The sequence below is a fragment of the Quercus lobata genome, chromosome 9 (genome assembly GCF_001633185.2).
Source record: "Quercus lobata isolate SW786 chromosome 9, ValleyOak3.0 Primary Assembly, whole genome shotgun sequence".
In the NCBI taxonomy this organism is placed as follows: Eukaryota; Viridiplantae; Streptophyta; class Magnoliopsida; order Fagales; family Fagaceae; genus Quercus; species Quercus lobata.
Genome location: NC_044912.1, coordinates 18,975,779 through 19,047,867, shown reverse-complemented (window position 1 = coordinate 19,047,867; position 72,089 = coordinate 18,975,779). Strand labels below are relative to the sequence as shown.

At 32.5% G+C, this 72,089-nt stretch overlaps 5 protein-coding genes across 5 annotated transcripts; 1 reads left to right on the top strand and 4 right to left on the bottom strand.

Moving 5' to 3' along the window:
• Positions 1-3,346: 3,346 nt before the first annotated feature.
• Positions 3,347-4,781, bottom strand: LOC115962256 (protein EXORDIUM-like 3). The gene has a single exon (XM_031081162.1). The coding sequence runs from the start codon at positions 4,697-4,699 to the stop codon at positions 3,677-3,679; it is 1,023 nt and encodes a 340-aa protein (XP_030937022.1). The 5' UTR covers positions 4,700-4,781; the 3' UTR covers positions 3,347-3,676.
• A 24,140-nt stretch (positions 4,782-28,921) lies between these two features.
• LOC115961027 (UDP-glucuronate 4-epimerase 4-like) lies at positions 28,922-30,333 on the top strand. Its single transcript, XM_031080079.1, has one exon. The coding sequence runs from the start codon at positions 28,950-28,952 to the stop codon at positions 30,228-30,230; it is 1,281 nt and encodes a 426-aa protein (XP_030935939.1). The 5' UTR covers positions 28,922-28,949; the 3' UTR covers positions 30,231-30,333.
• Positions 30,334-42,718: 12,385 nt separating this feature from the next.
• LOC115959811 (40S ribosomal protein S20-1-like) lies at positions 42,719-45,091 on the bottom strand. The gene is made up of 4 exons (XM_031078399.1): positions 44,983-45,091; positions 44,729-44,860; positions 43,976-44,089; positions 42,719-43,093 (listed from the first exon to the last, which is right to left on the bottom strand). Exons 2-4 carry the CDS (start codon positions 44,838-44,840, stop codon positions 42,951-42,953), a joined length of 369 nt encoding a protein of 122 aa, XP_030934259.1. The 5' UTR covers positions 44,841-44,860; positions 44,983-45,091; the 3' UTR covers positions 42,719-42,950.
• A 2,462-nt stretch (positions 45,092-47,553) lies between these two features.
• On the bottom strand, positions 47,554-49,986 carry LOC115959810 (40S ribosomal protein S20-2-like). The gene is made up of 4 exons (XM_031078398.1): positions 49,861-49,986; positions 49,637-49,778; positions 49,041-49,154; positions 47,554-47,945 (listed from the first exon to the last, which is right to left on the bottom strand). Exons 2-4 carry the CDS (start codon positions 49,755-49,757, stop codon positions 47,803-47,805), a joined length of 378 nt encoding a protein of 125 aa, XP_030934258.1. The 5' UTR covers positions 49,758-49,778; positions 49,861-49,986; the 3' UTR covers positions 47,554-47,802.
• A 3,350-nt stretch (positions 49,987-53,336) lies between these two features.
• LOC115959311 lies at positions 53,337-58,889 on the bottom strand. The gene is made up of 6 exons (XM_031077664.1): positions 58,710-58,889; positions 58,426-58,481; positions 57,628-57,748; positions 57,428-57,534; positions 53,687-53,756; positions 53,337-53,593 (listed from the first exon to the last, which is right to left on the bottom strand). Exons 1-6 carry the CDS (start codon positions 58,789-58,791, stop codon positions 53,514-53,516), a joined length of 516 nt encoding a protein of 171 aa, XP_030933524.1. The 5' UTR covers positions 58,792-58,889; the 3' UTR covers positions 53,337-53,513.
• Positions 58,890-72,089: the final 13,200 nt, after the last annotated feature.

Genomic DNA, 72,089 nt, shown 5'->3' with positions numbered 1-72,089 from the left:
GAACAATAATAATAGACAAATGCAACTTCATGTCTTGAACATTAGGTTTTTTGATAATCAAGCCTTGAACATTAGGTGAAGTGTTAAGTCCTCGGAATCTAATAATAGAGTAGAGTTGCTGATGTTTTTGTGATGTAATAGGGTGACAATTTTATCTTATTAAAATTGGGAATGTACAGAATCTAGAAATGTGTGGATTATAAATTGAAAGTTATTGTACAATTTTATTATTGTTTTCTAAAACTATATTTTTATCAATAAAGAGGAATGAAAATGAAAAACCTATAACATTTTAATAAATTAATTTGGTAGATTAAGTGAGAAGCAAAGTGAGTTTAATGTGGTTAATGAGTCTTAAGTGAAGAGTTAGTCTCTTTATTAAAATAAAAAAATTGAATCCCATGGTTAGAATTACCGAATAAGTGTATTATATTTCTCAAATAAGAGTATCTACAAGAATACTTTTATATAGGAGGCAACTAGCAAATGTGTTATTCAAGTATATGTGTTAAGCAAAACAAGTAAAACGAGCCTAAAACTCACAAACTTATTACACGTTAACACACAATGATAATGAGATAATATGTTTATTTATTGGTTAAGTATGGTGAATTATTCGTAAGTGTAATGTATGAGAAAATGGGTCTAACGCACGCGTATGAAAAATGAGCCTATAAATAGACAATATAAGAACTAAGAATGGCAATGGGGCGGGGTGGGTATGAAGGATGGGGTCTTCGCCCCCACCCCGCATGGTTTTGTCTTACCTCATTCCTGCCCCGCCTTACATGACGGGGAAATTTTTCTTGCCCCATCCCCACTCCTTAGGGCCCCGCAAAGCCCTGCCCCACCCCATAAAACTCTACTTCTTGTTAATTTGCCCACAATTATTACAATTGTTTTTAATAAAATTTGTTTTGTTAATAAAAATATACTTGAAACTACAAATAAATTTATCCCATCAAATCAAACTAATTTTTAGCAAAAATTGAATAATATTATTAAAGTATTTAACAAGACAATGTCACAATAAAAACAAAAATCTCATAATACAAAATCAATGATTCAATAGTTTATAAATTTGTTTATAATAAAGGCAAAAGAAAATTTTAAATGGGTACTTTATTTCCAACCTGCTAAAAAAAAGAAGGCAAAAAGCCTTGTTGGGTAGAATAAAATAAGCTGATGATATATTTGTTTAAATAGTAAGGTTTTAGGATATGAAAAAATTTACAATTTAACTCTTATCAATACAGGACAGGAATGAGCCGGGACAGGGCGGGATGGATTGGGTTTAAAAAGTCTAGAAGAATCATATGGTATGAAGTGATAGGCAAAGCGTGACGGTAAATGGGGTTGAGCTTTTCCACGTTGGATTTGTAAGAATTATACTTAAAAAATCATAATGTAAAAACACTTCTATTCCTCCTCTAGGTGTTTTTCCCTAGTTTTGGTTGAATTGATATGAACCATGCTGTTTTATTACCTACATAAATAATTAAATATTCATTTCGATGAATTGATAGCGTAAGATTCAGCTCCCTTAATTTTTCAATTGTTACTGTCACAAATCACAATCCTCTCTTTGAACCCCTAACCCTAAGACAAACGTTTTTATTGGATTATATAGCAAATTCAATGACAACACATGCAATAATCTCAACATATAATCTTCTAGAAAATACTTTGCTTACTCATTCAGATAACGATGTGTATGAATGAGCATGCACTGAAAATGAAAGAGAATACTAGCTAGTAGCTGCAACTTGCTTGTCCATATCAATGGCAACAACAATAACTATAGCAATAATATATATACAGTATACTAAACTAAAATTTCATCCATGGAGTTCAACTTTTCGTCTTTTCCTTACTTGGAGACCCTCCTAATAATAGCACCGCACTTTTAGTCACAGTAGTAGTGTGAAAGTGAAACCATATATATATATATATATATATATATACACACACTTACTGTGATTTGCTTTCGTTGATTTATATGTGAAATCCTTTTTTTTGGGGGGTGTGTGTGTGTGTGTGTGTGTGTGTGTGTGTGTGTGTGTGTGTGTGTGGGCTAAAAATACGTAAAAATACGTGTGAAATTAAATGCTTCCACTTGCTGACCTTTACACTCTTCTCTGATGGGTTAAGCATTTGGTGATTACTACCTAACAAAACGTGCCCGGTGCCCTTTAAAGAAAGGAAACTGAAAAATGAGTGTTCAAATTTGTCCCTCAAAATTAAAAGAAGAGAAAAGGATTGCATCACAAGCCTTAGCAGCTCAAATCCCAATAAAGCTAGCTTAGAAAATGGCAAAAAGAAGAGTAGATGGGTCCCATTTTAGATATGGGATAAAGGAAAGGTTTGCCCGGAGTTGTTAGATATATTAACCAGCATAGGTTTAGCTGAATACGACGCAAGTTTTTTTACTGCAAGATATTTTTTTTATGAAGAGATCTTCTGAGGTTATTGTACAACAAAATAGAGGAAGTCTCCCACCAAAACATGTATAGGACTCGTTTTTTCAAGCCATATATTTAGCTTATTCGGTTCATGTAGTAGAATTTTATGAATCTTTACATATTTTTGTTACCCAATGAATCAATTAAAATATGCTCTCAAGTCTCAAATAAACACATAGCCAGTAACACATGAACTTACGCGTACTTAAAAGAGTATATCATTGATACAAAGTTTTAGCATAACCTACTTATCCATTATTGAAAGTATCTTATACAACTGAGATATTTATCATTTCTTGCAAAATATGCATTTCACAATTGCATGACATCCACGTACTTTATGAAAGATGATAGATACATGATAGGTACATATATCGAATAGGTACATATATTGAATGTATAAGATAATCATGCATCACCAACATAATTTGGATGCACCCTAATTGAAATGAAAACAGAAAATGGAGTCAAATCCAAATCAAAATCGAGAGATATGAAATTTCACTACAAGTTACATATAGTGAAATAATGGCAAATAATTGACATTAAATCATGAAAGAAACAAAACAAATATAAACAATATATATATATAGGACAGAACTTCCGTCTAATACTCAAGTCGATTGTATCAAAATCATGTGTCGTGTCTGACGTGCATTATAAGCAAGCCAAACCAAGAGAAAAAACGTACTATAAACCTAAAAATCATAAGCAGCACAGTATAAATAGAGAACATAATATAACTCCAAACAGTAAAGAATCAAAAGAATGAATGACCACACGAGAGAGCATACAAAATCCTCTTGCTCGTCTTTGTCTTTGTCGATTCCAGCACCAAAAACCTAGGGCCTCATAACTTCTATAGTAAAGTGGGCCACCCACAATGCAATGTAAAATTTAATTCTATAACGATAAAAATATGTATCTTTTAAGCTCAGCACCATCACCACCTAACTCACTTAAAAATGAGGCGGGAACACCATCTATCTGTATACAAAGATCGTATACAATAATTTTTATAGTAATAACAATATGCTCATTACAGAATTAACAAACTTAACTAATCTTAACTAAATAAAAAACATTAACAAAAGTAACAAACCTCGCCAAAACCCAAACCCCCATTTAATAAAAACACCAAAAAAAAAAAAAAAAAACCCAAATACACGAAAAATAGAGAGAGTGGTGATGGACCAGTGGTATTACTATTACTATTACTGATCAAGCGCATTTGGTCCAGAACAATAATTAACCATGTGATTCCAAACCCACTGAACCAAGAACCGCCGTCTGATCCCATTCATGTTAAACGTGGCACCATCCTCACCGTTGAATAGTTGTCCGGTGTAAGACCCACCACCACCGGTACCATAGATACCTTCACACAAATCAGCAATCTCTACTGGGAAACTCGGGTCTTGCCCAGCGTACCATGCGTTCACCAACGGGTTCGTTGCCAGCTCAGCAATCTCATGCCCAATCACACTCACCATGCCATCAACACCCACGTCACCGTTCGGTGACTTTAGCGGCTTCAGCCCCGGGATATAATCCGGTACGGCGAACGGGTACGCACACACGCCCGGGCAAAACTTCTGAGAGTTCCCCACCCACGCGTACGGGAGCGTGTACCCCACGATCGACGGGAATGTAAAATAGTGGAACCCACAAACTTGTCCGCAAAAATCCTGAACCACCACGTCATCAGATGTGAGCAACAGATACAAACCGCTTTTCGCGTTAACCGGTAACGGCTTCGTCCTGGCCGTTACGGCGCTCTTAATCACGCTCTGAATGGATAAGCGCGTGAGCGACTTTCCGTGCGAGTAAAACCTGTCGTTCTTCTCCTGCCCCAAACGCACCGTTTTGGAAATGTTCGAGCCGGTTTGGTCCGTGTACATCTGTACGATCCTCCACCACCCAGCGACCGAAGGGTGCCGAGAATCGACGGCTGAGATCGAGTTGATGAACTCGCGGATGATCTTCTTCTGGCTGCGCTGCCACGTGCCGTACCAGATTGTGTGGACGGTTATGTTGGCGGTTAAGACAGGTCCCATGTGGTATTTCAAGTGGACAAACTCCGATGAGCCCTCGAATTTCTTCGAGTCTCCGAAGATTGAATCTTGAGCGTTGGTTTTGTTGTGGGGCCATGGGCGCCACGCAAGCGTAGGGCTCAGAAAGAATAGCACTGTAACGGCGAGGAGCGCCGGATACAGAGTAACACAGGCTTGGCGCATTTTAGTGAGAGTGGGGAGACTCTGAGTGTTTTTTGTGTTTCTGAGGTTTTATACAATATAGACTGCGAAATGTGAAGCAAACGAAACTGAGGCTTATATATAGTGGGGGGGTTTGAATTTATGGTTTTGTTTTCGAAAAATAAATTTTTTATTTATTTGTTAGTGTTTTTTGAAATTTTAAAAAAAGTTGGGGGCATTGATTTGCGGGTAATGGAGGACAGGTAGATTCTTAAAAGTGGGGAAGGAGGTGGGGCCTACTAGTCAGAGAGGTGGGGTCAGGAGAAAGGAGCGTCGTTGGGATTATCATGATCATCATAGTGGGTTGTCGTCATTTGATCATATGTTATCTTAACTCTGTAGTTTTATTCTGTTTTTCTATCTCGTATGCTTAAGCTTAGCGCGGGAAACGGGCGGGAAGGGTAATTTGGGGATTTAGTTTTATGCCTTGCGTACTTTAGAAAATCAATAAATTGCACACCTTTTTTTGCAATATTTTAATAAGTTTCGGATTACAATATTTTTCACATTAATTAAAGGCAATCAATCTCAAAAAAAAAATATATATATATATTAAAAACTAACTACCTAGTGTTTTTGTATTATTTATTTTATGGAACTAACGTATTAATGTTGGTTTTAACTTTTAAATAAAAAATTGTGTTAGTTTTGAACTCATATGATAATAAATAATAACTTTATAAACCCAAAGGTTATAAAAAATATTTTGTCATTCTTAGTATCACCTTAACCATTCAACTACTTGTTAAAGATATAGCTCATATTAATCTCTAGTCTAGAGGCTTGTGCAAATTTATACTCAAACTTGGGTCTTTTTTGATAGTGTAAATATGTTGTAAACTTAAAATTTTCATATAGTCAAATTCTTAATTGCTCACGGATGTAAGTATATAGTTGAACCACGTACTGAATGTTGAATTTTTACATAGAATGTCAATCTTCAACACCAATCAATGTATCTCCTTACAATGGGCAATAAACACTTTCCCCCCATATTGCTCATATTTTTGTTAAATGTAACTCCAAAAATCAATTTTCATTACTTTTTTTATTTATTTAATTTTTAGTTGAATTTGATTGCAATTCCAAAAGTAGTTACAAAATGCTTATTACCAATATTCAAAAGAGAAAACCTTACTAAAGTAGCCAACGGGAGTTGGTTCAGTTAATAAGATTCAAGTGCTTCTTTCAAAAAGTCTAAATTCGAGTCTCGCTTCCATCAGTCGTCTTTGGTAGACGATTTATAAGTCCGATGTAAATCCTCTTTGAAGCATATGACTTATCTAGATAGTATAGAGTGGCCTCCCATCACCTAAATTTTTTTTTCTACCAAAAAAAAAACATTGCTCAAAGTATTTTTGAAGTTCAAGGGACGTTATAATTGTACCATACTACAAGTTAAAGACAAAATACAATTAACCCAAAGAGGAAAATTTTCTCTACAGGGGACCATGAGGTACAGTGTGTGGTCCGAGACTGAGGCTGAGCTAGAGAGGTGGTGTGTACCGACCCTGGACCAAACAAGGGTCCAAGTATTGACACCTGGCTAGCCATTATCTGTCAAGATCAGTTGGTGCTAAGATAAGCTGTTGGTTTGTTTCTTGGCACCAGTTGAAAATTTAATAACCACTTTGTTTGCAAGCTCTGTGCGAAAGACACGTTTTCTTTGTTTTGTTATTGGATAATAAAATACATTTGACCCCTCAACTTTTTAGAATTAAGAAATTGAACTTGACCCGTAAAATCTTCCTCTCCACATATATATGAGCACTATCTTAGAGAGAGTCATAGAGAAGAGGATCGTACATTGTTTAAAACTTATAGATGAGCTTTGTATAATTGCTTTAGCCCATAGGACATTGATTTAGGTGATTGATTAAAAAAAACAGTGAGATTGAATAATGATTTTTATAGGTCAATTCAATAAGCATGTGAATGGCTTTTGAGAGGCTTTTGTTAAATGGAATGGGGGCTTCAAAAATCTATGAGAATGTTTATTGCGTTAATTAAGGAGTTCTGGATTAGAGCATCATTTTGTGAAAGATGCTATTAGCAATACTTAGGGAATAACACACATTTGGTGTATATAAAATTTGCTTGTGTTTCGAAATTGGAGAAATTATACTTTTCCCTCCACTAAATTTGCATCTTATTTAGAGTATTAGTATTGGTGGTGCCAAAAATTTAGCAATTTGACGCCACAAAAAACTATTTTATCATTTCACTTTACAAACCACTCAACATCAGTAGTTTTATTTTAGCATTCAACACAATAAAATAATATATCTATTACAATAAACAATAGGCACAACCATTAACACAATAGAATAATATAAATTTAAATAAAATATTATTTTTTTACCATCTTAGTTACAGTGTATAATCATTTTTTACTATGCATTGTAGCTCAACAACTAAATTTTTTGGCTTTTCCTCCACTATTGCAGTATGATTTTCAGGATTGGTGGTACTAAAAATAGCAATATGACTTTTTAGCACCACTTTTCTCAAAAAAAAAAAAAAACTTTTTAGCACCACCAATGCTAAGATAAAATGAGAGAATTATATCGGTGTTCCCCATTATTTAAATTAAAGATAAAATGAGGTAGAAATAGGGTGTAATGACAAAATTACCCACACTAAATGAAATGAAAAATCACCATATTCATTTCATTTAACATTTGATTTAGATAATAGAGAGTACATGATGTAATTCTCTTAAATTGGGTGTCAATCTTGTGAAAATGAGATAAAATTTTAGAATGGAATTTGAAAAGTATAAAGTATAAACTACCTTTTCAAAAATCATTGCAAATAATCGACACTGATGAATTTCAGTCTCTTTCTTTTTTTTCTTTTTTCTTTTTTTTTGGTGTTCAAATTCATCTATACAATACAATATGACCTCATGAATGGTTGTTCTACGTCTTGTCCTCAATAATTTACAAAACAAGGACAATCGGTACACCATTCACCGCCTTTGCAGTGATAGGATAACAGAAATAAGAATGGTGGTAGATGAAGGTAGATCCCACTTTGACTAGGCTATAAAGAAAAGTAGGGTAAGAATTTATAATAGGGTTTTATAAACGTATGTACTTTGAGAATATATTAATAAATTATTTTAAAAAAATTTATGAAAAAATAATTAACTGTTTTTACAAATTTTTCAATTCTTCATAAATTTTTTTTTAAAATAGATGGTGAATGTATGCCCTAAAGATATACATTAACTAGAGCCATCAAGATATATTTTTTTAATCCTAAAATTCACATTCCTTTTCTTTTCACGCTTTTGTGTTACAATAATAAGAGGATCAAATAATTAATTTTGGAAGAATTTAGGATGAATCTCGCTTTACCATTAAACTGTAATTGTTATGACGTGATTATTTATTGTATATAAATGAAAGTAAACCTAAGAATATCCAGAGGGCCCCTTGTCAATGCCTGTGAACTGAAAAGAAGGGATTTCAACCGAGAATTAAGGTAAACGGTCGTAAATATCTTGACACCTAAATATATTATAAAATTGTGTATAAAACTAGATGAATCAACAAAGTTGTTGTTTGTGTTATGGTGAGCCCAAACGAGGTGCCAATGCCATGCAAAAGAGTGCGAATGTGAGTGCCTACAGCAAAATTGAAGAATTTAGATAGTATTGTTAGTTGTTTTTGAAATTCTCTCTGCAGACAAGGGAATTACTTTTGTCACGTACCAATCGCAATTTAACACATTAATATATTATAAAATTGTGTAAAACTAGATGAATCAATGGAGTTATAGTTTATGTTATGATGAGCCCAAATGAAGTACATGTAAATAAGCACAAATATATATATATATATATATATGTATGTATATTTTGTTTTTTTTACAAGATAAAAATTCTATAATATTGTTAGTCATTTTTGAAATTCTCTTAGCTTTTTTTTTTCCCCTACTTACTCATCTTTGACTATAATCCATTGTTAATTGCTAACGAGAGAATTATTTTTGTCACGTACCAATCACAATTTAACACATTAATATATTATAAAAGTGTGTAAAACTAAGTGAATTAATGGAGTTATTGTTTATGTTATGATGAGCCCAAATGAGGTACCATGTAAAAGAGTGCAAATATTCTTTAATTCTTTTATAAGATAAAAATTATACCCTACCCAAAACTTTGTATATAAGTGTGGAAAATTCCCTTCTGTAAACTTGAACTTCGTCTCTTAGATCCACGCCTCATAAGTGCTTATACTTGTAGGATGACCACTATGCGCGCCAGAAATGAGACAATTGGGCTGGGTCTCACTCGGGCTCACAATCTATTTGTAAAGTGGGCTTGGATTTCTTACGTTGGGTTGTTTTTATCATAGAGACTCACTGAAATTGTATTTCTATCATTCTGGTTCACTCGCCTCCCTCTTATTCTCAATTTCTTTACTAGCTTTTCCAACCCCTTTTCCTCCTTTAACTTCTCATATTTATATCCAATCGTTAGTGGAGAGATTATAATTGCTTTCAAAGTTAGTGCAATAGAAGGTCCAATATCGTTAATCGTAAGTAGGTGTTTAGGTGGGAGTGGGCTGAGGTGAGAGTAGCCTTGGAACTAGTTTCCACTTCAATAGGCATGCTTGGCAGTGATGTTCCCCGAAGCACTACCAGGCATATAAGGGATGGTGTATCCGAACACCTTTCTTCTTGTACCGGAGGGTTCGCTGAGCAAGGACCAGGTGACAAAATAAGGTGTGTGTTAATATAGATTGTCTACTCTCCAAGCCTTTGAGCAGCACGAAACTTGGGCCCGTGGCCATTGTAGGTTTGGATTGGGGCCATAGCTCGCACTGTTGAGTCAAAACCCAAGGCTTAAATGGGTCTGGGTACCACAGTGCCGTACAACCACTGTATCAAAAATGCACAGTGATAGAGCGCAAATATTCTTATTATAAACAATGTAATATCAATTAAGACAAACAATTCTATATTTATTATGTACCAATAATAACATACTACTTCTACAATAATAATAACAAATAATAATAGTAACATACTACTCAATAATTATGCAATAAGTTATGAAAAAAAAAAATTGTGTGATATTTTGTTTGAAATATTTTATTTTCTTCCATGGGATTTCATCTGTGTTGTACGATATGACAGGACTTACCGGTAGATATAGAGTTGTCGGTAGAAATGTTAATACCATTAAATTGGGTGAAATCAATATTTAATTATTTCTGTATTCTTCTCCTGCACAATTCAACAAAGTACCCAATATTTCCTGCTCACACTGACTCCATTCAAACAGAATGACAGCCAGTGCAGATTTCTGGTTTCATTGAGTAAATAACAGTGCCCTAGTACTTTTTTTTTTTGAAACCACAGTGCCCTAGTACTTAGAAACGTTTTTTTATTTTTATTTAACATCATTTCATATGACAAAACTGTAAGGATTGGAATTTGGAGCGGTAATGTATGAGAAAAAATGTTACCCAAAAACAGAGCCACATACCTTGACAGCCTAAATATGGATGAATCGGTAAAAAAAAACCTAAGAAATATAAACACTTTATTTAAGATATTATAGTCGTGTTATACCAGTCTCAAACTAACGTTATCATATTATAATTTTTCAAAAATTACTCTTATTACTATTTTATATCCGTATCCATACCCATGTCTATATAAGTATCACTGCTTCATAAGTAAATAGTGTCCATCAAAGTTTAACTTTTTAAAAGATTTTAAGGCTGTTTTGTGACAGAAGAAAGGAAAGGTACTTATTTATAATGATTAAAAACGAACAAAATGAGAAACATCAAACAATTTGGCCATGATCCCAATATTGGTCTTTCCCCCAATTTAGGATTACTGCCTTTTGCTTTATTATTATTATTATTATTATTATTATTATTGTACGGTACAAAACTACAAATAACGAAAGGAACGGGACCTCTCTCAATGGTAGGACAGTTCTTACAAGTTACAACAACAAGGGCATTCTTGAAATTATGATTTCTTTTTGGGGTAAAGAAAGAAAAGGAATTCCATTGCCTCTTATGACAAATTTTTTAAAAGAGGAAAAAATGGTTTGAATTATGGATATTTTTGTTTGAAATACCAAAGATATTAGTTGAATTACAAAATATTTATAAAACAAGTACTGCTACAATCACAAACTAATTTACAACATTTTTATAAATTATTGATGAGACAAATTTATACTGATTCACATCTGGGTCCATTATTAACATTTCTTTTCATTTACTAGTAATCATTCATCACATCATCAGTTTGTAAAATAGTTTGTGTATGTAGCATTACTCAAAACTAAAATCAATATAGATTTAGCTTTATGCATGCATCTAGTTTATCATGATGGAAGAGTTATCAAATTTGTGACTTAAATCCTGTTTGTATCATAGCTAATTATGAGAAAGCAAACGTGAGCACTAAGCAACATGGCATTTCAATAGTTCTATATTTTTATTCCCCCGGAAAGAAAGTAAAAATTATATAGAACTCAAGAAGGTATTGATCAATGGATTGTAACCTAATCGTATTTCATCTCATTTTAGGAAAAAGATTTAGGATTTGGCCAACTCTAGTGTTAGATGTAAAGGACTCTTCCAATGAAAAAAAAAAAACTTTTGGATCATGTGGTATCTTTACCCAATAAAAGGTATAATTCTCCACAATATATCATTTATTGGTTTAGAGTATAACTATGATCTTTTTTTCAGAGATAACTATGATCCTTTTAAATTGGAAGTTGTTTGGTTTAGTTCAATACAGTGAGTGAAAATGGCGGATTTTAAGATTTTGGGAGCACTGTTTAGCAAGTTGAATTCAATGATTATCAAGGGGAGGGGCTTCTATACGATTTGAATCAATCCCAGTATTCTTTTGGTTTTAATTTTTTGTAGACAATCATTATAATGTCATACTTTACACAAGCAAGGTACAAGGAGCACCCTTCACAGGCTTCACCTTTTATTTGGGAGAGAAAAGAAGATAGCTTTTTTATAAAAAAAAAAACAAGACATAAGGTTCCCCACGCAAGAAAAGAAAAACAAGAAGAAAAGAACACAAAAGATGAAGAGGTAAGTATTATATTAACTTACAAAAAGTAAAAAACAATATTGAAAGCAAAAGATTGTACAATATAATGATTGTGATCTCACAAAAATGATGGGGAGAGATTTGCCAATATTTGGACAGAGGGAGAAGAAGATGCCACAGACTTTTTTTTTTTTTTTTTAAACATACCTTCAACTTAAATTCTGTACATATAATGTTTTCTTTCTTAGATAACATTAAAATATCTAGCTCTTAAAATCATGTTGAATCACACTTCTTGTATTATCTCGTTTTTTTCCCTCCAATTTTATATTTCTTACCATTTCTAAACGGGTATTTTATGTACAAAATTTGTATGAATAATAGTTTATTTTCCATTAAAAACCTAAAATCTTAGTCTCTTCAAACCACTAATTATTATTATTTAATTAATAAGTGAAAGAGAATGGATTCAAATCAAAGTTCTTATAATAAGAAAAATTAGATGATATCATTAGGTCACAAGACTCTTGACATGGGTAAGCTTAAAAGAGAAGACGACATCCACTTAACTTGGTTAGATTTCATTTACTCAATCAACTCTGTTAATGTAGAGCTCTTTTGCTTACTCTAGATCATCGACTCTACAAGATTAGCTCATCAAATATTGTACCTAATAATTGGCATCAACTCTCAGCATGAGAAGCCAATAAAGAAACGACCTTTATGCTTCAAAATCAACTCTAGCATTTACAAATCATTACTCATCATTTAACAAAATAACAAAATTCAAGGAACCAATTTTCTATCAATAACGGCCTAAAACAACCATAAAAAAGAAAATTAATAAGAAGACAAGGCATGCATTGAAAAATTGTCAATATAATTTTTTTACTTTTGACAAAGTAAATATTTAACAAGATAACAAAATTCAAGAAAACAGCTCTCTATCAATAACTGCCTAAAACAACCATAAAAAAAGGGAAATTAATAAAAAGACAAGACATGGGTTGGAAAATTGCCCAAAATATCATTTTCTTGCTTTTGATAAAGTAAACTTGATTTCTCACTAAATCATCATAATCTTACTAGTCGACACCACGCTATCCCCTGATTATCTCTCTCTCTCTCTCTCTCTCTCTCTCCAAATACACATCTTCAAAATCAACGGTACAAACAAATGATTCTTTAAACCACTATTGTACTTGTATTAATTATCATCGAGAATATAGACTACACATGCATTGGAATTGTCTTCTCAAAACAAAGGTAAAAGGAGTAAAGGACCCAAGTTAGCTCTTTGAGAGGAGACACAAAGGGGAAGTGGCTTAAGGATTAGGGTGTAGAGATTAGAGATGTTCCTAATCACGGAGTGAATTGCGGGCCTCTCTTCCCTATGACGAGGGAGACTGTGAGAGAGTGGCACTGTGGCAAAGTTGCAACTAGCAAAATAGTACAGCTGAGATTAACAAACGACGACAATTATGTGGGACCCACATGCAGTCACAGCTCTGCACGAACAAAAACTGTGAGAAAGAAAGAAAGAGAAAAAGAAAAGATTAGCAAAGCAAAGAGAACTCAGTTTGGGTCCCACTGGCTTTGAATACGACCGCGCACGAGTGAGGACAACACACGCGTGCGTGTGCTGACATGTGTGTAAGAGTGTCTGTGGATCACGCGCTCAGTATGTGTGTGTGTGTCTGATGATGGGTGAGACAAAGTTGCGGAAACTTTGGGGAGTTTGTGGGATCATAGGCTACAATGTTTTCCATGCTCAGAGTGAGTGACTTCAGTATTACTGTTCTCTCAGTAATAGGAGCGTGGATTACACGAATATAATGAAAGAAAAAATGTAGTATTTTAGGTAAAAAGGTGGGGCCTGTAGGGGGCTGTATTCAGTACTCTAGAGCCACTTGATTTGGTCAAGTCCAAATGACTTTGCTTTCGTCCTTCTGTCTGATGGATGGTGGAGTTTTTGTTTTTCACTGTTATTATTATTATTTTTTTTTTCTTTTGGATGGTAATGAGGTTGTTCATCCTTTCCCCTTTAGATTTTTATGGGATTTTTATTTTATTTACACATTTTTAAAAAATTTAATGTAGATATTAATATAGTTTTTTTATATTTTCAATATAAATCATTAATCTATAAATATTATTTCTCATTTCTCTCCAAATCGGTTCGAAATGTGACAAGTTAAATAAGTATTTATGTGTATTTTTAGTCACATAATTTACTTCATAGTCATGTGACTTGTTTAAATGATTTAATGAACAATATGATTTTATATATCCGAATGGTTTTATGAACCACCACTTAAAAAATTGGAAAATATTCATTCAATCTAGTTTGAAGGAAACTTTTGTTTCTATTTCTTGCTTTTCTTCTTAAGAAATGTTTTTTGATTTTTTTTAAAATGTAAAATTGACATGTTTTCATGTGTTTTGTTACAACCTTAAAAATGAATCAGAAAACATTGTTAATTGTTTGACTAACATGAAATTCATTACTATTTTTTATAATTTCAAACAATTATATGAACAAAACTTTCAATAATGAAACATGTTGAGAAAACATTTAATATATATATATATATATATATATATACTTTTTGGGAGCATCAAATAGGAAAACAAGCCCCATATTTGGAATCTACACGGAAAAAATCATGTGAAGAAGTAATTGGTTTGAGCAAAAGAGAAGGAAAAAAAAAAGGAAAAAAGAAAAAGAAAAAGAAAAAGAAAAAGGGAAAAGTCAATGATTGGCAAAGTTGTTCACTGACGATCAGTGGTGTGTAGAGAGAAAAAGAGAATTGACAAGTTACCATTGGACTCATTTTATTTTGTTAACCATAGAATATGTTTTCCTCCATACCAAATAGGGAAAAAAAGTTTTCCATTCAAATGAGCGGATCATATATTTGTGTCAAATTAATCATCTTGTTGATACTTTCTTTTAAGTAATTCTTAGATTCTCTCGAAGTATAAAGAATGATACTTTCTTCCTTCATATTCACAGTGAGTCTATCATGAATATGAAAAGAGAAAATACTATTTTTCCGTATTTTGGGAGTACTTAAGAATTTTTCCTATTTGTTAAAGTTTAGTAAAAAACTTTTTGTACAAGTCTAAAATATCTAATTTCATGATATGCATTGAGCATTTAACCCATTCTTTTTAACCAAATCTTTGGCCCATGGTTTGCATGATGCACACTTAATTTTGTCATATCTCTAATAATTTTTAAAATATCATTATTCGTTATCACAATATACACATACACATAGTACATGATTAAATTTGTTACACTTTAATAAAAATGTTTGGGAGGTTAATTGTTCAAACTAAAACTCCGAGAATTAGATTGACACTCACGCTCTTAAAAAAATTAAAAAAAAAAAATTAACACTCATGTCAAAGTCTTATCCTTTTTTATTATTATTTAAGATGAAATTTCTGCATCTTTTGCATCTTTTGATCGACATTGATAAACATGTATTATATTAACATTTTTTTTTTCTCTAAATAACAAGTTCCGTTAAACAACACACAATTGTCATTGGCTACAATCTTATCTCTAGAGTTTTACCGCAAAAGAATCAAGGAGTTTCTTAATATAGTTTACTTGATAATCTTCAAATGTTGGCAGCTCTAAAGCATCTTTGAAGCTGCGTTTATTAAACACAGCTCAAAGCTATATTACAACCAAAAAAAAAAAAACCAGATGGGATTAAAGCCGCGGTTTTAAAAACACGGCTTCAGTCCTAAGGAGCTAAACGCAGCTTCATCTGGGAAAAACGCGGTTTCAATGCTGGTTTATAATCGCGTTTAGTAAACGCGGCTATAGGACCAGGGGTGGAGCCGCGTTCTTGAAAAACACGGCTCAAAGGAAAAGCTGTAGCCGCGTTTTTTAAAAACGTGGCTTAAGAACACGTTTTTTGTAGTGTAGCTTTTACCACATTTGTAGAACACTTACATTTAAAGATGTTATTTCTTCATTTTTCAGCAGTTTTACCCCAAGATTGAGGGATACTATGTATAGATGCAATATTTAGTGATTGTGTAGATCAAATTGCACATAGACATAGAAATATAGGTGTTAAGGTGAATTGTTCACTAGATTCATTGGACATATGTTGTTTAAATCAAGGCCATGCTTCAAAAGTAGTTATAGTTGGAACAACTAGTTGAGTTACTATACAATGTGCAGTGCCACTTGTTATTAGTTTCTTCCAATATTTCAATATTTGTTATCAAGAGCCTTGTAACTTAATTGGTTGACACCTCCTTGTGTTTTGATATCTAAGGATCAAATCGTCCCACCCCCAACTATAGATGTATAAAAAAAAATCAATAATTCTTGTAAAAAATTGTAATCTTTAGTATTCTATTTTATAAACAAAATAAAAAAAACAAAGTAGTGTAGTGATTTGATCATACTATATGTGTTTGCAAACTTGAAATTGCATAATATAGTGATTGATATAGATGCATATGTTTCATGTCTACTCAAGAATGCAAATATCATTTTTATAAAAAAAAAATGCAAAAAAATTTCAATTATTTTTTTACATTCTTGATTGTGTTTTATTAAAAAAAAAATATTGTTGGATGTCATTTCAATTGTTGCAAAATCAACTAAATTTGAGCAAGAACACTATATTTCAAATCAATTGTTTCTCATACAAATCATAAAAAAAATTGACATCAAGAGTTCAATATACTTAATAATTAATGCATTACTTAAAATAATTAATACAAAAAAACAAATGTATTTATCATATCAATAATATTTTTAATTACATAGAATAAAGACGACAATGTTGGTTTCATCTAAATGGTTAAGATTAATTTTAGTGAATTCACAAATATTTAATTTTAGATGGCTTGTATGTCAATTGTTGTAAAAAAATAATAAATAAATATGAGGAAGAATATCATATTCTATTATTATTATTATTATTCCAAATAAAAAAAATTCTTATACAGTATTTATTAATAATAATCATATGAATTCCTTTAATGTAAATAATTAATGAACAGTTATAGATAACTAATATATGCAGATAATGAATTAATAATTTGATATAAATGCAAACTTTGTTGAGGTTTTGAGAAGGCCTAAATAAAATGAATTTTAAGGAATGCATCACATGGTAGAAGTATCTTATGCTCTCTCACATGAGGTCTTGACTTATATATATATATATATATATATTACGAAAATTGAATTTTTAAATAACACTATATAGCTAAAACATATACTAATAGTTATATTCTATAAAACGAAGAAAATAATGTCTTGTAAAATTATTATTATTTACAATGCATAAAAGAAATTCATTATAAATTAAAAGAATTTGTTATTGCATTTGGAATTGAAAATGTTCTCCAATATGCTACTCTTGATCTAACTTAAAAATAAAATCTATAAAATAGGAATTTAATACATTAAAAAAGTTTTATATCCCTAAATTTATTGTTTAATGGATGTCTATTATAGCAACCTACTCATCGATAAAACCACAAATGCCTTAATCCCACCATCATTTGATTTGAGAAATTTGGTTAAAATCCATCATTCATATCCCATAGCGCCCACAGATTCCCATTTAAATAAAAAATTAAATAAAAAACAAAGCATCAAACATATCAAATTCTATACCCATTTAACAAAATTTGCTCTATAATATTCAACAAAAAAACCTTAAAATAACCAAACTTAAATTTGGAATAGTGAATACTATTAGTAGATAGCAATAAACACAAAGATCATCCCTTCTGATTGCCTACAATAGCAGGCTAAATGGTTATAGTAAATTTTTCACTTTTGTATATAGAGAACAGCCTTATTGTTTAAACCTAAACTAAATGGCTGGATTGATAATACATTTTCACCAAGTAGAGAAAGAGAGTACAAAATAAATAAATAATTACGTAAATCAAGCACCCTTGTCTGTCATGTCTCCAACATCAAGTTTTTGGTCTTTAGTCTTTATTTTATGGAAAATGCTAACAAGTGTCCTAAGGGCGCTCGTTAAGAATTCAGTTAAAGAAAGTTTTTATGAGAAAAGAAAAAAAAAAAAAAACAATTAATGTTTTGACGGCTTTTTTCACTTTCCATAAAAGTGATGTCAAAACTTTCCTAAAATAGATTCTTAACGAGTGCCCTTACTTTATTTAAACCCTTTTTTTTTTTTTTTTTCACTAAAACCAATGAACACTTTTTTTTCACCAAAAACCAAATCAATCATGCAGGGATTTTAAGCAATGAACTACCCCCAATGAGAAAACCACGGCCAAACATACCACAGGGGACCTAAAACAAAACAAAACAAAACAAATACTGACTTCCCAACAGAAAAGACTGAACAATTTTATAAAAAATCCAAAAATCCTCTTCTTAACCAATAACTTACCTAAATCATCAATGACTTTTGCTCTAGGAAAATTGTTAAACATTCTCTAATTTTTATATACCATAGAAGCTCTAATTTTATGTACCATATAGAAAAGCCATTAGCAAGATAACATTTAAGAAAGCTCAGGCAAGAAAGTAGCTAAAGCAGAAATCAAGATAAATAAATATTGATTTCCAATCCTAATTCTCAAAGGATTAAATTTTGTTGACTGTGAAATTTAGGGTCAGCTTGATTCATTTTAAAATCTAAAACAACAACTTTAAGCGAAACATTTATTTTAATATTTAAATAAAATTAAGTAATATTTTTTTATACTTGAAAAATTCATTTATTTATCCAATCTTTATGAGATTCACTTAATTTTTCTATTACTCTCACTCTCTAGTCTCTACTTTTTCTTTCTTTGAAGTTTTTAATAACTAGAATCATATGTTCATGTAGATACTTATATTAAAAAATATTTACAAATAAAAGAAATATTATCTACATTATAAAAAAAATTTCTAAAACAAAATAAATTTTAAGTTGTAATACAGTAGAAGCTAATGAGCTTATAACAAGAGAATGATAGAATCAGTCGATAGGAGAGAGAGAGAGAGAGAGAGAGGTTTAAAGTAAATATTATTTCTTTTAATTTATAGGAAATAAAAGTATTGAGTTTCTTTATTTTCTAGTTAAACATGCTCATTCTCTTAGGAAAAATAGATATGATATACAGTTTGTTTAGATTACTATATAAATATAATGTTACATGAGAATCTTGTTATTATTAGTATAGATATATTATATATAGGATAAAAATTAAGGGGACTTCTTCCATTGTTGCCTTTGACAATTGCTTTCGTGGATTTTCACATCCATAAAGTCTTTCAATCTAAACTTATACGTACCTATTGCTACCTTGAAGGTTATATTATTCATTTTGTCGTCCTTGACTTGGGAGTACACCTATAGCTATAGCCTATAAGCTCCTTCCTATTCTTCTTGCTTAGGGTGAAAGATCCAAACATTTAGGCCGAAAATGTATTATTACCGGCTCCTATGCCTCAATCAAAGTAATTGAAATGGTATATTTATTTTTTTGTTGGAGTAAGTACGATACTGGATTGAACATTAATTGGAATGGAAGATTTTGTCTAAATTTTAGTCCGTGATTCTTCTTTCTTCATGCCCTTGCCATAGGGTATTTGAATTTGAAGATGAAACTTTTTTTCTTTTTTCTTTTTTTTGATGGAATTGAAGACGAAACTTTAGAAGCATGACTTTTGTGAAAGTTCCCTATCCTAAATGTTGGATTTTGTTTTCCTTTATACTAAAGCAATCGTAAATGACAATAGATTTCATAACCAAAAGTAGATGTTTCCCCATCAAGAGCTCTTTTCTTTTCTTGTATTGAACTTTTTTGGCTTTTGATTTTAAACCTAAAAAGATAACGCAACTAGTTAAAGATTATGTTTCTTGGAAATAAATGTCATTGATTCAATTGGAATAGATTGTACGTAGGATGGAAAAGTGTAAATGTCATTGATTTAATTGGAATCAGATTTGTAGGGTGGAAAACTATAAGAGGAAGTATGGGCACAACAAAATCTCACAATTTCTTACAATAATATTGTTTTGAGTTATCGTGAATTTGGGTGTAATATTTTATTTATTTTGATTCATGGTGAGCTAACATCTCAGCTTATTAGAAAATGTGGTGAGATTTTATTGCGGCATAAAAGAACTCTTTCCTTAGGACTAAGCTCACTCATTAAAAAAAATGCGGAAAAAAAAAAAAGATTATTTTCTTTCTTTGTTATTGAGATTTGAGAGAGATAATATTTTATTTAAAAAAAATTAAATTAAATCATTATGTGAACCTGTTTATGCTTCAACTGAAACTTATTTTGGTATATAAACAAAAATACTTATTTTCTCATACATAAAATTAGATCTCATATATTGGGTTGAGTAAGACCCTATTATTAGTATTATATTTATTTAATTTAATTTTCTTAAAAGACCCTATTATTGAAGTATTGAATATCTGCAACTTAAATAAATTTATACTACATAAAAAAAAAAAAAAATGTGCACTATAATGGGAGGACAATCAAGCTGTCCTCCAAAATAATAAAAATAAATAATTTTTAATCAACTTCTAATTTCAAGTGACTCATGTAGTCGCTAAAACCCACAATAATTTACCGATATTAGTTAGGGGGAACATGTATATGTTTCAGGGGAGGAATGAATAAATTTCTCAAATTGCTGATGATTTCATCATTCATATGATTAAATCATAGTAATACGTCTCCCTCTTCAAATTTATAGAAAAATTTTTAACTCATGAGCTTGCATTTCCATGTGCAAAACATAAGATGTAACATGGTCATGTCTCATGCATGCATATAAAGCTGTAAAAAACATATATGTGCTTTGTATGTATGTGGCTTCGTCAAAGTGACACAACTAATACCTTTCATTTCATGTCACAACAGTTTGTCAAGTATATAATTCATGATTATGCGCGCCCATTGATTCATCTCCACTAATCCGCTTCCAAAAACATAAATGAGAAGACAAATATACTATTTTGATCTTTCCATTTTTGGATCACTATCAATTTAGTGTTTATATTTTGGTAGCAGCCAATTTGATCCATACATTAACTCGCTAATGGAAATTGAGACCCAAATGGTATTTTGGCCAAAGGAGAATTATATAACACCGTAGTAGACTCTATTTTAGACAATAAAATATTCAAATCCCAAAAGAAATGCTTCAAGATACAAAACCATACACACCTAAAGCTGTCCCCCTTATATTTGGGGCTATGCGTTGGATTGAATAAAGGGCATATGAGATATTTTCTGGCTATGGTTCTTAGAAGCTAGAACTGGTGTGTAAAGGTGGTTTCAGAAGCTTTGTATTGGAGATATGTTATGTAGTTTTCACCTTTATTTTTAGAATCCTTTACATAGATCATAGTAGACATTATTGTACCTTTATGCGAAAGAATGGTACGTGTGCAATGTTCAATACAGGTTATATTTCTATCAGCATTGTGTCAGAGACCAACAAAAGTTTGTAAATAGAGATTGAAGAAAATGAAATTTGAAAGGAATCACTCACTGCTGCATCAAGGTCAAGGCCCCCACCACCATAGTCTTCGTGTTGTGAAATTATAGTCACTACCATGACCATAGGCCCGTAGACAAAGACCCTTTTGTGAATGTGTTATTTGAGCCTGAAATTTTGTACAATTATAATGTCAATGAACATTTTTTTCCAAGACCCAGAGCGGCGCTTTTGTTGGTACTACCATATTATGCAGAAAACACCACTTGCTTTGGTGCTTGAATTTTGTGCCATTTAGTCTCCACAGAAATCATCATTATCATATAGGTCTTGTTCTTATTCAATTTTGTCCAAGCTTAGGTTACAGAAAATCTTAAGCAAATGATTTTGTTAGATGATTGATTGCGATATCATGTTTAATTTTACCGAGAAGGAAATATCCAATAAAGTCTCTTAACTCCTAATCCTTGTCGCTGACTAAAAATCTTTTATACAATAAAAAAAAAGTAGGAAAAAACTTGTGCTATTGTAGGCAAAGGAATAATACTAATAATGCAGAAATGTAAGAGGGAAGAAATGAATCAATCTGTAGATATAGATAATATTTACTATGGTAGTTGAAATCTGTTATAATGTTTGTAAAATCGTAGGTGAACATTGAATGTATGTAGTCAATTTTCACTAAAGGCCATGTTTTTTACATCCCATATTGAACAGAGATTTTATTTATTTTTTCCTGGGGGAGACAAGATGTTGAATGGATTGAAGAAGTTGTAGGTGAAAATTCAAGATGACAAGTATGGCCGAGCAATGGAGCCATCCAAATTGTTTAAAAAAAAAAAAAAAAAAACCTAGTTTTTTGTATGTAAGTAGTGTACAAATCACTGATGATCATGGATCTTTATCTATCACTATTTTAGATAAATAACTAAATTTAGTTAATAAGAGTTAGGGAGATTATGTGGGGAAAAAAAAAAAAAAACATGATGGCAAGTTAGGGAGGAGAGATTTGAATCATGAATGTCTCTGTTAGAATTTGAAAACATCAAAAGATGTAAATTAATTAAACTATAAGGCTCTTAGTTTAGTTTAGGTGTTTTTTTTTTTTTTTGGTGAGATTGTTAAATTATTACTCATTAGGCAATTTTGTTGTAGTACACTTTTATTGCAAGGTACTTTTTATCTATGGAGGGAACTCATTGCCTATGATTTTTATTATGGAGGCCACTTCTTGTCAAATTTTTACTAAAGAATTAGTGCATTCTTGTTTCTCCAAAATTTTGCTTGAAATTAATAACTAATTTATGGTCCACCCTATCTCGTACAATAATAACCACGTTAGAGGACAAAATTGAATGCTTCAGTGAATTGTATTTTCAGAATTTTGCTAAAAAACTACCTTTTAGTAACGTTGTTTATATTTTTTGGAAATACGTGTGAGTGAAAAAATGTGTGAAAATATGTGTAATGTTTAAAAACTGAAAGTTGTTGCTCAAAATTCCATACTAAACGGCGCCTAAAACTAACATTTTATTTAGCTCAAATTCAACGACATAATTTCTTTATAGGAAAACATGATATGGAAAGGCTTATATTGTGATGTAACGATCCAACCAAAAGCAAATCCACCAATGATGATTATTGACATGAATGACTAAAGAAACTGCAGCAATCCTGTTAAGAAAAAAAAAGAACCGAAAGAATCCTTACAAGTTATGATTTTTTTGGTAAACAAAAGCTTATCAATCAAATGATGTTGTTTTTCATGAATTATTACAAGGGATCTGTGTTCATTGGTATGTATGTGATTGGATAAAAGATGCTTATCAGGAATCTGCTTTGGTTTTTGTCATTTGATTAGACCCAGAAATCCTCAAATCACTCCAAAATTTTGCTACAACTACAACACGAGCTTTTCATTGCCGTCTTGTACGGTTATACATCAGCAAATATCTTCAATTGTCGATCCTGATTCATTAATTGTTGGTACATAAAATGGTGTAACTTTAATTGAGTGTCTGAAATTGCTAGCCAAATTTTACTAGGAGTAAAGACATTTGTAGTACAAGTGTACAACCATGTTAATTTTCTCATCAGCTTATGGTAGTGCCTTTTTCTTTACATAAATATTTTCAGAGTATACTATTGTCATTGCTTCTCTCTCTCTTTGAAAGTGGAGATGTCTAGAGATAATAATATTATCAGAGAGGGTTTTCAGAGAAGTGATGGCCTGATGGGTACCCTTTTTTTTTACCTATGACCAATTATTGCTATTTTACTTAAAATTTTAAATAAAATATAGCTAAAATTGCAGGTGTGATCACTGCTCCCATATCACTTTTTATTTTATTTTATTTTTAAAATGCTCCCATATGAATCCACCTTGATCTTTAATTTTTGCTAGTTTGCTAGTTACCCTTTATTATCAACCTATTAAACTTTCACATTGCGTTATGATGTGTGATCACCTAATTACTAATGTATCTTATCACTACTTAAACTCACAATTCTTAAACTTATAAATGTAATGGGTTATAAGGGCTTTCTATCACTAGACACCCTCCCCTGTTTTGGTAAATTCAATGAATAGGTTGATCACATAATAAAGGGTAACTAGCAAACTAGCAAAAATTAAAGATCAAGGTGGATTCATATGATGGAGTACGAGGAAAGAAAAATAATGAGAATGGAAAATTATTTATCTCAGGCCAACATACTGTGAAGGAGCAGCTATTATAGCCGCTCCATGAGATGACACCTCCAATAAGATAAGGAGAATTTTGTTACATTGGAGAAAATGCATATGAAAAAGTGTGAGGTATAAATCCAAGGACTAAAAAATTATGTCTCATATAGGATGAAAATTATTTGCATCTATTATATTTATATATGTATACAACGGGTGTCCCAGTGCGTGTGAGTTTCCGTGGAACACTCACTAGCTACTAAATAAGCTTTAAAAAATCATATACATCTATTTCTTGTTTCATTAACCAAAATTGATTTAACCTTTTGCCCATTCTATTTTCATGAATGTTGATATTCACATTTATTTTAACAACTAAGAATGGATCTACAATTTTGAAGAGAGAAGAATAATTGTGGATCAAAATCTGTGAAACTTTTTTTTTTTTTTTTAAATACTAAGTATTTTAATACACACACGGCAAGAATACTAAGTATTTTTTTTAGAATACTTAGTATTTTAATACTAAGTATTTTCTTCCCTCTCCCCATATGTGTGTGTTAAAATATAACTGAACTTCTCAATCACTCCAAAATTCGCTACAACTCCAACACGAGGTTTTCATTGCCGTCTTGTACAGTTATACATAAGCAAATATCTTCAATTATTGATCCTGATTCATTAGTTGTTGGTACATAAAATAGTGTAACTTTAATTGAGTGTGAGTTTGGATAGCAAATGCGGCTGGCATTTGCGTTTTTTCCTAGGTCTCATGTACTGTTCATAGGACCCGTAAGTACGAAAAAATACAAATATAACTTTAAAACTGGGTCCCACGGGCATTATTCATAATTTAAAAATTATTTTGTTATAGTGTTTTCAACAATAAGTGGTATCCAAATAAACTCTGAGTGTTTGAAATTGTTAGCCAAATTTTACTAGGAGTTCAGACATGTGTAGTACAAGTGTACAACCGTGTTAATTTTCTCATCAACTTATGGTAGTGCCTTTTTTTTTACATAAACATTTTCAGAGTATACTATTTTCATTGCTCCTCTCTCTTAGAAAATGGAAAAGTCTAGAGATAATAATATTATCAGAGAGGATTTTCAGAGAAGTGATGGCCTGATGGGTACTGTTTTATTTGACCTATGACCAATTATTGCTATTTCACTTAAAAACTAAAAAAAAAAAAAAAATATATATATATATATAGCTAAAATCACAGGTGTGATTCACTGCTTCCACGTCACTTAAACTTCCACATTATGTTATGATACGAGACCACTTAATTACTAATGTACCTTATCACTATTCAAACTCACAATTCTTAGACTTATAAGTGTGATGAGTTACAAGTGCTTTCTATTACTAAACAACCTCCCCTATTTTGGTAAATTCAATGAATAGGTTGATCACATAATAAAGGGTACTAGCAAACTAGCAAACATTAAAAGATCAAGGTTGATTCATATGATAGAGTACATGGAAAGAAAAATAAAGAGGATGGAAAATTATTTATCTCAAGCCAACATACTGTGAAGGAGCAGCTATTATAGCCGCTCCATGAGATGACACATCCAATAAGATAAGGAGAATTTTGTTACATTCGAGAAAATGCATATGAGAAAGTGTGAGGTATAAATCCAAGGACTAAAATTATGTCTCATATAGGATGAAAATTATTTGTATCTATTATATATATATATACAACGGGTGTCTCATTGCCTGTGAGTTTCCGTGGAGCACTCACTAGCTACTAAATAAGTACATATAATGAATGCATAAGATACCACCTTCATCTAGTAAAGCTTTTTGAGAATGTTTTAGCTATAAAAAATCATATACATCTATTTCTTGTTTCATAAACCAAAATTGCTTTAACCTTTTGCCCATTCTATTTTCATGAATGTTGATATTCACATTTATTTTAACAATTAAGAATGGATCTACAATTTTGAAGAGAGAAGAATAATTGTGGATCAAAATCCGTGAAACACATTTTTTTTAGAATACTAAGTATTTTAACACACATATACAGGGAGAGAGGAGAAGATTTTAAAGAAACTGATAATGGTATATATCCAAAATGACCTAATTTTTGGATACACAGCACAGGTTTTAAATTTTTTTAACTCACACTCATTTTTTAATGTGGAATTAACTCATTATTTTTTCTTTTGAAAATATTAAATATTTTAACACACACACACGTGGAGAGGGGAGAAGGTCTTGAAAATATAAGTTTGTGAAAGTTGAAAAACAATACCTAAAAAAATTATTTGACATTGTCTATCGAGACAGAAAATACTTACTATTAAATCATAACTAGCTTATAATCCTTCCATATACACAAATATAATTAACCAAAACCTAATAAGTGAGAAAGTGCACATTCATAGCATTGCTTCTTGAATATGCACAGGTCCTTTTTTTGTTAATTTAATTTAATTTTAAAAATTTTAATTTGGGAAAAAGTTATAATATATTGCTATTTTGGGATTGAACCTTTTCAAATTAGACAATCGATGAATCACTGAAAATAGCTACATGAAGATAAATAAAAACAAGTAAGGAATTAATTACACAAACACACACACACACAAGGCAGCAAAGGTAGATAAAATTGGTTTGGTAGGTAGAAAATATGCAAAATTTTCCAGATTTTACAAAATGAAAGTGAGGTACTGCTTGAAGGCCAATTGGGCCTGGGCTTAGTTTAAAAAGTTGTAGATAAACCAGGCCTAGTCATAGTAGTCATGTTTTGAGCAAATATCAAGCTTCAAATTATTAATGGCCTCCTCAAGCCCATAGAAAGCATCAAAACATAGATGACAAGCAGCCTATATTTGTAACAAAACACATTGGCTGCTTGTTTTGCCCATTGTCTGATATGGATTACAATTCTCTGATCTATACTATCAAAATTTATGCCCTGTTTCTTCCATTGTAAGAGATCTTCAGCCACTACTGAAATGTTCCATGGTAGAATGTCCCTCCCTGCCATTACTGCACTAGTTTGTACCCTGGCACTTATAAGTAAAATTTTCCAATCTTTGTGGATGCTACTTTCTGCTTAATCTTTCTTGCTTGCTTGTCTTGACTTAACTTCCTCCCCTGCCTTAAATGCCTCAAGTGCCTGTCAATCAAGCATTTGCTAGACATTAGTGCTTCTATGGGATTAATTTGCTTACCTTCAAATATGATCTGATTTCTACACTTCCCAAATTGTCCAGAGAGTAATCACAATGGTGGTTTCAGAAATGGGGGTTCACTTCTCTGAGGTTTTGTATATCTTGTAGCCAATACATCAGTTCTAATTATAGATTCAAATGTGACATAAAAAAGTAATGTGAAAAGGTTGTCACTCCTGAAAATGCAAAGATTCATTCAAATAAATAGAACTATACTTCATGATCCATGTAGCAAGGGGTCCGTGAACACTGTAACTTGTGAGCTTGATGATGTAGGGGAGGAAGAACTGGTCATGGACATGCTAAGCAGCCTAATATACTATTTCATTGAATTGAATGACACACAAGTACTTGAATCAACAATGAAATTCTGAAATTATATCCTAAAGTTTTGCCCACACATTACACCCCAAAAGCTTCTGGCCATCCATATCTTGGCTTGAAATTCCCAAATTACATAAAAGTTCATTAAAATCCTTCATATGGCAGTATCATTAGAAATGGCCTTCATAAGAAAAGATTTATGGCTTTTTTAACATCAAACCATTTTTTCAACTCACAACATCAAATATTCTTCATAGTGTATCCTTAATATTAGCTACATTAATAATTCTCCTCACATTTCCATTTCATGACCCAGGAAATTACACAAATTCGGTTGTTTAGCATGCATATACAAATTTTACCCCGACTCCAACTTCCTTTCCCACTAGCATTTTCTCGGGTGACAAACAATTTATAAAAAGCTTAAAACACATGTCAAATGTCATTCTTTTGCCAATTTCAATGTCAAGTGCTTGAACTCTAAAAATTGGTGGGCGGTCCCCCAACCAAAAAAACTATCACCATCCTCCTATATTTGGAACCCCTACCTCTTGATGTGTGATCAATTTTGAATCTTAATTATGACAGGAAGAACTATTGATTTCTTCCACCCAAAATTTCTTTGTATATCAGAGTAAAACAAAATTATTCTATCCATGATGTGAGCTTGATGATGCAGGAAGCATTGGTACTTGACCACCCTAGTCCCATTTTAGCAGCCACATAGCATAGTTACGATACGGAGACCAAATTGTTACTCAATATTGTATAGACAAGAGTGTAACTGTGCCAAGTACATGAACTAAGCAGTAAGCACACAAGAAAGAAAGACCTATTATAATAAATTATGGGTTGTGTTAGTTGCTTGTTAAGAAATTGTTTTATATCAAATTTTTTGGCTTTTAATTTTAAATCTAAAAAGATAACGCAATTGGTTAAATATTATGTTTCATGAAAATAAATTTCATTGATTCAATTATACATAGTGAAAGTATGATAGATAAAGTAGTGAGAACTATGAATAGTAGAAAAAATAAATTAAATATTAAATAAATAAAAAACCAATATCAAACACAACCCAAGTGTGTAAAGTTAAAAACTATAAGAGGAAGTATGGATCAAATTGACCGTGCCAAATATAAAGCCTTTTAATTCTCCCTCTTAGAAAACTTAGGAATTTCGTACTAATCCCAATAGTAATCCCAACGATCTACACCTTCTTTATCCCCTTCAAGATGAATACTAAAACATAAATATCTCTAAGAGATTAATATAAACAAAACATAAATATCTCTAAGAGATAAATATAAACACAACACTCAATTATCCCAACACAAATAATGATGATCAGCACAATACTATATATATATATATATATATATATATATTTTTTTTAAGTATAACTAACGTTTGAAATCAACCAAAACCAAATCAAACCTAGAACTTCCAAACCTTCCTGCGCATATATTTTCTCCAAGAAAAACACACAAAACATGGAAAAGGAAAACAAACGCAAACCCAAATTATGGCACCGCTTCTCTGCCAAAAAAGTTACTATGATTTTTTCATTCCTCGTCGTTTTCATCCTCCTCATCATCTTTCTCCACAAACCTTCATCTCCCACCTCCAAGTCCCCAACCCAACGCATCGTCAAGGAAACTCATTCCATCATTCACTCCAAGCCCTCATCTGCCTCACCCGCGAGCCTAGAGCGCGTTGTTTTCAACTCCGTCACTCCCAGAGGTTCCATCAGCGACCACCACAAAGTTGTTCTGGTCACCGGTGCAGCTGGTTTCGTTGGCACCCACGTGTCCCTCGCGCTAAAACGGCGAGGAGATAGTGTCGTAGGCCTTGACAACTTCAACAGATACTACGACCCTAAACTCAAACGCAGTCGCCAAGATCTCCTCCTAAACGAAGGCGTTTACGTGGTCGAAGGAGACATAAACGACATGGCGCTCCTTAATCGGCTTTTCGATACTGTTCGGTTCACCCATGTGATGCATCTGGCGGCTCAAGCTGGAGTTCGTTATGCTATGAAAAACCCAAGTTCCTATATTAACAGCAACATTGCTGGGTTCGTTAGTCTACTCGAAGTATGTAAATCTTTGAATCCAAAACCTGCCATCGTGTGGGCTTCGTCTAGCTCTGTCTATGGTTTAAACACCAAATTGCCGTTTTCAGAAGAAGACCGTACTGACCAACCAGCAAGTCTCTATGCTGCTACAAAGAAAGCTGACGAAGAAATAGCACACAGTTATAATCATATCTACGGGCTTTCGTTAACGGGGTTGAGATTTTTCACTGTGTACGGACCATGGGGGAGACCAGACATGGCATACTTTGAATTCACTAAGAATATATTGAAAGGGAAAAAAATAACTGTGTTTCAAGGGCCTGGAGGTGTTTCTGTAGGCAGAGATTTTACGTACATTGATGATGTTGTGAAGGGTTGCGTGGCTTCATTGGATACCGCTGGGAAAAGCATTGGGAGGGAAGGAAAAAGAAAGGGTTTAAAGGCGCCTTTGAGAGTTTTCAATATAGGGAATACTTCGCCGGAGAGTGTTGAGAAGCTTGTGGGGATTTTGGAGAGGTTGTTGAAGAAAAAAGCGATGAGGGATGTACAAGAAATGCCTAAGAATGGAGACGTGATGTTCACGCATGCTAATATAAGCTTGGCAACAAGGGAGCTTGGGTATAAGCCTACTACAGATTTGGAGACTGGGTTGAAGAAATTTGTGGAGTGGTATGTTGATTGGATCCAAAAAGATTAGATAGGGTTACTTAGGTATTATTGATTAGGTTTATTAATTAAATTCAAATACATTGGTGACACTTTTTGTATTGTATTAGTCAATGCAACTGTGTTTTTTGAATCTAATTAAGAAATCTAAGGAATAGTTCTTAAGGAATCCGTAAAATTGTATATTTTTTAATTTTAATTTTTAGGTTTTCTTTGTGTGGTAGTTTCATTTGGATTGTATATTTATTGAATATTTTTAATAACAATTTTTATTGAATTTGATGTTAGAGTTTGTTGGATATATAGAGTTGTTGGAAAAACCTATGCTTGCATATAACCAGGAATTTTATGTTGTTCACAGGTTCTAATATTGCTCTTTCTCTAGTAAATTAAACACTGACATTGGCAGATATATATTACGTTTTTATGCTGGCTATTTCTGTAGCATTGGTGCATAAGAAATGCAGGATTATATGGCCACGCAAGATTGGTTTGTAAATCTTACAGATTCAAAGAATGACATAGTGGACAATCACCAATGACATTAATCGGCTTTAGTTCTATATATTCTTTTTTTTTTTTTTTTGAGCAAAAATTCTATATATTCTAATGACAGTAATATTGCTTGCTTTCACATTTAGGTTTATATGCATATCCTGAAATGTTCAATAATTACATTCAAAGAAACATTGACCTTTCTCTTAACCATTTTTTTTTACTCATAAGCAATATAAACATGACAAGTATTCCATTATGATTTGCCTAGACCATAACTTGGTTGCTATCACTTAATGTAGTGAATTATTTGTAAAATTAGACCATAAAATTCTTAAATGGTTGGTCTGTTGTTTTTAATGTCTTAGCCATTGATTTGAGCTTTGTTATACAGGAATTATTATTATTTTTTTGACTGAAGAAGGTACAGGAATTATTATTATTATTATTATGCAGAGTGTTAGTAATTCTGTTTTTATTTTCTAAATATGGTTTGGGGTGTATAAGTTTGTTTTATACCAGAAAGTATGTTTAAAGTAGTTTGAGAATATTAATTACCAATATTAGCATTTTAAAACGTATTTAGCAGATCGACTCCTACTCCTGCCTTTATTTGTAGCATTGGACATTGCAGATAGTCTTGGACACCAAAGTTCCAAAGCCATTTGTCATGTCCACAATCATATTGCAATAGATGCTATTTTGTCAAACTTGTTTACATGAGTTGTGATGGAACATCTTATGTTGTCTAATGTTATAATGCATCAATTAAGATTATTACCATTTAATAAACGTGATGACAGTAGAAGATCATCACAGCTAAGGCAATGATTTCTTCTACAAGCAGCCACGGTGACTTTGGCATTGACTCTCTCTTGCAATGTAGCCCAAAGTCATTCAATTCACTTTGGTGCACTTACTTAAGAATTGGAACAACACCACATTAATCAACGTGAATGTGAGATAGTTTCAAATGGTGAAACCTTTTTTTCCCCCAGCAAATGACCTAGGAAGCTCTGAGATTGACATAAATTGAACCTGTAAAAACAACCACTTGTCACCACATCAATTTCTTCCAAGAGAAAGAACATCTCAACTTAAAAGACATTTGATAGGAAAAAAATTCCACTTGGTATTTAATATCAAATATGATAACAAATAGTCATTTAAACATCTCAACTAAAGGCAACTGCAAAAACAAACCCCAAAATCCCCCTTCACTGATGTCTTTTGATTCAAGAAAAATGCAAGAAAAACACACACTGCTTTAACAATTAATCAAGCTTGGGGTATGTTCCAAGACAACATAATGTAAAGATTTCTAATTAACTGAGGATCAGAAAAGTGATAATTTTTAAAATAGGCCATGTTCAAGAGTCGGCAATTGTAACTTCGACTTCCACGCCAGGTTCAATAGTGATGGAGGTAATCTGCTTAACAACTTCAGGGGAGCTGAAGAGGCCAATTACTTGTTTGTGGTCACGAAGTTCAAATCTATCCCAAGTGTTGGCACCTGCAAACCCAAAACCAAAACAGTTGAAAATAATTTTCCAATAAACAAAACACACTTAACAAAAAACAAGTTAAACAATAAACCTATATCAACACCAAGCACAAAGGATTCTTCAGTTATTCAGAAGCTTAAGTATGTATGAGCACATATTAGTTGACCGATGATAATGAAATTGTTTATTCTATTTTTCTGGGCCACAATGAAACAAGGTATGGTATGATCAACTATGATATGAAAGCAGCAACCACCCATGGCACATACATTTTAGCCATTAGCTCTTCCCTTTCGAAGTATAAACTGAGTTGCTAATCAGACCCAATTCTACAGGTTGACTTCATTTAGTGGTTCAAAGCAGAGTAATTCTAATTTGGCTTTCAGCTGCGAGGCATGCAGGGATAGATAAGTCTATAGCATCAAAGTTTGTTTTCAATATTCTATGACCTCAACATCAAAGACAAAACAATGAGGGTTCACCATTTTAATGTTATTGAGACAACTGAACCTCAACGCAAACCCTGGATCTCTCCCTGCTGTCTTTGAATTATGATACAAAGGACCTTGTGAGACGCCACTAACAATTTCCTTAAGCAGAGGATATACAGGTAATAGCAGGCTAATTAATAAACCAAAAGAGAAATACTTAAAATGTATAGAATAGGATTATTATCAAATGAATATTGAAGAATAATGAGGAATATAGTGATTTTTTTTTTTTTTTTAATTTTATTTATGAAGCCAAGCATCTGAACCCAAAAACAGTAAGATAAAAAGAAATATTCCTTCACCACAGGGGGACTTCCTGGTGGTGATGTGCAGAACCTTGGTGGGCAATGCCCACTGGGCATACACTCAGGCTCATAGATGCAAGATACTGAAGATAGCATGAGAGTTTAAACCCTAAATAAAACCAGAGATTACTCAGAAAACCCATAAAATTAAATTTAATTAATAAAAAAATACAACTACAAAGTCATAGTCTTAAAATTTTGGGGTCAGCTGCAAATCCTCACCGGACTAGTCAAAGTCGACCACATGTATTCTTTTTCGCCATTTTATTTTATCCAAAGTCACTCTCTTCTCTCTACCTAAAAATTGTTACTAACATAGTATAATATTGAAAAACCATAAATAAAAATAAAATAAAATAACCAACAACAAAACTGGTTTTAAACCATAAAATCCCAAATGGGTCATCTCCAATAGATAAGATAAACCTTAAATTCAAACTCAAACCAACTAAACCCAAATCAATCCTCAGATAAAACTAAAAGAGTGTCTGTCTAATCTCTGAACTTAAATCAAAACAAACTTTGTGGTGGATCATCTCTAACTCTAATAGGGATGATAAACCTTAACTAAAACCGCCAAATCAATCCTAATATCTGAAATTAAATCATTACAAACTTCATCAAATTGGCCATGCTGATTAGAAGTGAAAGATAACAAAAGCAAGAAACAAACTTTGTGGTGGGTCATCTCTAATAGAAAAGATAAACCTTAACTCAAACCAACTAAACCCAAAGATAAACATTCAATGAAGGACAAAGAAACCAAAAAAAAGAAAAAAGAAGGCAACATAATGATAAAGTTGCATTTGGATTTAAAATTAAAGAATTTGAAGAAAATTCGAAATGTAATTTGTCTAATATGAATTTAACAGCATATAATGGGTTTAAGTGTTAAGTTTTAAGATTTTCCTTCAACGAAAATACTACATTTCAAAATGTCATCTTACACTTGATAATTTCACATATATGTATTAATAAAATATAAATTTATCTATGAATTTCAATAATAGAAAAAAAAAATCATCATTTCATAATTTATGATAAAATAAAATTTTATGCGTTCTCTTTAAATATTTCCATTCACATGATCAAAAATTTTGTAAAAAAGAGCAGCACATTCAATAGTTAATAATGGTGACTCAAACTTCATATACTTCTACTTTTACGGTAATGTAAATAACTTTTCCAGTAATGTTTGATGAAATGATTGTATATGTGAAGCTTACCCTATCTTTTTTGGCCAAAATTTAGCTACGAAATTGGTTGTAGCCTAAGGTTACAACCTTACTAAATACCATTAACATTACTACATATTTTGAAAATTTAACCGTTGGATTGCATGTTCTTTACGCTCTTAATACACATGTCAAATTTTGAATTAATCGGATATTATTTACTATATGATCTATAAACTTATATTTTATGCATAGTTTTAAACTACAAAAACTTGCAATTTAAAAAATTTATTAATGATTTAGCTATTGATTTTTAATTTTCTAAAAATTTTGCAAGTATAGAGGATATAAGAAGAAGATATAATTCAATGGTGGATTTGTCAAAATTCACCTCCAATAAAAAGATATCGAGTAAGGTTGTAGCCTTATCCTACAATCAATTTTGTAACTAAATTTTGTCCATCTTTTTTATTGGTTCCCTACTTGTCAAAATATTACTAAATTGCATTACATAATTTAGTTTGCTGATTTTAACAAGATGTGGTGCCATTTGACATACAATTAAAATAATTTTGAGGGCGTATTTAATTGGACTAATCCATGTACAAAAATGTCAAAGGAGCCTTGTCATGCCTTAAAAGAAAAATAAGAATTAAGTAATGAGTAAAATAGCATGTCAAGGCTTCAAATGTTTACAGTTTGACAGTTTGTTATACCTTTTTTTTTACTTGATAAAACCAACTCTCATTAAGAGAATACAAGATCTTTCTTACGGTTCAACCCACTACTAGTATCAAAGATTCAAAATAGTATTTGACATGAGCATGAACTACACCATTTAACTCTCTTCTAACCCAATTATAAGAGCAAATAGTATTATGAACTCTACAGCATTGCTTTGTAAGTTTGGAATGGACCAAAAGCTCTCTCTGTTAGAGCTGCTCAAGGGTTCACTGCACAACTTTTTGTTTAGCTAAAAGCTAAATGTTAAGCTTATAATTAGCTTTGGCTTTTATGTACAGTTTTTTAAAGCCTCACTTTTTCTAACCTCACTTTTTCTCATTCTTTTCAAAGTACGAGTATACTTTAGCACACTTTTAACGAAAAACTAAATAAGTTGTTACCAAACGGACAGAGTCTTCTTCCACCACTATGGCTTTATAATTTTCTAACAGTGCCAATTGCAAAGCCCAGAGAATAGCGCTTGTTTCTGCCACTAGTGAGTCACTCACAAGAATGCAAATCCTTGCGCATGAATCATTAACAGCAACATTAACATTTAGCTTAATCATACCTAGAGGGGGCGTTGCTAATGTATATGTTTGATTTGGCCTTGCTCTTGCTTTGGCTCAATTCAATTGACTTGCTCCTCTATCGTCCATTTCAAGTTGTTGATGGTTGAAGCATATTATTCGCTTTGGTGCTGTCATGAGCAGTTGCCAATGTACAATTTGCAATACTCAGCCCTTTTTAAAAGGCACAAACGTTTTATTTGTGTGTGTGTGTGTGGAGAATGAGGCACATATGTAATTGACGTCACCAGATGTAAAATGTGTCTACCAAAAAATTTGCTGCAAAAGATATTTGTTTATTTAAGTGGGGAGGGGGAATTTAATCCCAATTTCTTCTCTATAGGAGAATTGGACAATGCCTAGTATAATTCTTAATATAATAAAAATCCGCATGAAAGGTAAATTAATAATAATAATGATGGGGCAAGATTTAGGTATAGTACTTTAGTGCTATTCTTTAGGTTTTCATTTTAAAATTCTGCCATTTGGATTTTTTCTCATGGAATGGAAGTGTATTTTTTAGTTAATTAAGTAGCCACATAGCTGAATCTTAAGAGAGGAATCTAAAGATCAGTACCTAAGAGATTATACCTAAGTTTTGTCCATAATAATAATAGTTTTATCACAATCCAACAAATAATCATTGAAAAAAAAAAGTGTATCTTATTGCTTTGACAATACCTTCATCATCAACAAAAATTCTTTCATCAACAGAATTTCTTGTATATACCTTCCATAGTTACACATGGCCCAATCCCAATAATTAAGTTGGTTTAAAAAATATCCCTAAAAATGAATAAATGTGACCCCGTCCTTTAAAAAGAAAGAAATGAAAAGAAAGAGTGGTGTTATAGCATAGAACATGTCAATGACCTCAAGAAGTGTCGTCAAATTGCCTACGAACCACCAATAAATTTATTTGTATGTTTTGGGGTTTGATAAAACTAAGATGAAAAATAAATTATATTCTTGGTCCTACATGTTGTGAGAGAAATAATGCATATATTAGATCTTCCAGATGTACAAACTCCTGATGCAATCTTCCAAGATAATCTTTCTGTGGACTAATGCCCTAGGGGTTTACATTCAAATTCTCAACATGTAAGCTTGAGAAAAGTTTGCACCCAAGGGATCGTGCCATTTTCCCAAACCAATCTCATCTATCATTTGGGGTGTGTTGATTTTTATCCTTAAGTTCAGGGCTATTGCAATGTCAAATTCAACTGGTGGGGGAAGGGATCCAGTGAAAATTTCCTCAAGGTTTGTATGGAGTGACTTTGGAATTGGAATGGCTTCGATGACGTTCTATTATAGAGGTGGACAACATCAACTACAAGATAAAGTAAAAGAACATAAAATCAAAAGAAGCCCAACAAGAAAATAGGGTTGGGATTCTCAAGTATTGTCGACTACACTCATACAGCCGGATGGACATGGCATTCAATGATTCAAGAAAAAGTTGGAGTGAAACACTAACATAAAGAGTTAAAACACCACCTGTCAGTGTCACCACATCAATTTCTTACAGATTACTTCCATGTAAATGTAAGACAGCATCTACTTGAAATATAAGACTGGATAACATTTCTAATGCTATTTAGGCTGCATTTGTTTCGGCAGTAAAAGGAATCCAAAAAATATTTTACACCACGGGGCGTGTTTGGGAATGGCCAGAAAATTCAGTCAAACAGAAAATGATTTCCGTTGACCGTAAAATATCAAGCCTTTCGGTGTAAAATCAATTCCACTTCTATTTTACCTTCAAACTAATTACACCCATTTTTAGCCTACCTAAACCGAGAGAGAGAGAGAGAGAGAGAGAGAGAGAGAGACCACACCAGAAACTGAAGCGTTGATTGCACCACCGCCCCCAACCCCAGATCGCACCAGTCTCGTCGCACCCCAGCACTAGCGAGATCGCGCTGCCTGAAGCACCCCCAAGATCGCGACCCAAAGCTCACCGCCGTTCTCGTTCTCGACCCAAAGCTCATCGGCATCACCATTCTCGTTCTCGTTCTCACCATCGTTCTCATTCTTGATCGCCTGAAGCACCGTCGTTCTCTTTCCCTCAATCTGTCACTCTTTCTCCCTCCGATCTCACTCTTTCTTCCTCTTGCTCAATGTTATTATTTTGATTTTTCGTTGGGTTAAGTGTATATTTTGAAATTTTCTGTAATAAAATTTGTTTGGATGCTTAGAAAATGGCTGAGAAAATGTGAAAAATTTGTAGGAAAATAGTATTTTTAGAATGTTACCAAACACCGAAAATCGTTTTCCGGACTATTTTCTATTGCACAACCAAACACTCGGATTTCATTTTCCTTACGGGAATTCACTTTCCCTTGCATTTATTTTACACTCGGAATTCGATTTACATTAAACCAAACGTAGCCTTAGCCAAACATGGAAATAAGTATTCATTCAAATTAATACACAACTGAAGAATTCTTTCCAACAACAACAACAACAACAACAACAACAACAACAACAACAACAACAAAAAAAAAAAACTAAAATCCTTCCTCTTTCACATAAAAAATGCGCTAAAAACACTCATACTACCACCTAAAGCAATTGTTCTGATAAACTAAAGAGTACAGGGAATCAATATTATGGAAGTAGCGCATTTTCAATTATCCGCAATGGTAACCTCAACCCCCACGTCGGGTTCAATTGTAATGGAGGTAATCTGCTTAACAACTTCTGGCGAGCTGAAGAGGTCAATAACTCGCTTGTGGATACGAAGTTCAAATCTATCCCAAGTGTTGGTACCTGCAAAACCAAAACAAAGATTTAACTATAATTTCAAAACAAGAATTAAACTTCACCACAAAGCATCTTTCTTAATAGCTATGTGATTATGCCTATAATAGCAACTAGCAAATAGGATTCCATCATGAGCACAACATAGCTGGCCTACAGGGCTTCAACTATAAAATAAAATAATTATTTTATTTTCCAGGCAACAATGAAATAAGGTATAGGATTGATCAGAAGCAAAAATATTTGAGCCCCTAGGTCTTTCCTATCAAACTATATATAAAAAGATTATATGATGGGAAAATGTTTAAGAGGGTCTTAAGTGTGATATAGAGATACTGAAGAGTACAATAAGTTGCACAAAATCCAACTGAAGATCAGTCTAGAGTTAAGTCACAAGGAAGCATAAGCAGCATTTGAAGAAAAATGACATAAATTGCTGAATCACATGCTAATTTTATAGGTTAACTTCAATTAGTGGCATGGAGAGAGTATTAAGGGTATAGCTTCAAAGATTGTCACCAGTTTGTTCTCTACAAGCCTCAAAATCAAAGGCAAAACAATAAGGATCATTTTTTATTTTTACATACATCATGAGACGCACAAATCTTTACTTGAAGGTATATGTAAAGATTTACATTAAATACAAATAAATATATATATATATATATAAAGTTTTTTTTTTAAGTTATATTTAAGGTTTTTATTTACTTAAAAGATAATGAAAACCAATTGTTATTAACTAAAACAATAATATTAATAAAAATATATTTAATGAGACTGCCAAAAAAAAAAAAAAAAAATTTATCACGCAACACACTGGTTTGTGACTAGTAATAATAATAGTTTTACCACAATCCAACAAATAATCATTGAAAAAAAAAAAAGTGTATCTTATTGCTTTGACAATACCTTCATCATCAACAAAATTTCTTGTATATACCTTACATAGTTCTTTCATCAACAAAATTTCTTATTGCTTTGACAAATGCGACACCTATTTACTTATTGAACTTCTGCAAATGTGGGGAAATTACAAGGTGATGACAAAGTGTTCTTCAGGATTTTTTACGTACCTTGTTCATCACTTTGTTGGTAGAAGAAGCATTCCATCACTCAATGATCTTGTAAGCATGCTCTTTTATGCGTAAAATAGCTTCCTTGATTTTGCATGGTTCTCTTGCATCTTTTTTGTCTGTTATCACCTTCCTTTTCTGGTTAAGGCTTGTAGACAACCCATAGGCTATAGCTAAGTTTTAAAGATGCTGCAATTTCCCTTGTACGTTGACAAGATATATTAATTTTATGAATTGGTCTCTGTTTCTACAAATTGGGCTTTAGACACTTGTGGCTTGTTTGTCCAGATCAACAGGAGCGGAATGGTAAACAGGTCCAACAAGATTTGGTGAAGAATGTCATGAATTTTTTTGCAGAAATTGCAGAGGGGAAAATAGACTACTGTAGAACATTTGAGCAGCGCATGCTTGAAGATGCAGCTGGTAACTACTCTAAATTAGTTTCAAAGTTGCTTTGTTGCATATCATATACAGAGTACATTCGAAAGGTTGTTCTTTATCAATGGTAGCAGCTTGAAAAGTTCATATATTTTATACAAAGTAAAAAATTGTGGGCGTACTTTTTCTGAATGATCCAGGTTGTGTGGTTATTGATTCAAGAGAAAGAAGAGCTTTTTGGTACTTACAGCAGGCCGCTAGTTAATTTACTTGAGGTATTTCTTTTGTTTTATTAATTTTTTACCACCAATGCATAGTTGTTGATCATTGGGCTTCCTGATGGTGCCTTAAATTGATCTTACATGAAGGTGAAGAACTCAGCAAAGTAAATTAGTTGAAGCAACTCTATGTTTGATGATTAATTTGCTATGGAAGCTGGTCCATTTTCAAACATGTAAGGTGAAAGGTATTCTAACCAGGTTGAGTTTTCCATGCTTTCACAATTGGTCTTTACAGTTATAACTTGAATTAGCCATTGCATTCCTTGAAAAAGTTTACAAAAGCTAGCACATTTAAAAAATAATTTCCTCCTAGAAGCACTTTTTGGTTTTATAGTTTTGGGATTATTTGTTTCTCAAAAGAAGTTCACATTCATATCCACTCTTCCCTGCCAAATTCTATACACTGGGTATGCTGCTTCTTTGTTTTGAGCTTTTCAGCATTGTGCGTAGGTAACTTGAAAGGATACATCTGTGCACACTAATACTGGGATCTGAAATCTGGTTCTTATTACATAGGGAATGGTCTCTCTCCTGAACAAACTGGTCCATTGATGTTCTGCTCTCTCTGATATCTCTTGCAGATTGTGAAATGGAAGTTGATGGGTGAAACTGCACAAGTATTGATTGAAAAACAAAAGACTGAGAGCCGTGACATAGAAATATGCTAACATGAGCCTTGAAGAGGGAAGTTCTGTGTCGCTTTCAAAACAATGACCCATGCAACAGTGAAAGCTCATCTTTTAGTAATTAGGATGTGTTAGGGGAACAAGCAATACAAATACACTGATTTTTGTAAGCAAATTAATGAAGCGTAATCTATGCTAGAAGTGATAGGATTAACATGCCATTTGGAAAATAAAAGTCCATATGCGTGTACATGTACGCACCTTTCTTCTACTATAAAGCAATTTTGGTTGGGATTAAGTGTGTTGATTCATTAATTTACTGGTAAACACCAACAATTTTGACATTTTTCCCACTTGCAAATATTTTCTCTTTTGGTAGAAGATCAAGTTAACTTTAGGTATGGTGGTTGTGGCTGAACAGCTCTTAGTGGCTGTAATTATGTATTAGACTAATAGTGGCCACTCAGTGAAAAGTGTTAGCATGGACAACCAAGCAAAAAGAAAGAAAACGTAAATGTTAGTATGAAATTTGGACATGGATTAAAAAAAGATTAAATAGAAGAGAATAAATAAGTCTAAGTTAGCAAGCAAGCAAGCATAAATGCCTTGCTTGCATATTTCTCTTGTTCCACATGAGTTATACAAGTCTAAGTTGGCAAGTTAGCATAAATGCCTTGCTTTGCCTGCCTACTTATCTCTTTTGGCACAATGACATAATAATCTTCTATATATAGTGTGCGTTTGGATACCGTTTATTTTGTTGGAAATTGAAAACAATAAAAAATCATTTTTCGGTTACTATTCACTTTTAAAATTACTGTTCACATACCTATTTGCACTGTTCAATGTTCATGTCCCATGAACAGTGCAATATGCGCTGGTTTTTTTTTTTTAAAAAAAAAAAAAAAACGCGGACGTGCAAACCAAACAAACCTATAGTTGAAGTTACATAGATGATTTCTACATGAATTCGGCTTTCACAAAATTAAAATTGAGGCTAACTTGGAAGCTTTCTTATTGTGGGTGCTTCTTCTGGTGTGCCAATCAAGAAAGGGGTGGTAAAGGCAATTGGTGCTGCAACTCCTGTGGGCAAAGGTAAGGAGAAGAAGATCAAGCAGGAAGCTGTCAAGAGAGCTGAGATTGAAGGAAGTGTTGAGGGTACTGAAGCTAGCCCTGGGATTAAGAAAATGAAAACTTCTAAGTCTCGCTACAAAATAATCATTGAAAAAAAAAAGTGTATCTTATTGCTCTGACAATACCTTCATCATCAACAAAAAATTTTTCATCAACAAAATTTCTTGTATATACCTTCCGTAGTTGCACATGACCCGATCCCAATAGTTAAGTTGGTTTAAAAAATATCCCTAAAAATGAATAAATGTGACCCCATCCTTTAAAAAGAAAGAAAAGAAAAGAAAAAGTGGTGTTATCGCATAGAACATGTCAATCTCCTCAAGAAGTGTTGTCAACTTGCCTACGAACCACCAATAAATTTATTTGTATGTTTTGGGGTAGATAAAACTAAGATGAAAAATAAATTATATTCTTGGTCCTACATGTTGTGAGAGAGATAATGCATACACTAGATCTTACAGATGTACAAACTCCTGATACAATCTTCCAAGATAATCTTTCTGCGAACTAATGCCCTAGGGGTCTACATTCAAATTCTCAACATGTAAGCTTGAGAAAAGTTTGCACCCAAGGGATCGTGCCATTTTCCCAAACCAATCTCATCTATCATTTGGGTTGTTTTGATTTTTATCCTCAAGTTCCGGGCTATTGCAGTGTCAAATTTACCTGGTGGGGAAGGGATCCAGTGAAAATTTCCTCAAGGTTTGTATGGAGTGACTTTGGAATTGGAATGGCTTCAATGACGTTCTATTATAGAGGTGGACAACATCAACTACAAGATAAAGTAAAAGAACATAAAATCAAAAGAAGCCCAGCAAGAAAATAGGGTTGGAATTCTCAAGTATTGTTGGCTACACTCATACAGCTGGATGGATATGGCATTCAATGATTCAAGAAAAAGTTGGAGTGAAAACACTAACATAAAGAGTTAAATCACCACCTGTCAGTGTCACCACATCAATTTCTTACAGATTACTTCCATGAAAATGTAAGACAGCATCTACTTGAAATATAAGACTGGATAACATTTCTAATGCTATTTAGTCAAACATGGAAATAAGTATTCATTCAAATTAATCCACAACTGAAGAATTCTTTCCAACAAAAAAATCAACTAAAATCCTTCCTCTTTCACATAAAAAATGCGCTAAAAACACTCATACTACCACCTAAAGCAATTGTTCTGATAAACTAAAGAGTACAGGGAATCGATATTATGGAAGTTGCGCATTTTCAATTATCCGCAATGGTAACCTCAACCTCCACACCAGGTTCAATTGTAATGGAGGTAATCTGCTTAACAACTTCTGGCGAGCTGAAGAGGTCAATAACTCGCTTGTGGATACGAAGTTCAAATCTATCCCAAGTGTTGGTACCTGCAAAACCAAAACAAAGAGTTAACTATAATTTCAAAACAAGAATTAAACTTCACCATAAAACATCTTTCTTAATAGCTATGTGATTATGCCTATAATAGCAACTAGCAAATACGATTCCATCGTGAGCACAACATAGCTGGCCTACAGGGCTACAACTATAAAATAAAATAATTATTTTATTTTCCAGGCAACAATGAAATAAGGTATAGGATTGATCAGAAGCAAAAATATTTGAGCCCCTAGGTCTTTCCTATCAAACTATATATAAAAAGATTATATGATGGGAAAATGTTTAAAAGGGTCTTAAGTGTGATATAGAGATACTGAAAGTACAATAAGTTGCACAAAATCCAACTGAAGATCAGTCTAGAGTTAAGTCACAAGGAACCAAAAGCAGCATTTGTAGAAAAATGACATAAATTCCTGAATCACATGCTAATTCTATGGGTTAACTTCAATTAGTGGCATGGAGAGAGTATTAAGGGTATAGCTTCAAAGTTTGTCACCAGTTTGATCTCTACAAGCCTCAAAATCAAAGGCAAAACAATAAGGATCATTTTTTATTTTTACATACATCATGAGACGCACAACTCAACCAAAACCTTACAAGGGTTATTTTGGATCTCTACCTGCTGCCTTTTGATTTTGAAACAAAACCCCTATGGAACACCACTAACAATTTCAACCTTCTTTCAATTCTAATGCCCAGTTTCCTTAAAAGTTCTTGCAAGGGGCACTAGCTAATATACCAACTTAAAATATAGGAATGCTTAAAATTGAATGACATAGGATTATCAAATGAATATTGGTAAACAATGGCGCGATGATATATTTGTCAAGGCAATCAACTGAATACTACAGTAAGATATAGAAATATACCTTCACCGCAAGGGGACTTCCTGGTGGTGATGTGCAGAACCTTAGTGGGGATTCTCACTGGGCCCTTAACCCTCAACATCTTGTCCTTGGCACCACGAACCAAATCCGTACAAACTATCAATAAAAAAATAAAATACAATAAAAAGCCAAACAATCAGCTTAGTACTCTTGTTCCAACTTCCAAACATACCCAAGATGCTAAACGGGTTTAAATTCTCACATAAAAACCAAACAAAATCAGCTTAGAACTGACTCAAAACTTAAAACCCAAATTGAAAAAATCATGGCTAAAAACAGATACTAACATACAAGGTTTTAAAATTACCAGGACTGATAACATTCAATAATAAAATGCCAAATGGGTCATATCAGTATAACAATTACAAAAGAAATTCATTTCAAAACACATACTACATGAAACTAAACCAATCAAATAAATCAGAATTAACTCACAAAACCCACATTAAAAAAAAAAAAAAAAAAAAAAAAAAAAAGCAGCTAAAACCTGATACTAACATATAAGATCAGAAAAACTCAAATATATCATATATCAGTACAAGAATTATAAACCATATTCATCTCAAAACACTAAGAATGTTTCATCTCTGAAACTAAACCATTGCCATAAACATATTAGTATTATTATTATTGTCTAATCACCATTTTCATCATATGGGTCAAAGAATATTAGAACTAAAAAAACAAAAACAAAATAAATGCAAAAAAAAAAAAAAAAAAGGTTTTTTGGAGTACCCTTCTCGAGATTCTTGACACTTTTTGAGGTCAGGGTTATCCTGATCTTGTGAATTTGTTCCGGACCTTCATCCGCACCCAACTGCTTCGCCGGCTTCAATGCGTACGCCATTTTTTCTTTGCTTCCTTTCCCTGAAAAACAAATACCAATAAATAAAAAAAAGACTTATTTCTCATCATCTTTCATCGATTTAAAAGCATCATCATCACATCACGGTAGAAATAAAGCAAACCCAAGAGGCTCTTTTTGATACCTTGAGCTGAGCGTGGAGGCTGGAAGTAGGGGCGGCCGGCCTCTTTCGCTCTTTCTCAGAGAACTGGAAGGGAGTGGAATTCGATGTAACTCTTTCTTATAAGCGGGTTAGGTTCAATGGGCTTTTTAACCCAGCCCAAATGCAAATTTTTAATGGTTAGATTTTTCTTTTTTTTAGATGATTTAAACATTAAAGGTCTAAATTAAAAATAACAAAAAATATCACTTAAGGTACAAACCTCTTGCAGTTTTCTAATGGATTTGCGAGAGGTTTAGAGATAGTTTGGATTTGTGGGTTTCCATCACTCATCATCCAAAATAAGTGGGTCCCATTAAGAAGGTGCTTGTTTGTATGAGTTTTGAGATTTTGTTTCCATCGCTTAGTTCTCGCTAAATCAAGTAATGAGTTATTGAAAACAAAAACAAATTTTAGGTGTTTTTGAATTATAAAAACAGAGTAATGGGTGGCAATTTCATAAATACCCAAACATTAGCAGGCTCCACGGTCAGATAAGAGTAAAATCTGCAGCTTCTTTTCGTACTCACCACCAATGGCTCTAATAAGCATTGGCTTCCACAATTACAATCCCATCTGCATAGTCACATCACTACACTCCTAGTCTTTATGAAAATTGGTAAAGTTGGGTTTTGGGGTAAGTCAGGTAAGGAGGGGGCAGGTAGGGGTTCTGAGAGCACTAGTAGCCTAAGTCAAAGTGTGGGTCCCACATTTTAGATTTTTTGAATTTGAAAACATAACCGAGTTTAGCTGCCATTTTTAAGTGATAGGAAATGAGTTATAGGGTAATGAGTAATGAGTGATAATATTTTTCCACCCAAACAAGACCTTAATTTCACATTTTAAATCGCTACAATTTGAAAATTGTTTGGGCTTAGTAATTATATTATTCATACTAAAATTCAACCTAATTAACTTAAATTACAACAAATTTAAAAAAATATAATATATATATATAAGAGTCTTTATAGCATATATTTGTACGGGTGTAATTTAAAATTTTAGGGGGCAAAGCTTTAATTTATTTATTATATAAGTACATTAAATATGAGAGAATTAAATTTGGAGTTAAAAGAGCTGCTTGGAGGTATGCATGATTGTTCAATTTAGGTTGGGTCCTATCCTCTTGACAGCCCATATCACACACTTTTCTTCTATGAGTTAGTACACAATATCATATTTTGTTAGTTGTTTTTTTTTTTTGGTAAAAATATTTTGTTAGTTGTGAATTCATGTAACAGTGTGATTGCAATTATCATATCTTGTAATCTTAGCAAGTTGAGGAAAAAGTCATCTCTCTTATTAATTTTTAAAATTAATTGAAAATATGTATGCAACTTTAATTTCTCGGTCATTAGATTAATCTCCATGCCAATTTGGGAAAAAAAGGTCCTTGAATTCACTACGTGCCATTTAATAAAAGCTATCTAAATATACTTTTAGTTACATAACATATGTATTGAGTCATGTTAACTTGTTAATAAATCCTAATGTGATAGATTGGAGGAGAATTAAGGCCGACAACAGATGAAATTTAGTTGTTTTTGGAACCGATATTCTTGTAATAATAAAGTTTTGAATATTTTTTTTAATAAATGTATTTTAAGATCAAATTTTTAACCTCATAGAATTCCAAAAGGAATTAGATCTTACCATTGACTCGATTATAGAATCACATTATTAAAATACTCACATTACTATTGTTAATTATTTAAAAATATTTATATTATTTATTAAAAAATTTAAATTAAAAAAAAAAAGCATTGATTTTTTTTATTTATGTCATTTCATTTTTCTTATCCATTCAACTAGGTATTAGTATGGTACACATACTATACGTGCACAAACGTTAAATCAAAAGACTTGCTGCTATTGATTTCCCTAGATTTCGCATTAAGAACCAAACAGGATTCCATCTAATAACACCTAGAGCGAAATTTGCAGATATATTTCTCGTAACACCTAGCAAACTTTGCAGACATATTTCTAGTAATACACTAATTTTTTTTTTTTTTTTTTATAAGTTAGGATTTGAAATAAATGAGATATAGTTGCTTCAGTGTTCTCCCAAAGCAAAAGAAGACACGTTGAGAGATAAATTAAACAAAAACAACGATCAATATCGCTTCAAGGACACTGACCAGATAATGAAGCCTAGTAATACACTAATACCTAGCAAACAAAATATATTTCGGTATTCATTAGAGGGAAAGAATTAGATGGACTCCTAATGAACCTAGTGAACCTCACAGCGAACTTTGCAGGATTCCATCTAATTAGCAAGATATATTTCAGCCGCAAAGTATGCTTTAGGTTCTAATTTAAACTGCAACAACCATAGTTACCAATGGAGACTGATATCTGATTCTGATGTGAGCAAAATTATAAAAATTATAAGAGCAAAGTATTGGGAAGGAATCACAGCCTCTGTAACAAAACAAAACACACTTAGGCCTAGGTAAGGTTCTCACGCATCTCAAACTGGACAACTCTTTCAAAATAACCCCATTTTCAAACGCTGAAAAATAAGTTATATATCAAACGGGCACATATATATAAAGTTATAGCACACATACTAAATGGTATTTAGAATCAAATATGTCAATAAACATTCAAACATCACAACTGAATAATGAAAAACCCCTCTTCTCTTTCACTTCAAAATTACTTCAAAATTGTGCTAAAAAACAGACTGCGAACAATCAAAGTTGAGGCATATGTTCTGGGATAACAGTGCAACATAAGACAAATATTTCTACCAAACTAAAGAGATTAGAAAAGCAATAACGTTGAAGTATGCCATGTTTAAGAGTCGGCAATAGTTACTTCCACCTCCACACCAGGCTCAATTGTAATGGAGGTAATCTGCTTAACAACATCTGGGGAGCTAAATAGGTCGATAACACGCTTGTGGATACGAAGTTCAAATCTATCCCAAGTGTTGGTACCTACAAACCAGAAACGAAAATAATTTACAATAATATTTATACAAGGAAATGAACAACACAAAAACATCTTTCATAATAGATACATTTCTAATAAAACCTAGCAAACAAGATTCCATCTGCTATTCAGATTTAATATGCATGTGCACAACATATCAGGCCTACAGCCATTAAATTGTTCATTTAATTCATTCAGGCAACAATGAAACAAGGTATAGCATGATTGAAACGCAACAAACCATGGCATTCTTAAGGGAAAATATTAAAAGGGGTGATAAGTGTGATATACAGACACTGAAGAATACAATGAGTTGGCGCAAATCCAACTGAAGATTAATCCAGAATTAAGTCAAGTCACAAGGAACCTTAGCATACCACTTAAACATACATATAACCAACATCTGTAGATCAATGACATAAATTGTTAAATAACAGGCTAATTTTATAGGTTGACTTCAATTTTTAGATCAAAATGAAAACAACAATTAGGGGCATTCAGTTGTGTGGCATGCTGAGTATTGAGGCTATAGCTTCAAACTTTCAAAGTATGTTTTTTCAGTTTATTCTATACAAGAGTCAAAATCAAAGGGATAAGGACGGACAAACACATTTTATGTACATCAAGAGAATACTCAACCCAAACCCCACAAGAGTTGACTTTCCAACCTCTCCCTGCTGCCTTAAGATTCTGATACAAAACCAATATGGGACACCACTAACAATTTCATTTTCTTTCAATTCCAATGGTCACATTCATTACAGGTTCACTAAGGAACTAGCTAAAACATAGGATTATCAAATGAATAAAAGTACAGTAAGATATTAAAAATAGGGATCATTTTTTATTTTTACGTACATATTGAGACAGACAACTCAACCCAAACCATACAAAGGTTAACTTTTGAATCTCGACCTGCTCCCTTTTGATTGTGACACAAAACCCCTATGGAACACCACTAGCTAATATACCAACTTAAAACATAGGCATGCTTAAAATTGAATTAGATAGGATTATCAAATGAATATTGGTAAACAATGGTGATGATATATTTGTGAAGGCAATCAATTGAATCCTACATTAAGATATAGAAAATATACCTTCACCACAAGGGGACTTCCTGGTGGTGATGTGCAGAACCTTGGTGGGGATTCTCACTGGGCCCTTAACCCTCAACATCTTATCCTTGGCGCCGCGAACCAAATCAGCACAAACTATCAATAAATAAATTTAAAAAAAAAAAAAAAACCATCAGTCAAATTGTTGCGTTATTATTCTTGTTCTAAACAGATATAAGATGCTAAAAAGGTTTACAACCTCAGATATAAACCAATTAAGATCAAATCAGAACTGAATAAGAAAAAAAATCATAGCTAAAAACTGATGCAAACATATAACACAGAAAATTCATTAAAATACCATTTGTGAAACTAACCCATTTTCAAAACCAACTAAATAAATCAGATTTGACTCAGAAAACGCACATTAAAAAAAATGAAAATACCTGATACTAACATACAAGATTTAACAAAAATTCACACATACTCTAAGAGTGTTTCATCTCTGAAACTAAACCATACTCAGATCCACATTATTATTGCTTAATCACCATTTTCATCATATGGGTCTACGCAGATTAGAACTAAAAATCCAAAACAAAAAAACAAAAGCAAGAAAGAAAGTATTTTGGAGCTACCCTTTTCAATGTTTTTAACATTCTTTGAAGTGAGAGTGATCCTGATTTTGTGAATTTGTTCCTCGCCACCATCTGGACCCAGCTGCTTCGCGGGTTTCACAGCATAAGGAGGAGCAGCCATCTTTCAGAGCTTTTTTTTTCCCTGCAAAATACCAATCACAAATAAACAAAAAGAGCTAAAACCCATATTTGATATTGCAGAGAGAGAGAGAGAGAGAGCGGACTTGAGAGTTGAGAGAGCTGGAGATGGCGGCAGCTCTTTTCACAGAGAATGCAAAATGGGGAATTGAGGAAACACACGGTTATACTTATATATGTGTGTGTGTTTTTTAGGTTTAGGGTTTTAAGGTTTTTTTTTTTTTGTTTTTTTGTTTGGTGGGTTGGGTTTTTAGAAGGCTGGGATGTTTTGGAAGATTTTATGAATTGGGCTTGAGTTTAGCTAGCTAGCTAGCCCAAATAATTGATGAGGTGGTTTAAAAATTACTACTATAAAGAAAATAAAAACATAAATTGGATTTTTTTTTTTTTTTTTGGAGGAAGGAAAATAAATTTGTTTTGAGAAAGCAAAAATGTTTCGGAAAACCTATAAATAAAGGTAAGATTTCGAAATGATGTTGTTGTAATTAGTAGTGTTTTTTTGAAACTTTTTATTATTGGTAAAGATATTTCAAAATTTCTTTAGGAAAGCATAAATGAGCATGTTATGAAAGTGTAAGTAATATGCAATGCATGTATACAAATATTTTATTACAAATATATATATACTTTATCAAACATAAATTTGATGCCTCAGTTTCGAATTGTTGGTGTTTTATAGTATATATGCTATCAATGATAGTTCATTTGAGCTGATAGAGGCACTACACATTTCACATGAGAGCAAAGAGGGGTTTCTGGAATTATTTAAAATAACAAGTTTATGTAATTGAGTAAACAAAATAATAATAATAATAATAATAATAATAATAATATCAACAACAACGAGGTTATGTTAATTTTTTTATTAAAAAAAATCAATGAGTTAAAATATATTAAATATAAACCATGATGTTATAGGTAGAGTTCGACTTTATCAAAAGTGAGCATGAATTATCACCAAATGTTGTAGGTTATCAAAACCAACATAGATAGTATATTGTTTGGCACCTAATTTTGCGTGTGCGCACACTTATTGGCTTTCCAATATATGTGATCAAAGCTTTATTGAAGAAGGTCCTCAAGACTCAAGAGACTCCTCTTTTTTTTTTCTTTACAAAGATGATAGAAGGTCCTCAAGAGATGTAGTCCATCATTCAACTAAAAGATTCCCATATGTTTGAAATTGCTGAGTTAGAAAATTTTTTAAAACATAAACTAGTTACTAACTCGGCAATTTTAAACAAGTGAGAGTCTTTTAGTAGAATGATGGACAAATAACGTGGTCCACCAGAGGACTATATAATTTCTCCCTCAAGAGAGTCCTACTAAGGATTTGTTGATCTTTATGATGCTTTTTGAAGTAACGAATATCTAAATGACATAGGAGTGGCCATATAGGGCTGGCCCTTCCACTAGGCCAATAAGGCCATTGCCTAAGGCCCCCCCTAGTGGAAAGAGGGCCCCAAAATTTTGGAGAAGAAAGGGTAGTAGAAAAAACATAATTTAGTTTCAAATGAAACTCAAAAAATCTGGTACATATAGGATGACCCTTCTACTAGGCCATTGCCTAAGGCCCCCAAGTGGAAGGGGGCGCCAAAATTTTGGAAAAGTAGTAGGGGAAAAAAAAATATTTTTGCTTCAAATGAAACTCAAAAAATCTGGTACATGATCATCAACTAAATCAACCTCTACCATGATGGTGAATATCTCAAAAAGCCAGGGAATGAGTCCTAAAGTTGTTGCTTCTATGAAGGACTGTGTGGAGGAGCTTAGTGATTCAGTGTACGAGCTGAACAAGCCTATAAGAGAGATGAACAATGATAAGGGCTCTAACTTTCAGCTTATGATAAATGATATACAGACTTGAATTAGTGCTGCTTTGACGGATGAGACTACGTGCACTGATGGGTTTCAAGGGAAAGCCATGAATGGGAACGTGAAGACCCTTGTGAGGGGTTGAATTGTGAACGTTGCACAATTGACTAGCAATGCCTTGGCCCTTGGCTTTGATTAATCGATATGCCTCCCTTCATGGTTAATTAGCTTACCTAAAGTGTGATTATATCATTTTATTTTTGCATAATATAGACCCAAAAAAACAAAAAACAAAAAACCATAGGACTCGATGCCTATGCAATATCATTTTGGTGTTGTACCCACGTATGAAATTGGTTGATGTATAGTGTAAGTTGTGATCCGTGGAGCTAAGAGCTTGAGATTATTTGTGTTAGAAAGTTGCATTAAAATAGTGACTAGTGAGTTCTTCTCTGCTTAATATCTGTGAACAAGTTGCAAATTGCAACTTTTGCTATTATAAAATGCAAAATCCAGTAATGGAGATTCCTTTGTACAATTGATCATAGAGGACAGGAAAAACAAACATTTCACATGCTCTGCCCAAGAATATGCAAATGGGGATCTTTTAGCCCAAAAAAAAAGTGGGGATCTTTGGTATTTTATGTTTCTTCAATGAAACCATGTAAAATTATCCAAAGGGCTTCACATTTATATTCTTTTTCTATTGATTTTTCATTTGATAAGTCCACTCATCTTGACTTGTGCCAAACTGTTTAATCCCTACCTGGTGTTTACATCCTTTTACAATAAGTTGAGGAAGGCAAATGTTGGATGTGGTTCTCTTAAAGCAATACTAATGTACCTTCATTTTCATTTACTATTTAAGTTTATAGCTTGCAAGGATAATGCCAATTGTTGATAATAATGTGCCAATTGCAAATTGCTAGGATAGTGCTGATTGGTGCCATGTTCTTATGGTGCAATGCAGTTGCTAATAAATAGACTTTGACAAAACAATGGTGGCCTAATTGAACCCTTTTCCTAGAATATATTAGGGCTACACACACATCACTAGGAAATATAACAGGAGGTCCCTAATTTATGTTAATCAATACTATGGAGCTAAAGTCATTATTACATCCTGAACCTAAAACATATACATTTTTGTTTCCTGGCTAACTCTGCTCTTGGTCCCAAAATATCCCAACTTCAATAGTTAAGTAAAATAGTCCTAGCATCATCATGATTATTACTATCAAAGAGCTTTTCAACATTTGACTTGTATTCATGTTGAGATCTCTAGGTAGCAAGTACCATACCCTGCAACAAGGTGCAACCAAGGTTGGTTGCCTGCAATTGCAGTCACTGTCATATTCCCCCTAGGCGCATAATGCTTTTAGGATTTTGAATAATAAAGCATTAAATATATCTTAAATTGAACTATTGACAAAGTCCGTAATATATTAATCCTGAACAACAAAGTGTTTTAACTTGACCTTGATGGCAATGTTGCCACCACTACCATTTTACATTAAGCTCTTAGGCCAAAAACAAAATGGAATCAAGGATAAACACAATGAAAAGGAATCAGGCCGCTAGACAAGTTAAGATGTTTTAGCCCATTATCAAGATGGGGCTACACTTGGCCCGTGGCCTAGGGTACTTAAACCTACTACCATACCCACACGAGAGTATGACATCACTTATTAAGGGTTTATCCCATTACCTACCAATAGGATTCAGATTAGTTGACTATGCCAGTACCTTGAGCAAAAGCTATGAAATGAAATATTCATTCTAATTATGGGGCTCAGCAGGCTAATAATCAAGAAAGTAAAATTAAGGAATCAGACTTTCTTAATTTATATAATTTATGAAGCACTCAAAAAATTTTTTTTCTTTTAGCCGTTGACATGGAGAGTTCATTCCAGGTAAGAAGCAGTTAAGAGGCCCTTTTGGGAGGAGACATGTTACTGATAAGAGAAATTGTTGTTCCAATTGTAAATATTTGTATCAGCAATCCTGTGAAAGTTCAATGAAAGGAGATTAAACATGCAATCCAAATGTAAAATATACATCACACTTACAATCAGCATAAAAAGATAAATAACTCACCAATTAGAATGCGAGCAGTCTCCAAAAGTTCAAACTTATATTTTTCCCAGTTACTTGGATCTTGGATAACCTACTCAGTAATTAAAAATAACAATCAGGAAAATTTCATAGGAATAATATGGAAGCTCCAAGAGTAAGTAATTGGTTCCCACTAAATATATATAAAATCCTGTAAGGACACCCATCATTGAGTTCTTGTGCTTGGTAACTATTTTACAAGTGATTTAATGCCTGGACATACAAAGAAGGGAAGATTTTACCACAATATAGACCTGATAAGTCACAAGTCAAATTTGAATAGATTCTATACAATTACAAAATATTAGCATCTTGGAAACATGACAACATGCAGTACATGTCTTATACATAATTTGTTAATAGTAATACAATCATTAGAGTAAAATTAAATATAAAGTACAATTACTGGCATTTATACACACTAACACCTATCTAAGTAATTAAGTAGTAACTAGCACATTGCAAACAGACATCAAGCATCTAACATAAGATGAAACAGTCATGTATTCAATTACATAAAAAGTTATAATGATAAATGAGTTGCAGCAGTTTGAGTTTCTTGCTTTAAGAATTTTATATTTACAGGAGAAATTCAAATAGGAAAGAATTGTATTAAGGTAAGAGAGACAGGGCTTGCTCAAGTTATGGGGTTTGTAAAGCATAATATGGAGAGGATTTATCTAAATTATGACCGAGTGGACAACCACTTGGTCAGTGACTGAGGTCAATCAAACTAGAATACTTTAGTTTAGTTGATTGAAGAAAAGTACAGAAATATGGGGTTATCTACCATTAGCTTCAATTTCCTTTGTTGACCTCAAAAATTCAGATAATGAAACAGTTATTTACGCTCTGTTTGTTTCAGTATTAACGTTTTCTGAAAAATGGTTCATTTTCTAAAGAGTATTTTCTAGAAAACTGTCTTATTTTCCAATGTTTGGTAATGACCTTGAAAATGAGTTTGAGAATGTTTTCTGGTTTTTGGTATGCAAGTTTTTTTAAATATTTCTTATATAATTTAAAACGTGTATATTGTGTAAACTAACTAATGTAATCATTATAAATAAAAACCCAAGAATGAATTTGGTTTTCATACTAATTAATCTAAAATTTTGACAATAGATACAATCAAAATTAATTAGTTGTCAAATTTTCATGATCTCTACCACTCATCTTGCTCATATATATAGACAGTAATGTACGTACACACACACACATACATCAACCATTTGCCTACTATGGTTAACCATAAGTCTTCAATATTACTCCAAATTATGTATTTACATAATGTACTGCATAATATATCATCATTGCATAATATCTACCAACAAAAAAAGTATTTGCTAACAAATGCAATTCTCCTAAACAATTATCATTCATTATATAACAATATTATTAGTCCATCGTAAAAATTGTCCTGTGCAAAAGCAATTTAGAGCAATATAGGTACTATGTTTAAAGTTTTCATCTTTTACTTCATTCATTATTTCTTCTTCTTCTTCTTTTTATTTTTTATTTCATTTATTTTATTTTATTTTTTTGCACTTTATATACGAAAAAAAATAACTTCTGCCTAGAATTCATCAAACTGAAAATTTCTTAGAGAAAAATGAAAATCGAGCTTGAAATTCAAAGCAAAAAATTGGGATTTTGGTAGAGAGGAATGAAATAATTACCACTGCAAAATTGTTCTCATTTGCAAGTCGGAGCTATTGACCGATCAGTGAAGGAAAAAAAAATATAATCTCAGAGAATTGTGTTACAGAGGGGAAGAGAAACATAGAGAAAAAAGAGAAGATAGACAATTAAAGAGAGAGATCTATGGGAAGAGGAGAGACTAGAGTTAGTGACAGTGAGGGTGTGAGGAGAGAAAAAGCAAAGGGAAGAGAGAAAAAGTGAGAAAACTTACCATGAGAGAAAGAAGGCGCCAAAAAATTATGTTTCCCATGACAATAAATGAAGATAATATTTATAGGGGATGCAATGCGTGAGAGAGAGATTGTTTTCCAAAAATTTTTTTTGGAAAACAACCTATAGAAAATAAGCCTTATTTTTATTAGAGTTTTCCGTTGACCAAAGATAGTTTTCCATTGACCAGGTTTTTTTCGTGCTACCAAACACTGGAAAATGTGGAAAACTATCTTTATAGAAGGTTTTAAACACACACGTCAAGGACTTTGACTCAAAGCTAATACTAAAAAGGAGACTTCCTTCAATCTATAAGTAGATTAAAAATGGAATAGTTGATTTTTTTTTTATTTTTTTAAATTATTTACAATTCCCCAAGTAAACTTTGAAGACCTACACAACATCACTAACAGCTACATTAAGGCAATGTTTACAGGATGAAAGACTATGACTATGAACACATTCTCCATTATACAAGAAAAGAGGCTGCACAATACTAGCAGGGTCTACTTGCTTCAGCAAACAACCTGTGGGTGGGATCAGCTAGGGTTCTTCCAGCTCAATTGGAGTCCACTCCATTGGGGATTTCCTTTTAATACCTCACCCCAAAAACAGAGAGGGGTTGGGGGAAGAAAAACTATATGATGCTGCAATATATAGATCAATCATAGGCAATAACAGAAGAAGAGGAAGAGAAGTGAGCCAGTCAAATGACTAGGGAGCATTCAGAATATGAGAAGCTTGAGATAGGTGAAAGTCACATAAACTAAAGAAAAAGTTGATAGGAAGAAAACAAAGAGGTGAAGATGGGGATCATTACAGAATTGGGACTTAAAGAAAAATTTATCATTTTAACTGTATTATGTGTTACATTATAAGTATGAGAGGATGCACAAGTTGAAGCATTCATTTTCTTTTTAATAAGTAAGAGAATTTTATTGAGATAGAGGAGATGTTATGCACACAAGGTGTACACATATACTCCTAAAAAATAAAAACAAAATTTGAAGCTTTCATGACCAAAGGATATTTAAAAGCTAAGTACTTTAATTAGATTCACTGGCTCAAATCTAAAATCTCCTTGAGCTAAATAGTATTCAGACAGCGTGATGAAGAGCCTGATTTTCAGCAAAGCTCTAATCATTAACACTCAAGTTTAGCAACTAAAATAAGTCATCTAGCTTTTACTAAATAGAAACAAGAACACCTACCAAATCACTTTGTTCCTATCTAGCACCATACTAGATCTGGTGAAATTATCAACTATAAACACTCAACACAACTATCCTCAAAAATAACAAACTGCAGAAGACTTTCAGCAATATAAGGGTTTTTTTTTCCTTAAGCGATACTGGGTGAAACGAAAAGGTATAATTTTAGGAAAAACAAATTCTAAATTTGTTAAACATATATCATGGAGTCAATTTTAGCAAAGGAATTAATTGTTGTCTGTAGTTCCTCTTCAAACAAGTTCAGTTTTTTGCAACAAGACATGTAAGTATATAATATATGTTATCTATAAATCCACTATGAACTTGGATTTCTATGCCAATGACTTCAGGAATTATTAACTTTCTTTTTATGAATTACTCAAGGTTTTAATTAAAGAACTTCATCAGATCATCAAACACTCGTTTGCAATTTTTTAGGGTGTCTCTATCTTGTTTCTCTAAGCTCATTTTGCTTGATTTTTTTAAAATATTATCTTTTTTTTTTTTTTTTTTTGGAGAATCAAATATTCTTATTTATCTTCCATGATTGCTTTTGAAGTTCTCAAAGATAATCAACATTGAAAAAAATATTCAACCATCTTACCTCTAATGCAAAATTGCTCTTAGCTACATAAGCAATCCAGAGAAGTGTTGCCGCAGTAGATGCAACAATGTATACTTTTAAGAAGCTCACTCGGCTACGTCTTCGACCTTCAAAACAACAAGGACATAGATACAGTAATTGGAAACAGATGCACAAGTACACAGTAGCTCGAAAAAGATGCATAGAGTTTGATTAGATACCTAATTCCCCTATTATGAAAGAAAGAAAACCAATGACGATAGTTGAAATAGCAAGTCTATCAGGACCCTCCTTTAATGTTGTCAGAAATGTGTATACAGCTCCAATTGAATGAATGACTGCCTGTAGTAAACATTGCCAAAAAAACCATCAACATAAATTACAACAGCAACCACTTGAGATAAAAGCTGTTGGATACAAAACTATACTTCATGAAAGAAAATGATAAAAGTTATCACGGCCAATGAGCTCTAGCTCAAATGGCACCTCCTCCCCTTGCAATCACTTACATATTGGGCTATTTTGATTTACACTACTACTATTATCTGTACCATCTCAATTGAAATAACCCCGAACATCATGCTTTGCTAATCTAACAATTCTAAATGTTTTAAAACCTAGACAACCTGAACAGATCCATTCTTTACCAAAATTCCACCAGTCAGAACTTCCCCAACTCAAATTTTACTAGCCAGCAGCAATAACTTAACACAAAACTTTGGTGACAATGTTCATTTACCACAATAGACTATGTCAAACTCTTTACCATCTTAAGTAAAAAAAATTTCCAGTAAAAATCCGATTCTACTAGAGCAACCACTACCTTATAACTCGCATCGAGCAGGAAAGAAAGGAAAAACAGCTCAAAATAGAGTTCGAAAATACCATCTTTTCTTGCTTAGATAAGTTCAAACATATAATCTTACAATTGACTAACTATTGGTTCTTTAAAAATGGCAATTGGATATATATATATTTGAGAGAGAGAGAGAGAGAGAGAGAGAGAGAAATGTATGAACCTGAATGAAAATCAGAGCGTAGAGACGAGACTTCCCTTTTGCTACCTTTTGATACCCTAAAATTTAAGGAAGAAAAGCATTAGGGTGAAGAACCCTAATACTCTGTGTTTGGTCGCAGAGAAAATGCGAGAGAAAGTAGTAGTTCAAGAGAATTTTCAAATCTTAAAAACACTAATTTCCTTTCCATGACTTTCTCGGGAACCAAACAGAGAATAGGAAAAAAAGAGAAAAAAGAAGAAGAAGAAGAAGGAATTTGGGGAAATTGAATTGAGAGTGAAGCTTACGTGAATCGACGACCATACGATAGGAGAAATCTGAGCCGTCCGTCCCAGAAGGTCTTCCAAATGCTGATTTTCTCTGCTGCATCTTGTTCTAATCTGAACTTCTTCTTCTTCGAATTTTCTTCTTTTAGACCACCGTTCAGCTGTGAAATCTTTGAGCTTTATGGGGCATTAAAATCTAATAAATATGCAAATCTAGCTGGCCCAGTCAGAACTTGCCACATCAATTAAACATTTTGATAGCCACCTAGTCATCCAGTTTGGAAGAAATTATACTGTCCACAGGTGACTAAGTGTAAGTTTGGATCCAGAGTTATGCGTTTTACGTTATGCGTTTTGCTTTTTATTTATTTATTTATTTTTTTTTTCTACACGCGTTTCAGGGACAAGCGGAACAGTAGAGTACTGTTCAGTACTGTTTGGCCCCTTTTTTGACTTTTCTGTCAATCAGTGGGTCCGTGCACTGTTCACGGACCCACAAATTTCATTTTTTATCAATTTTTTCATTAAATATGGGTCTCACAGTACTATTCACACATTTAAAAATTATTTTGCTACAGTGTTTTAAGTTTTCAGTTTTCAGTTTCAGCAAAATAAGTTCTATCCAAATAGACCCTAAGTCTTTTATTTACCATTCCACTAAAAGATTTTCACTTAATTAAAATTCCTGAGTTAGTAATTGGTTTATGTTTAAAAAAAATTTCTAACTCAGCAATTTTAAATAAGTGGGAGTCTTTTAGTGGAATGGTAGACCATGTCACTTGTCCATCGTGAAAACCTTATAATTTCTTCCATTTTGGACCTAAAATAAAATATATATACATTTTCTCTCTCCTAAAAAAAGATATCATCATATGCTATACTACTAGGGGTGGCAATTTTTATCCAAACCCATGAACCCACCCAAAACTCACTTAATTTGGATAAGTCTTGACCCAATTCAATTAAATATTTGGGTTAAATGGATAAGACCCAAATGGATAATTCAATTAAATGGGTTTTGATGGTTAAACCAATGGGTACCCAATTACCCATTTAAAATTTAAAATTTAATACTTAAAAAAACAAAAAGCCAAAAACCCTAACAAATAATAAAACATCACAACAGCCGTATATGTAGTTCTCCCCTTCTACATAGCCGCCTTTTCCTCTATCCAATGTAAAAATTTTCTCCTCCATTTTCTAGGCATTTTCTCAGCTACCAAACTAGACAAAATCTAAATACCTTTCCCTCTTTGACTTTGCCTTGTAAAACACCCACAAAACCTCACTCATTCATGCTGAAAGAAAAAGATCATAGAATGAAAATTGGGAGAAAAATCGTGGGCTATGATTTGGATTCATGGCGTCAAAAGAAACATTGGAGGGATCCAAGACGATGTGCTATGATTCGAACTCCATGGCATCAAACCCATGGATCTCATCCACTCGAATATGTCTTACCAATTTGTAATTACTCTATATTTCCTTAATTTTTTACTAATCCTACGTTTGGTTGCCGAGAAAAGTTGTGAGAAAGGGAAAAATAGCTATCTTAGGTTCAGTTTGACGCTTGTGTATTTACCATTTTGCTTTGTTTTAGGGCATAGTTTGTTTTGAGGGTAAATATTTGTGAGGGTCCTTTTTGGACAGTACCCAAGCTCAAGTAGAAACAAGGATCCTAGGCCCTTTAACAAGGATCCTGGGCCCTTTACTTGTTGTTTTGGTGGATTAGGCTTGGTTCACCGCAGCTAAATAGGATTGATTACAAACCAAGTTGTGCGCAAGTCACATAAAGCTCCTCAAGATTAAAATGCGATTCCTCCTAAGTAATAAAAAATACCATTATAAGTGTTTTAGTGTCATAAAATGACCCTTTACTCTTACAAAATAAGTAAAATAAATATTCATAATATTCACAATGAGAAAGAGATTGAAATAGAATATTTAAGACTTATCTTTTATTGTATAAATATTTAAAAGAGTTTCTTCACTTGGTACCCCAGGCATACTGTCATGGGATCCCAGGACGTACTAGGCCTGTAAGAACCCAGAATGCTGATTCTCTGAACTATATGATCTTTTTCCATGCTTATTATGCAATAGAGTTTTGTCATTTCCCTTTACCTCTATAGGTCCTGCATAAAAAAACACACTATACAATACACATATCTTTAAATAATTGTTAGTTTCTTAGATTAGGATATATATTTTAATACATATACAAATGAATTTCATGAGAATGATTCAGCCACGAGGATCTTGACCCCAATTCTCACAGACTTAGTGCCTTTGCACAAGACTTGTGGGATTTGGAACTCAAGTCCAAGCCTTCCAAGATAGTTAGGTGAGAAGGATTTTTGTGGGAGAAAGTTATATTTGATGTGTGCATGTTTTGACATATGTTTCTTTGGAGGCTAAGTGTGTCCAAGGCCTAAGTTGAAGTGAGGACCTCGGTAAAAAGACTCAGCTTTTTAGCTGAGTAAAAGAAAAACTAGCAAGCTAGAATATATGTATTGAACAGCAAGAAAGCAGCAAAGGAAAACAATGTAGTAAAGAAACACACAAAATAACTATTAAGGATCCTTTAATCACTATGAAATATTTCATTATTTTTCTTAATTGTGGATTACAATGTGCTCACTAAGACGTGTTATAAGGTCCAAATAAGCTCAAAAATTACAGACTTAGATAGCTATCTAAGCCTGTAATACTTGCAAAGTTTGAATCCCTTTAAATTTAAGTATGTTCTATAGTGGCTATTTCTGGGATACCAGGCACTGTTTTCTACTTTCTTTGAATTTTTGACAGAGTTTTTTCAATGATTCTTGTTTTGATTCCTTATTACTGAATCTCCTTTCAATGTTGGCTGTCTTCCCCTTTTATAGTGTCATTTTAGGGTTCAGGATACCACTGATTCTCCCCCCTTGGCTCCCTGGGTACCAGCACCCCTGTTGTGCCAACCACTTTGACAGTTGATTCTTTCTCTGTTTCTCATGGTTTTCATCTTTTAGTCCTGTTTTCCTAAAAGCCACTTGCTGACTTTCCATTTCGGGGTGTCCTTGGAGAGCTAAACTTCACCCTCTCTTCTTTCAAGGCTTTTTACCTTTTAGACTCAACTTTTTGGCTGTTCTTCTTGCTGTTATTTTTCCCAAGTGAGCATAATCCATTCTTGCTGAGTTGAAGGTTTTCCCAACCACTTCCCCTTATAGTTCTTCATTCTGGGTTTCTCGAGGTACCAGCCTTTTGTTCATGAATTGTCACTCTCTAAGCTTTTTGGTTCTTTGCTGCACCATTGGGTGCTTGAGAAGGACATATCTATTCTTCGTTTCTTGTATTTCGTGGTACCCCTTTTGAGCTATCTCAATTCCATGTTAGCTGTGCTGCACGTCTCGAGGATCCCGAGCCTCTGGGTATCCTGGCCTAGTTCTTTCACTGGATTTTTTAATGGCCTTTTTGCTGGAAATCTGAACATACATAGGGCCTTGATGTTGATTCTTCTTACTGCACAAATTGGGCCTTCTTTACTTTTCATGGAATGGGCTTTCTTGTGAAATTTTAGATCTCAACAATATTTTCTAGAGAAAATTTGAATTTGTTTTGGATTGAAAAATCTATGTGATTTGCAATTTTCCACATTTTAAGTCAAGGTGGATAAAGACTTGAGAATGATAACTCAATTCTCATGTTTTAATTAATATTTTTTGTTTCTCAAAAAAAAAAAAATTAATATTTTTTTTACTTATCTTCTATTTAGTTGCCAAGAAAAGTTGGGAGAAAAGAAAATTTGCAGGTTAGTTTTAGTGTTCTTATGTTTTGAGGGAAAGGTGAATTAGTTTTGCTGAAGAAAAAAAAATCAAATGATTTGCATAGTATGGGTGTGAAAATTTTTCACGAGTAAGAGAATTTCTTGTTGAATTGCTGAATATGAATTTTATAATGGGTTAAATGGGTGGGTTACTAATCAAATGGGTTGAGTTGGTAATTGATAATTAATTTATATATAAACGGGTCATAAATGAATAATTATACACCAACCCATTTATGACCCAACTCACCCATTTGCCACCACTAGATGCACCGGAAAGCTATAATGTATGAAGATGTAAACAAACTATCTGTCTGTATTTGAAACACTCAATGTAATTATTTTGCAATAGTGGCAAAGTCCTCATGTTTGTGTAAGTTATAACCTTAAAATAAACGTAGTTTGAATGATAGATTAAATATGCCAAATTCAAGTTTTTTTTTTTTTTGATAGGTAAGACAAATTCAAGTAAATTTAGTCAGTTGGACTGCTAGAACTCTAAGTTACACGGTTGGAGTATCACAACTACCAGTGAGCCAAGCTGAGATGTAAGAATTATGCTCTAAGTTAATTTTTATTTAATTTTTATTTTTTTATTAGTAAGGTTTAGACCCAAGGAAAGGGGAGGGGAGATTTAAACTTCTGACCTCACTTCAAGAGGGTTCCCAATCGATTGTGGTATCCCTTGGGGTTTACTCACTATCAAAGATCTGATTATAAACTCATCAAATAATTACCTACTTGAAGGTGTTTACAATCACTACAATTATCTCAAACAATCAAAATCAGCACGAGAACAAAAGCATTGAAAATTTTCAATCTAGGCTTTAATGTTAAATTATCAAAAGAAGATTACAATTCTTAGTTTATAACCTTGGTGCTGATTCTTGTATTAGATTCTTTATTTGAGTGGGAGCATTTCACAATTAGTTGACATGGTTAATATCATGGTCATATTAAAGTGAATATCACTTAACAAGTTATTTAAATATCATGTGGGCCAAGTGGGATAATGTAAGATTTTAAAAAGACTTTATGTGGCCCACATTTAAGTGATAAATGAAAATTCATATCTTAAGGATTTTATTTGTGAAAGACACTATGGTGGATAACAATTTTTAGGTAACTCTGAATTGGTATAACCCCTTTGATTAATAAACACCTTGAAGTCATAAATTTTGAACTCCTTGATGGAAGGAGGTTTATAGAACAAAGGTCCATATTACTATTTAACCATGGTCCCGATAGCAAGGATACCAATGGTTAGTAATAGTTCCGTTAGTAATTATTAATTGCTTGGAAATAAAATGAATATGTTTAGTTGCTCATCATTTGTTGCTAGGTCACACTTAGGCTAGGCACACACTAATAAGAAACATGGACTATGATGATATAGATTATGATGAAGGTTATAGCATAAGAGATATAGACAATAATTGGTTAAATAGTAATATGGATTATGATGAAATAGATTCTGATTCTGACAGTGATATAGATGATTATAACTATAATAGTAACACAAATAATTGAAATACATTAACAGGAGATAAAATCAACCGACAGACTAATAGACACAATAATAGTTTGTTAGACATGATTAATAAAAAGTTAGAATCTTTAGAAAATGTTGAAAGATCCATTACATATACTAGAGTAGAAAGAAAAAATGATAGTTTTTTGGACCTCCTAGAAAGAATGAAAGCTTTAAATTCACCTTTAGAAAAAGAAAGAGAATTTGAACCTCATCATAGATCACCTTTAGTAAAAACTATGACAGATAATTGGCATGATGAACAAGAGAATAGCTTAGTAAGTACTGACAGACTTATAAACATAACATGTAGAAAAGATGATGAAAGAAATGACTTAAAGACACTAAAAACAATTTTGACAAAAAGTAAATAAGATGGTCACATAGTGCAAAAGAAGTCAGGAATGATAGAAGTAGAGAAAGAAAATAGTCCTATAGAAATAATGCAAGAGAAAGATGACATAGAAAGACAAAAGAGTAATAGTAAGAAAGATGGCCTAATAATGGAAAGAACAACACATAGAGAAAATAATGGAAAGAATCCTAGTGCTATAGAAATAATACAAAAGAAGAAGCTAGACATAATTGATGAAGACAAAGAAAAAGGAATGATAAGGAAAGGTATAGTAAAAGAGATGTTGGAAAAAATTGAGTGACAAAATGATAACATTCTAAAGCTATAAACTATACGTAAGAAGTTAGATATAAAAGGAGGAATAGAAAGAGAAAAAGTGGTAGTAAGAAAAGATACAGAAAAGGAAAGACAAAGAAATAGTCTAGTAGAATTAGTCAACAAAGGATGAAAAAATAATAGTCCCAAGAAAAGTAATAGTTTATAGGAAGAAATTGATGAAAGACTAAAATCAATTGAAAGATCTATGACATACACCCAAGATAATGGTTTAGTAGAATTAATTAAAAAGATAGAAATTTTGAATTCACCTTTAGAGAAAAAAGAGATAAAAAGAGATGTAGCAGTTTTACATATTACTGAGTCATCAGATAATGAAAGAACTGACAGACATAGCAGAATATTATTTGCAAAGGATATGGACATACTAAAAAACAATGTGATAGATATAATAAAATTGCTAAACAAATCAGTAAATTAGATTTTGAGAAAGACATAATAAATGAACTAATGGGAATATTTATTGTTAATCAAAAAGAGATAGATCAAGTTAAGAAAAAGATAGAATAAAGATCAACCAACCCACCCAAAGTCAATAAAAGAAAAAGGAAACAAAAAGACATAATAATGAAATTGATAGATAATCTACCTAATCACCTAAAAGACAAAAAAGACTATTTACTAAAATTGAAAGATTCTATAGACATACCCATTACTTGTATTAAGTGTAGAAAATATGGACACCATGTTACAAAATGTGGAAAGGAAGAAAAAGTTAAGAAAGAGAAAGAAAAAGCCAAGAAAGGAAAGACAAAAATAAAACAAGATGAAATAGACATAAAACCAGTAACTATACGAGACTTAATGACATAAGCAAAAATGATAAAACAAAAAATTAAAGAAATTAAACAAGATAATTCCCCAGACATAAATGAACAAAATATTGTAGAAATAATAAATTTGAAAGAATTCTCTAAACCCATGATAGACCTCTCTTCATTAGAGAAAGATGTTTCAGACAATAATAGACAGAATTTCTTGAGTTTAATTGACAGAGTAATTTTTCAAAAATGGCACACAGAAATCACTTTAGTAATTAATAAAGAGTTCTCCTTGACAAAAGTTGCTTTAATAGACTCAGGTGCTGACATGAATTGTATTTAAGAAGGATTAATACCTTTGAAATATTATGAAAAATCATTTGAAAGATTAACTCAAGCTAATGGAGAAAAGCTAATAATTAATTATAAAATACCTAATGTACACATATGTAATGATGGAATATGTTTTGAAACTGTTTTTGTTTTAATTAAAGACCTTTCTTCTAAAGTTATTTTAGGAAATCCCTTTATGGCCTTACTTTACCCCTTCTTAACAACAGACGAAGGAATTAAAACTAATGTGTTAGAAAAAAACTTACTTTTTAAAGAAATCTATTCACTCAATAATACTTCAATAATAAAGGAAATTGACAAAGAAAGAATTAACAGAAAAAACAGAAATTTGTTATCTTTAAAGACAAAAATATCACTTGATGACCAATTGACAAATAGTGATATAAAGAAGTTTAAAGAGGATATAGAAATAGAAATATGTTCTAATCTTCTTGTTGCTTTTTGGCATAGGAACCGACATATAACACAATCACCTTGTGAGAAAGGCTTTAATGGAAAAGATACAAAAGATAGGACTATGCTTACAATTTCTTTTAATTAATATGAATGGACTGACAGTTTGAAAGATATACCAAGTAAAATTATAATAAATGACATACTTACACCTTTTACAGTAATCTCAAATACTCATATAACAAATGTTTTAATAAAAGAAGTCTTGACAAATTCTCCTTTACTAATCATTAAAGAAAACATTAATTGTGGTAATCTCTTGAACAAAGACGAATTTAATTTCTTAACAGATGAGTTAATCACAAGTTCCTGATAGATTTTCCCTAGACTATTATAGTGGTTGATGAAAGACTTTATGGAGAAGCTCTATTTCACATATTCTCGTAGAATGAGATACATAGTAAGACATACAAAACGGATAGAATTATGGTAGACTTTGTAAAGTTTTTGAATTCCAGACACTCTGACATTGACAAACTTTATTATGACTACTCTTATACCACTACTCAGCGAGAGCATAAAGGTGTAGAGAAAAAAGTTTGTTCTATTATATATACTTTCAATTTTAAAAATGATTTTCTTATAAAACATTTCAAAGGAAATTTACAGAAAGACATTGACAAAGAAATTTTTAAAATGAATTTTAAAGAAGTTTTGCAAAGAAATGTTTATTTTCAAGATATTGTTTCAAGACATAATGATATACCAACTAATCCTTTTACCAAAAGCCAATTGTAGACTAATATGAATAAAAGACCCTCCAAGGCAAACATGAAAGGAAAGGGCAAGGCACCAGCGGTGCAACCCAAAGAAATCTGAAAGGCTACAGCGAAGATTTTAGATAAGCATGAAGGCATCTCGATGGAGACAATATCCCTTCAGGATATGTTGCTAGCAGAGGCAATGTATTCATGTGATGGAAAAAAGTGAAATTTTGCAAGAAGTGCTCTGCATTGATCTCACATTTCAGGACGGAGAATTTATAGACCTTCCTTTTCATATTAAATTACTTCTTGATAATTTCCAAGTAGCCTTCACCCTCAGACAGAAACCCTTATTCCAAAAGACCCTTAAGGCTTTGGAATTACATCTTGTTAGCACCAGTGCATTTATTGAAGCACTTAGTAGTCAACTCCCTGGCAAGGAGGATGGAGATTCAAGCTCCATAAAGACAGAACCATAGTCTCTGAAAAGCTATCTTATGGGAACAAGCTTTTCAAAGCTCCACCCTAAGATTCAGCAAAAAACGAGACTTGGAACTTTACCCTCGGAAATCCAACAGAATATCCTAACTCATGAAGCTATAACTAGTTCTTAAGACAGATGGATGTATCTTTTTAAAGTTTTAGTCTTTACAGCATTTATCAAGACAGACATGACAGATGACATATGGCTATCTCATAAAGCCACATGGTATGAAAACTTTGGAGAAATAGAAAGAGTTTATGATGGACATCATCCCTATCTAGGATTACTTATCAACATGGAGACAAAGGATCTAGTGATTTGTGATCCTTCATGGTTATCTAAAATGCTAGAAGCAGGGTTTATCAGCAAACTAACCCTAACTTCTGGAATTCAGATTAGTTTATTTCCTAAAGTCATCCAAGAATCAACTACACAGATTGGAGGACTTAATTATATGAAGGTTACTATTTGGAGCACTCTCCTAGCCTGGGATACTAGTTACTATATGGAAGCTCGGCCAGCACACATTTTGGTTCTCATAAGTGATTTCAATTGTAGCCCTGATTATTACTGGTATACAGGGAAGACTTATCTATCACTTGATGATCCATATGCTCTAGCACACGGATGGTCTAATTTCATGAGCAATAAGATTTATGACATACAGAAAGAGTTAGATCATGACTTCCACTTATATGGCTACACCAATAGGATAGCTGTGTATGGACCAAGACCTGCAGCAAGGAGGCTCATTGGGAAAAGAAAGATTACTAGAGACCCCAGAGTAATGTAAAAGAATCGTGCTCCTACCTTTCTTCCTATTTCATACTACGTTCTGTGTGGCAATTATGGAGTACTCCATGAGAATGAGCAGTATGAAGATAACTCCGATCTGTTAGATTATGATAACTATGTGGATACAGATTGATAGACAGATAGACATGCCAAGCAAGACAGAATGCTCTCCAAGACAGACAACTGTGACAAACCACTATTCACTAGCATGCGTGAATAGCTTCCAGACAAAAGCAGGCAGATTTATCAGAAATCACTTTATGACAGATTACTATTCATCAGCACGTGTGAATAGTACCCTGATAGATTCCCGAACAGATTTTTCAAAAGTCACTTTATGAAAGACTACTGTTCATCAGCACGCGTGAATAGTATTTTCCACAATAATCTACAAGTTTCCACCAACAGATTAACTTGAGTTAACTTAACTTATTCAGGTTACTTTTGAAGACTTACCATGGTTTATTTCATCTATAAAAAGATAGACTCCAAAGACAGAAGACAGGTTCAAACAGAAGGTTCAAATTTAAAGGTTCAATTCCTCGAAAGAAGATAGCCCTCTCCCTCCCTTAGAAAGACTCTTGTAATCCTCCCTCTCTTTTGTAATCTTGTAACCCTTTCCTTTAGACAAACATAATCTTGAACCTTTCAGTTTCAAAGACAGATTTTACTTTGTAATCTTGTAACTCTTCAGACAGAGTTTTATTTTCAAAGCCTGTATCAAAGACAAACGTTTTCAGTTTTAATCAAAGACAGAAGTTTTTATTCAAGTAAGATTTTACTAGTTTCTGTTTTCATATTCCATATTCCTGTGAGAGACCTCGAACTTGGGGTGCTCTCAAAAAAGAGATTTGGGTACTTTTTAGGGCACCTCTCTTTTTGGGTAAGTGGTGTGGAGTCGTCACTTATTTTTTTATACAAAAAAAAGAAAAAAGAAATATATACAAATACATGAGTGAATTGTTCCATTCTCATTGTTTGAATAAAAATACATGTTTGAAAAATTGAAAATTACGTGACTTTGGGTCCTAGTTAGAATCTACCAAAATACATGGCTTTTGTCCTAGTTACATTCTACCCAAAATAAAAATAAAGACAAGAACAAGGCTTAGATCTACCTATCCAAAAGAACTAGATTCAGAGGCTAGGTTACAAAATGAGAAGGTGTTAGGCACCCATTTCCCCCAGACAGAGTCTGGTCTTCTAGACTCTTATGACCTATGTATCCTTTATGCATGCTATGAATGATATATTGAGCATGTCAAATAAAAATTAAATCACATCAATTTATTTATGAATTCATTCTCTTCTTTGTTAAAAAAATTCAGATTTGTTTTAGTGATAAAAGATTTGATCTTATTTTGGTTTAGAAAATATCAGATTTGTTTTGTAATAATAAAAAGAGTGGGTTTTGGTGGAAAATTCAGATTTGTTTTGGGGATTAAAAGAAATTGATTTTGGTTTGTAAAGAAAATCAGATTTGTTTTTGAGAATCTAAAAAAATGGTTTTTGTAGATAAAAATTCATATCTGTGTTTATTACATAAAACAAAGTCTTTTGATTTGAAAAATATCAGATCTGTTTTTAAGAACTAAAAAAAAATGGTTTTTTGATGACAGAAACACCAGATATGTTTTTAAGAACTAAAAAAAATGGTTTTTTGGTGACAGAAAAACCAGATATGTTTTTATATGTTTAAAAAAATATGAAAAAGGTTTTTTTGAGAATAGAATTTCATTCATAAGATAAATTTATGCAACATGGACTAAACACAACAAACAACAATAAACACATTCATGCATAATCTTTTCCTTTGTTTCAAAATTTGCATATATTAAAAAAATCAGATTTGTATCTAAGAAAGATACAAATCAGTTTTTGATTTGAGAAAAATTCAAATCTGCATTGAATGAAGATGCAGATCCATTTTTTGTTTGAGAAAAATTTAGATCTACATCTAAGAAAGATGCAAATCCATTTTTGATTGAGAAAAAAATTCAGATTTACATTTAAGAAAGATGCAGATTCATTTTTATTTTAAGAAAAATTCAGATCTACATCTAATAAAGATGCAGATCTGTTTTTGTTTAAGAGAAATTTAGATCTGCATCTAAGAAAGATGCAGATCCATTTTTATTTTAAGAAAAAACATTGATCATATGCAGATTATTGGAATTAAGAAAGAGATCTTAACAATTATTAAAAAAAAAAACAAGATCATGCTTTAACAAAACAATGATTAATAACTCATGTTATAAAAAAAACATGCATCATTCTAAACAAGAAGCATAAAAAGAATAGGGTGATTGAAAACAACCTCTTGCATGAGCACTCCTTGTTTTTGAGAGGATGTTTTAGAGTTCAAAGAAATTTATTCAATTATCTTTGAAACCTATAAACCCTAATTTTAGCAGCAAATATCAGAGATGATCAGCAAATATTAGCAATTTAAGAGCCTCAAAACGTATGCCTCTCAGAGTGTCCAAAAAAGGTGCTGAATTATGAGATTCAATCTCTGTTTATAGAGGCCAGAAGACTCTAAAAAATAGGCACGGACGATTAGGATGCGAATCTGGATGCATCCTTCCCCGAAAATATCGAAAAGGGTGTGCCTTATCGTCACCCGAAGGGAGTTGGGCCAAAGCCCAAAAGGAGCAATTCAGCACTTTTAAAGTGCCATTTGGCACTCCAAAAGTGCCAAATGGTGCTCTTAGATGCCGAACGTTCTTCCATGTTTGGGTGCGTTTTGGACTCTCTTTTTATGGTTTTTGATCTGGTCCTTGTACCTAGATGTGTTTTCATCCTTAGTCTATGATTTTTATCTCTTTTCTAGATAATTCAGGCTTTTTCAGGAATAATTATCTTGTAGATAAATACCCTAAAATAAATTTTGATAAAGTTTAGATTATCTACAATTTTATTGTTATCCAATCATCCCTTTTCTTATGCATGCAATTCTATTTTAAACAATAATTATCAACCAATCACAGAATTATTTAATTAATTTTAATTTTTTAACTAATCAATATTAATTTAAATTAATTGTGTGTGGTCAACCCCACCTAGACACAATGTATGTTAACCGTGCAAACTTGATTATGCGATATCTTTCAATTCGATGGTCCGATTTGGAAACAGAACATACCATCGTGACCGTTAGAATCTCAAGATCATTTTTATGATATGCAATGAATGAGTTAATGCATGCAATGCTAGAACAAATTGATGTATGTAATGCAAGAACAAATTGATGCATGTAATGCAATCATTATTTTTCAGGTACATGAACGATCATTCAAGTCATTCCCCTTGATTAAATCATGGGTACAAAATCGAGTGTCTACAATTTTGTTTTAACTTATTTTGAATATATCTATTTTTCTATTTTCTTCTTTATCATTGTTTATGCTTCCATATTATTGCTGTGCTCTTTCCTGGGTAGTCAATGGTATTAGGGCCACGGATGGTAGATGTATGAGTTTTATTTCTTTGCAATTAAGAAGTTACTAGGAACATATATTACTACTATAGCCACTACTTGCTCCTGATAGCATTGGTTAGCCTCACAGTCGTTGGCAAACCATAGTTTCGCGTTAGTCAACCCATTTTGTTAGCTGACAGACAAGCATTGTTTGGGTGGTCCCACAATGGAGTTTCCCGAGGAGGTGGTTCTAATAGCAAGGATACCAGTGGTTAGTAATAGTTCCGCCAGTAATTATTAATTGCTTGGAAATAGAATAAATACGTTTATCAGTTCATTATCTGTTTGCTTCTTCACACTTAGGCTAAGCACACAATAATTAGAAACATGGACTATGATGAT

Coding starts and splice junctions, on each gene's coding strand:
- LOC115962256 (XM_031081162.1), bottom strand. CDS start 4,699: ATGCGCCAAGCCTGTGTTACTCTGTATCCGGCGCTCCTCGCCGTTACA.
- LOC115961027 (XM_031080079.1), top strand. CDS start 28,950: ATGGAAAAGGAAAACAAACGCAAACCCAAATTATGGCACCGCTTCTCT.
- LOC115959811 (XM_031078399.1), bottom strand. CDS start 44,840: ATGGCGTACGCATTGAAGCCGGCGAAGCAGTTGGGTGCGGATGAAGGT. Junction 44,090..44,728: donor TGTCAAGAATCTCGAGAAGG/GTACTCCAAAAA, acceptor TTTTATTGATAG/TTTGTACGGATTTGGTTCGT. Junction 43,094..43,975: donor GAAGTCCCCTTGCGGTGAAG/GTATATTTCTAT, acceptor TTGGTTTTGCAG/GTACCAACACTTGGGATAGA.
- LOC115959810 (XM_031078398.1), bottom strand. CDS start 49,757: ATGGCTGCTCCTCCTTATGCTGTGAAACCCGCGAAGCAGCTGGGTCCA. Junction 49,155..49,636: donor TGTTAAAAACATTGAAAAGG/GTAGCTCCAAAA, acceptor ATTTATTGATAG/TTTGTGCTGATTTGGTTCGC. Junction 47,946..49,040: donor GAAGTCCCCTTGTGGTGAAG/GTATATTTTCTA, acceptor TCTGGTTTGTAG/GTACCAACACTTGGGATAGA.
- LOC115959311 (XM_031077664.1), bottom strand. CDS start 58,791: ATGCAGCAGAGAAAATCAGCATTTGGAAGACCTTCTGGGACGGACGGC. Junction 57,535..57,627: donor TTTCATAATAGGGGAATTAG/GTATCTAATCAA, acceptor GTTGTTTTGAAG/GTCGAAGACGTAGCCGAGTG. Junction 53,594..53,686: donor GACTGCTCGCATTCTAATTG/GTGAGTTATTTA, acceptor GAACTTTCACAG/GATTGCTGATACAAATATTT.